At 36.6% G+C, this 72,089-nt stretch overlaps 1 pseudogene; it reads right to left on the reverse strand.

Moving 5' to 3' along the window:
- Positions 1-32,600: 32,600 nt before the first annotated feature.
- Positions 32,601-33,401, reverse strand: LOC115843963 (adaptin ear-binding coat-associated protein 1 pseudogene; annotated as a pseudogene).
- Between the last annotated feature and the right edge of the window lie 38,688 nt (positions 33,402-72,089).

Consider the following 72,089-nt stretch of genomic DNA (forward strand, 5'->3'; position numbering starts at 1 on the left):
ATCCTTATAGCCCACTTCACAGATGAGCAAACTGAGTCTCAAAAGCCTAAGTTACTTGACTAAAATCACAGCGATACTGGGAACCAAAGCTAGGATTCAAAATCAAGTCTCTCCTTAGAGAATGAACTTATGGTTACCAGGTGGGGAGGGGTAGGGGGAGGGATAGATTTGGAGTTTGACATGTACACACTGCTATATTTAAAATAGATAACCAACCAAAAAAATTAAAAAAAAAATAAAAATACACAATATATACTGGAATTAAGTTTGCTTCATATTTTATTTGCAACACACAAAAATAAATAAATAAATAAATATTCTACATGCATTAAATAATAACTCCCCATTCTCTGCCCTCCCCTCCAGTCCCTGGTCACCACCATTATACCTTCTGTCTCTATAAACTTGTCTCTGCTAGGTACCTTATGTAAGTGGAATCATTAAAAAAAAAAAATCAGGTCTGTCTACCTACTGTATAGCACAGAGAACTATACTCAATATCACGTAACTATACTCAATATCTTCTAATAACTTACAATGGAAAAGAATCTGAAAATGAATATATGTATATGTATAACAGAATCACTTTGCTGTACACCTGAAACTAACACAACATTAACTATTCCTCAATTTAAAAAAAATCAAGTCTGTCTATCTCTGAAACTCATGTTCATATATCACCATGAGACCTAATAGCAGAATTTGAGGCTAGGCAGCAAAATGGAAGGAAGGTATTTTAGTGATTGGGGCTGAGAGGGAGGTGGTAATTCCAGTAATTCTACCCTTTAAATCAGATCTTTAAAGAGGTGCCTCTTCTGCCTCCATCTAAAAGCACGTCTGAGGTTGAATTGGAATCCAAGCATTTAAAGAAAAAAACAATGTTTGCTACCTAATCACAAAATCACACAGTCTTAGGGTTGGAAGATATATTAGATATAATCTAACTTCTATGACAAATTTGCCATGACATATGTCCTCCAACATCTTCTTAACTACTTTCCATAATGAGACACTATTTTTCCTCACAGGGTAACCTATTACATCATTGGACAGATTTGATTACTTAAAAAAGTATTCCTTATGTTAGGCCTAGAATAGCATACAGTGAATACATCATTCAGTGGAGTGACATATATATACATACACACACACACACACACACACACATATAATGTATATAATAGACATAACTATATATACATTATACATATATAATGTATATAATAAGGTGAGAACAGTATATATAAATATATTCATATTCTTCTCGTCTCCTCTTTTCCAGATTAAAAATCACAAATATTTTCAACTGTTTCTTATATGAAGTGAATTTTAGATCAAATATGATATTTTGTGTGTCTGTAATTGTTTCTCAAGGTGTTCAATTGTTCTGAAAAAAAAAAAAGAAAGGCTATGTGGTCAAATATGTTGGATTAAATTTCTTTCCTGCATGGTTTTTAATACTTTGAAAAGTACACATGCATTATGTATCAGCAGTTATTGAGCTAGACTCCAATTCACCTGATTCTCAGTAGTCCAGACACTTCCTATGAGTCTACTAAATCCATGTTCTTCCCAAACTAAATGAAAGAGAGAGAAAGAGACACACAGAGAGAGATTGAATCAGAGCCGTTAGGTTGGAGACTCTCTGGGGTTGGTCCTGAGGAGGTAGTTTTTAGGTGAGGTGTGTGAGATTGACAAGTGTTTGAGGTGGTGGATTCGCAAGTGCTTCTGTGGGGATGTGTCCAAACAGAATAGATGTATTGAAACTTTTGAAGTCATTGACAATGGTATGGGCACCAATGTGGACATAAAAACTATCTTCTAGATCTCTTTCTGGCTCATCTCATCTCAAATCACATCCACTAACAACTTTGTGCAAAAAGTGATTGTTAGAATGTGAGATGTAATGGCCTCTGAACTCTACTTGAACCGAACATAGAGAAAAATTGACACCGCCATAAATTGTTTTAGAAATTTGTCCAAACATGATCTTTGGTGTATGGTTTGGGAATTTCAGAAACAAAAGTATGAGAATTCAACTAACAGCCTAGTGGTCTGGATGAATGAAGATGCTCAAATACTTGAAGCTACAGTTTCACCTCCACCAACTAGAAAGCAGGCTCTCATGTCATTTGAATCTTATGTTGTTGGAGCCCTGAAATTTGGACTTATGATTCCACAAGATTGGCTACCCACCAATCAAAATGAATTCCTGTCTCTCGTGTATAAAACAAACAAAGCCACCACTGTTAGATATTCCAAGTGGCAACAGATATCAGATTTCAAACATACTAACTAGTGGAACTACTCATGACTGGTGAAGGTGACTCAAAAAGTTCACCACCTGTGTTCTTTGAACAACTTGTTTTCACAACATAGGGTTGGTGTTATATGTATGAGCAGCTCAACTAACTGCTCATCTTCTGGCTTTTTGACTCTCCTTCCACCAGTAAAACCAACTTAGCTTCAGCCATTGCTTGTAAATCTATGTGTTATGGTTGTGTTAAATGGATAAATGAAAACTTTCCATTCAATGATGATGTTGATAAAAATTAATTTGGTGGGAGAAAAAAAATTCATGATAAAAATAACTGAAACTGCAAAAACAGTTCTAGGAAGAACTACTTGCCAAATTACAAAAGGAGGAGACAGTAGGGAAATAGCAGCTACTCTGGTAGTTGTTACAAGTAGCACTGACAGGGTGGCCTACAGTGGCAATCTGGTCAACTTTACTCATCAGCAAGCTTTAAGAGACACACTGGTTAAACTTAAGTTTGATGCTCACTTAACCTGGTAATTGTGTAGTCACTGGTGCTCCCGATACAGTAAGTCCCCTACATATGAACCTTCAAGTTGTGAACTTTCAAAAATGTGAACGTGTGTTCGCATGTGCAATCATGTAAGTTAGTTCATGTGTCTGGCGTACATTGTCACATGCATGCATCCTCTACAAGTGGTTGTGCTTTTGTGTACTGTACAGTACTGTATAGAGTACTGTAGTATGATATCTTTATTTCAAGCCCAAAATGATGTCTGGAAGCAAGCATAAAAGCAGCAGTGATATAGCTGGTACTGCTAAGAAATGCCAAGTGATAACGATGGAAAAAAAAGTGAAAATAATTGAGAGTGGAACGAGGTGAAAAGATGGAATTGGAGGCCCAAAGAAAGGATGAAGAGAGACAAGAGGAAGAAAGAGTAACTAAAGAACCAAAGAGATTCATGATGCAGGAAATGGAAAGGGGATTTTCTTTATTTGAGGAGACACTGTTAGTTTTTGAGGCACAGGACCTGAATGTAGAACTGTACACGAAGGTTGTAGCAGCTGTTCAGAATGCAATCCATTGCTACAGTATCATCTATGATGAGAAAAAAGGAGCTACTACCCAGACATCACTGGGTCGTTTTTTCAAGAGCGTAGATAGAATTGAATCCAGCAAGGAACCAGAACCTGTGCCATCAATGTCAGGTGTGAGTGAAATTGTAGCTTGCCCTCCTTCTCCTATTGCTGACGATCCTTCAGCTCTACCATCTCCCACCTCCTCTCCCTCCTCCAGTCAGTAACTTTTCTTGCCTGCTCACTCGATGCCAGCCCCGGTATGCCAGCTGATGTACTGTACTACTGTACTTTTCAAGGTACTGTACTGTAAGATTAAAAATGTTTTCTTTATTTTTTGTGTTTGTTTTTTATGTATTATTTGTGTGAAAAGTATTATAAACCTATTACAGTACAGTACTATAGAGCCGATTGTGTTAGTTGGGTACCTAGGCTAACTTTGTTGGAGTTACGAACAAATTGGACTTACAAACGCTCTCTTGGAATGGAACTCATTCATACGTAGGGGACTCATTGTATAGTAGCAGTCTTCAGAGAGGGCAAATGACTCTGTAACAATGGACAGAGCCCTGTCATCTATCATGTCATAGAGAAGTGTCATCCAAACTTCTATCTTGATGACATGGCTTTAAAAGTGGCCGAATCAGTGTTGGACAACACACTGATGAGATCAGACAACTTTCTCCCCTGTCTGGAAGATTTGCCTCCTCTCAAGGAACAAGTCCCAGAGTTACACTTTTCTGCTTCTCATGACTTGATGGACTTGACCTCAGGAGAATGACTAGAAGAATTCTGAGACTGGCAATAAGTAAAGAAAAGTAGAGGAGTTTCTTAATCTCCATCAGCAAGGTTTGTTTTCTTGGGAGGAAATTAAATATACTTTTGCTTCTGTTTCTTTGGTACAGGCTGCACTGAGTACTATTTGGAATCATTTTAAACAGTTTGAAGAAGATTCCAGCCAGTGGCTTACTGTGTGGAGTGATTTGCATTCTGATCTTGAGAATAAAGAGCATTTATCAATTTCTGATCTTCATCAAGAGCTAACTGAAGTGTATGGTGTAGCAAGAGTCTATTCTGAATAAAATCACTCAATAGTTGCACATCGTACTGATTCAGGTGAGTCTCATGTTGGTCAAACTGACCTAAATGGACTGGAGAGGATGCAAATCGTTGTGGGGTGAGTGCTGTTAGTATAGGTACTTGGTTAAAAAGAGAAAGGGAAAATAATGAGCATGACTTGCCTGCTATTTACAGGTAAAAGCCACATTATTCCAGAAAAATCCACATTTATCTTTGAAGACTGAAAAACCAGAAATTGGTCCTCTGCCTGTTGCTAAGCTAAAACCAGATCTTATCTCAAATATAACTCCTCCTGGACATGAGGATTTCAATCCCATAACTGTTGGCCTATGGCTTCAGATGCACCTAAAAGAACAAGGTTCCATAAGCAACAATGTAAGTGTGAGCAAGTTTGATGGTGGTAGAGGTGGTCTGCATCTTACTGTATAACCTATTATTTCCAGTAACTATCTCATTTTGAAGCTGCTGAACTTATTTAGGGTGAAATAATCGTTACCCATGTACAGAAATTGAGACACAGATGTAGAGAACAAACATATGGACACCAAGAGGGGAAAGCAGTGGGGGGCGGGGGTGGGGGTGTGATGAATTGGGCGATTGGGATTGACATGTATACACTGATGTGTATAAAATGGATGACTAATAAACTGCTGTATAAAAAATATATTTAATTTAAAAAAAAAGAAATAATAGTTGCCCATGTAATAAAATTTATGGAGTGTTGTGGAAGGCTTCCTATTCTCTCTTTCCATATTAACCAATCTGAAATCTCATGTTTGCAATTCATTCATTTAGAACTAAGTCACTGTTGTCTTAAAACCTTTGTGAAATGTGAATATTTCATCTGTTCATTTTAATGTATTAAAGCATCGGCATTTTAGCATGGCTTGATTCATCATTCATTTTTGTTAACAGGTAGTTGCCATGCATGTATTATAGGGCAGGAAGTATGCCAGGTGCTGTAGAATACAGATAGGTGAAGAAGACATAGACTCTACTTCTAAAGAGAAGAAACAGTGGAAATAAGACATGTACACAGATATCTATCTATATCTATTGTGAAAAGTTGAGATCAATAAATACAACGAGAGAGAATTATAAGCTTGATACTAAAACTTCAGTGGGAATTTCAGTTAGTAGGATGATTCAATCTTTTTTTAGTCATTTTTTTAAACAAACATTTATAGAGCATTTGCTATGTTCCAGGTATCATGCTGGATTCAGAGGTGATACAAATGAAAGGGATAGTCCTTACCTTTAAGGGGCCTAGTTTAGAGGGGATAGGTAAACAAATATACAAATACAAAGAATAAAATAAATAAATAACAAATGTAAGAACAAAGCTGCCCAGGAGAAGCTTTGGGAATACAAAGGAATTTTATCTCAGCTAGTCCAAGATTAGACAAAGGTTGACCTTATGATGGAGAGAAGCTTTATGGAGGAAGGAAATATAGGACTGAGGGGGAAATAAAGGTCACTGCAGGAAGAGATGACAGCTGTTTCAAAGGGACAGAGACATGAGAGAGCATGGAGAATCCAGAAACTGAAAGAGTTCTGCATGCCCATAGTCAAAATACAAGTGGAGTTAATACAGAACATGAGGCAATAGAAGTGATCAGGCTGAAGAGCATGAAAGGTCTTGGACTTTTTCCTGAAAGTAAAAGGAAGTTAAAAAGGAGTTTTATGACAAGAGAGAAATCCAGTCCTGAAAACATGAGCATAGTTGCGGATTGGGAAGAGAGAGGTAGAAAAAGAGAGAGGGAAAGAAGGAGATAAGGAAAGAGTGAGAGAAAGCAAGAGATTGAGAAAAAGGAAAGTCTGAAAACTTGAGCCATTAGGATAACAAGTCTTGGTGGCATACTGTAGTGGGAGGCCCCATACTAGCAAGGGGTAGAGAGCAAAGAGAACCTGAAATTTAATTCATTCATTCATTCAATAAAAGAACATTTTATTGTTATTAGAAAATGCTAAACACTGTTCTAAGTATTGGGAATATACTCTTTGCTTTCCTGGAACCTGGTAAGGGTGGCAGATATTAACCAAATAATCAACTAGAATGTATACTTACAAAATAAAATAAGTGTTATTAAGGATAGGTCTATGTACCAAGAGACCACATAACAGAGATGTAGGATTACATTCTTCAGTTGCAAGCAAACAAAATTTATTTGGGTTAACATGAGCAAAATCAGAAGTATTGGTATATGTGGAACCTAAAATATGACACAAATGAACCTATCTACAAAACAGAAATAGACTCACAGACAGAGAGAACAGACTTGTGGTTGCCAAGGGAGAAGGGGGTGGGGGAGGGAGGCATGGGGAGTTTGTGGTTAGCAAGTGACAACTATTACATATAGAATGGATAAACAGCAAGGTCCTACTGTATAGCACAGGGAAATATATTCAATATTCTGAGATAAACAACAATAGAAAAGAATATAAAAAAGAATGTATATACATGTATAACTGAATCACTTTGTTGTGCAGGAGAAATTAACACAACATTGTAAATCAACTATACCTCAATAAAATTAATTTCCAAAAATAAAAAATCAGAAGTTTTGGAAGGATATGAGGCAACTCAGTGTCAAGAAAGAATGGCTGATAAACCAGAAGTCTGCAAATCAAGAAGCAGAGCCGCTTCAGGGATCCAGGTAGCAGGGATTAGTGGACAGGGTCTTTAGATGAATCAGCTCAATTTTCCATCTCTACAATGCTGCTCAATGTACACATTCCTGTGAGGGAGAGTCTGAGTGGCCTAGTGCTTGTCGCAGTCCCATTACTTGGTTAGGGAGAAGAAGATTACATACCTTGATGGATAATCCTATTAACACTGCGTGCATGGGGGAAAGGAAGTTCTCAAGAAAACCAAGCTGTATTTCCCAGAAGCAGAATGATTGTTGCTCTGGTAAAAACAACAGATTTCCACTAACAAGGAAAACTGGACTAAACCTCAGGGAAGGTTTCCTGGAGGAGAGTTATTATTTAACTGAGATATGAAGGATGAGGAGAAATTAACTAGGGAAAGACTGGGTGTGCACTGTCATCAGGCGGTGGCTTCCTAGGCATAGAGAAGGCACAGCGTGTTCGCAGATGAAAGGCTAATTAAATACAAAATTAACACCTTTAAAATTTTGCCTTGTTGGTGTCCATTCAATGTCATGTGTGGATTATTCATTAGCAAGCATCTCCATTATCAGCAGCATCATTGCTACCTCTAAGTATAGCAATAAAGTACACTGTCTATGAAAGTTAACAAAATTATCTACATGTTCTCCCCTTTCAGACACTTGTTTATGGCTTTTAAGAAAATGCCGTTCTGGAGACTAATTTCCCCATGGTTTAGTCTGTCACCCTTGTCATCTCTTAGTAGAGGGTTTCCTGAGAAAATGATTATTGTAAACTGTGGAACAGTAGGGAGTTTCTCCTCTTTACCTGTTACTATACTAAGGAAGTAGATTTTACTATGCACCTTAGCATGTTAGAAATATAGTTCTTTCTTTCTTCACTCTTTTGAGTTGTGTAGATAATTACCCCTTGCTAGGCAAAAGTTACATCATTCTGGAGACTGAAGCAGCTTCTCTCTACCACTCACTGTGCAACACTGAGCAAAGCAGTTTACTTGTCTCTGCTTGGGTTCCTTCGTTTATGCAAGTGGTGATGAAACAGACTCTGCAGAGACCTTGCCAAAATGAATCATCTCTCTTATTTTATGAACAGGGAAAAGAGGGCCCAGAGAAGTAGTGTGATCTGCCCAACATTCCACAGCTTCTTGGTGAGAGAGCTGGATTTAGAACCAGGTCTGTCTTCCATTTATCATGCTTTTTTCTTGGAGAACTTGGATGTGTAATGCAAAGAAAACATTGCATGTGAAATAGAAACCACAGTTTTGAATCCTAGATGTAACACTTACTAGCTATGTGACCTTGGGTATTCACTTAAGCTTTCTAAACCTTGCTTTCTCTCATTTGTTAGGTGAGGATAACAATGTCTGCCCAACCCCTTTCAGGGTCATTTTAAGGATCAAAAGAAGAGAACATACATAAGGCTACATTGCACACCATAATATGTAATGCAAATATTTGACGTTGCTGTTATAAATTACATTTTGAAAAATTAGAAAATTGAAACTCTGAGATGCTGAATAACTTACCCAAGATTCACTGGGTCATTTTCTGTCTAAGAAGATCTTTGAACTTCAAGCTCCTTTCCCTTTCCTCTACACTCTACACTCTCCCTTTGGTCTGGAAACACAAACTATCATATGCTAATTTTTTTAAATTTAATCTTTAATTAAGTACTGCCTAGAGTGTTACAATATGGTAATAAATGTGTATTTCTTTATAATTAACTCTATTCCCAAATTCCTACCTTGTTAAAACTGAGCCAGAAAAAAAGAAAACAGTTGTAACATGTAAACTAGTATATTGGAAAAAATAATTAAGAACATTTTAATATTTGAATTTTGACCTTCAGTTGAAAAGGGGGGAAAACATTTCCCAAAGTCATTGTGCACCTTTGAAGCATAAGAATTTCCTCTTCCTATGGTGTCTAATACTGATAATATCTACCTTGGATATCTCTCCTAATGAAAATACTAAAACTGTCCCACAAGGAAATGAAACTCATATGAGAAGTCAATGAATCCTTTGTCTCAGGGCAGAGACCCCAGGAACTCAGGTAGAATGCTTTGACGTCATACTACCTTTTCACCATTACTTGTGCCTTACATCATGCCAACACCACCATCTTCACCATCAACCATCAGTGTCATCATCCTCATCCTCATCACTGATAAGATTTACTGATAATTTACTATGTTCCTGGTGTGATACACGATACATAGCTCATTACATGCACACTCTCATTCAAACTTTACAATAGCCTTAAGTGGTAACTATTACAATTATCTCAGATTTTTAAGGGCCAGCAATGTTCATCTCACACATCTTTGTATCCTCCAGAGTGCTTGTAAATACAAACCACTTCCATTTCCGCTTCTATAAAATAGAGATAAAAATAGGTCCCTCCAAGGACTAGGAACCAAGATGGTGGAGAAGAAGGACATGCTCTCACTCCCTCTTGCTAGAACACCAGAATCACAACTAGCTGCTGGACAATCATCAACAGGAAGACACTGGAACTCACCAAAAAAAAATATGCCACATCCAAAGACAAAGGAGAAGCCACAAAGAGACGGTAGGAGGGGTGCAATCACAGTAAAATAAAATCCCATAACTGCTGGGTGGGTGACTCACAAACTGGAGAACACTGATACCACAGATGCCCACCCACTGGAGTGAAGGTTCTGAAACCCACGTCAGGCTTCCAAACCTGAGGGTCTGGCAATGGGAGGAGGAATTCCTAGAGAATCAGACTTTGAAGACTAGTGGGATTTGATTGCAGGACTTCAACAGAACTGGGGGAAACAGAGACTCCACTCTTGGAGGGAACACACAAAGTAGTGTGCACATCAGGACCCAGGAGAAGGAGCAGTGACCCCAGGGGAGACTGAACCAGACCCACCTGTTAGTATTGGAGGGTCTCCTGCAGAGGTGGGGGCTGGCTGTGAATCACTGTGGGGACAAGGACACTGGCAGCAGAAGTTCCGGAAATACATCGTGGCGTGAGCCCTCACAGAGTCCATAATTAGCCCCATCAAAGAGCCCAGGTAGGCTACAGTGTTGGGTTCCCTCAGGTCAGACAACTAACAGGGAGGGAACCGAGCCCCACCAATCAGCAGTCAAGCAGATCAAAGTTTTACTGAGCTCTGCCCACCAGAGCAACAGCCAGCTCTACCCACCACCAGTCCCTCCCATCAGGAAACTTACACAAACTTCTTAGATAGCCTCATCCACCAGAGGGCAGACAGCAGAAGCAAGAACAACTACAATCCTGCAGCCTTTGGAACAAAAACCACATTCACAGAAAGATAGACAAGATGAAAAGGCACAGAGCTATGTACCAGATGAAGGAACAAGATAAAACCCCAGAAAAACAACTAAATGAAGTGGAGATAGGCAACCTTCCAGAAAAAGAATTCAGAATAATGATAGTGAACATGATCCAGGACCTCAGGAAAAGAATGGAGGCAAAGATCGAGAAGATGCAAGAAATGTTTAAAAAAGACTTAGAAGAATTAAAGAACAAACAAACACAGATGAACAATACAATAACTGAAATGAAAACTACACTAGAAGGAATCAATAGCAGAATAACTGGGGCAGAAGAACGGGTGACCTGGAAGACAGAATGGTGGAATTCACTGCTGTGGAACAGAACAAAGAAAAAACAATGAAAAGAAATGAAGACAGCCTAAGAGACCTCTGGGACAACATTAAATGCAACAATATACGCATTATAGGGGTCCCAGAAGGAGAAGAGAGAGAGAAAGGACCAGAGAAAATATTTGAACAGGTTATAGTTGAAAACTTCCTTAACATGGGAAAGGAAATAGCCACCCAAGTCCAGGAAACGCAGCGAGTCCCATACAGGATACACCCAAGGAGAAACACAGTGAGGCACATAGTAATCAAACAGGCAAAAATTAAAGACAAAGAAAAATTATTAAAAGCAGCAAGGGAAAAGTGACAAATAACATAGCAGGGAACTCCCATAAGGTTAAGAGCTGATTTCTCAGCAGAAACTCTACAAGGCAGAAGGGAGTGGCATGATGTACTTAAAATGATGAAAAGGAAGAACCTACAACAAAGATTACTCTACCACGGCAAGGATCAAATTCAGATTCGATGGAGAAATCAAAAGCTTTACAGACAAGCAAAACATAAGAGAATTCAGCACCACCAAACCAGCTCTACAACAAATGCTAAAGGAACTTCTCTAAGTGGGAAACACAAGAGAAGAAAAGGACCTACAAAAACAAACCCAAAACAATTAAGAAAATGGTCACAGGTCATTACATATTGAGAATTACCTTAAATGGGAATGGATTAAATGCTCCAACCAAAAGACACAGCCTTGTTGAATGGATACAAAATCAAGACCCATATATATGCTGTCTACAAGAGACCCACTTCAGACCTGGGACACATACAGACTGAAAGTGAGGGGATGGAAAAAGATATTCCATGCAAATGGAAATCAAAAAAAGCTGGAGTAGCAATACTCATATGAGATAAAATAGACTTTAAAATAAAGAATGTTACAGAGACAGGGAAGGACACTGCATAATAATCAAGGGATCAATCCAAGAAACAGATATAACAATTATAAATATATATGACCCCAACATAGGAGCACCTCAATGCATATGGCAACTGCTAACAGCTATAAAAGAGGAAGTAGACAGTAACACAATAATAGTGGGGGACTTTAACACCTCACTTACACCAATGGACAGATCATCCAAAATGAAAATAAATAAGGAAACAATCTTTCAATGATATAATAGACCAGATAGATTTAATTGATATTTATAGGACATTCCATCCAAAAACAGCAGACTACACTTTCTTCTCAAGTGTGCACGGAATGTTCTCCAGGATAGATAAGATCTTGAGTCACAAATCAAGCCTCAGTAAATTTAAGAAAATTGAAATCATATCAAGCATCTTTTCTGACCACAACACTATGAGATTAGAAATGAATTACACGGGAAAAAAATGTTAAAAAACACAGACACATGGAGGCTAAACAATACGTTAATAACTAACCAAGAGATCACTGAAGAAATCAAGGAGGAAATCAAAAAATACCTAGAGACAAATGACAATGAAAACACAACGATCCAAAACTTATGGGGTGCAGCAAAAGCAGTTCTAAGAGGGAAATTTATAGCCCTACAAGCTTACCTCAAGAAACAAGAAAAATCTCAAATAAACAATCCAACTGTACACCTAAAGGAACTAGAGAAAGAAGAACAAACAAAACCCAAAGTTAGCAAAAGGAAAGAAATCATAGAGATCAGAGCAGAAATAAATGAAATAGAAACAACAAAAACAATAGAAAAGATCAATAAAAGTAAAAGCTGCTTCTTTGAGATGATAAACAAAATTGATAAACCATTAGCCAGACTCATCAAGTAAAAGAGGGAGAGGCTGAAATCAATAAAATTAGAAATGAAAAAGGAGAAGTTAAAACAGACTCCGCAGAAATACAAAGCATCCTAAGAGACTACTACAAGCAACTCTATGCCAATAAAATGGACAACCTGGAAGGAATGGACAATTTCTTAGAAAGATATAACCTTCCAAGATTGAACCAGGAATAAATAGAAAATATGAATAGACAAATCACAAGTAATGAAATTGAAACTGTGATTAAAAAGTTTCCACCAAACAAAAGCCCAGGACCATATGGCTTCACAGGTGACTTTTATGAAACATTTAGAGAAGAGCTAACAGCCATCCTTCTCAAACTCTTCCAAAAAATTGCAGAGGATGGGACTTCCCTGTTGGCGCAGTGGTTGAGAGTCTGCCTGCTGATGCAGGGGACGTGGGTTCGTGCCCCTGTCTGGGAGGATCCCACATGCCGTGGAACGGCTGGACCCGTGAGCCATGGTTGCTGAGCCTACGCATCCGGAGCCTGTGCTCCACAATTGGAGAGGCCACAACAGTGAGAGGCCCATTTATCGAAAAAAAAAAAATTGCAGAGGATGGAACACTCCCAAACTCATTCAATGAGGCCACCATCACTCTGACACCAAAACTAGACAAAGATACTACAAAAAAAGAAAATTACAGACCAATATCACTGATGAATATAGATGCAAAAATCCTCAACAGAATACTAGCAAACAGAATCCAACAACACATTAAAAGGATCATACACCATGATCAAATGGGATTTATCCCAGGGATGCAAGGATTCTTGAATATACACAAATCGATCAATGTGATACACCATATTAACAAATTGAAGAATAAAAACCATATGATCATCTCCAATGGATGAAGAAAAAGCTTTTGACAAGATTCAACACCCATTTATGATAAAAACTTCCAGAAAGTGGGCATAGAGGGAAACTACCTCAACATAATAAAGGCCATATACAACAAACCCACAGCAAACATCATTCTCAATGGTGAAAAACTGAAACCATTTCCTCTAAGATCAGGAACAAGAGAAGGATGTCCACTCTCACCACTAATATTCAACATAGTTTTGGAAGTCCTAGTCACAGCAATCAGAGAAGAAAAAGAAATAAAAGGAATACAAATTGGAAAAGAAGAAGTAAAACTGTCACTGTTTGCAGATGACATGATAGTATACATAGAGAATCCTAAAGATGTCACAGAAAACTACTAGAGCTAATCAATGAATTTGGTAAAGTAGCAGGATACAAAATTAATGCACAGAAATCTCTTGCATTCCTATACACTAATGATGAAAAATCTGAAAGAGAAATTAAGGAAACACTGCCATTTACCATTGCAACAAAAACAATAAAATACCTAGGAATAAACCTCCCTCTGGAGAGAAAAGACCTGTATGCAGAAAACTATAAGACACTGATGAAAGAAATTAAAGATGGTACCAACAGATGGAGAGATATACCATCTTCTTAGATTGGAAAAATCAATATTGTGAAAATGGCTATGCTACCCAAAGCAATCTACAGGTTCAGTGCAGTCCCTGTCAAATACCAATGGCATTTTTCACAGAACTAGAACAAAAAATTTCACAATTTGTATGGAAACACAAAATACCCCAAATAGCCAAAGCAATCTTGAGAACGAAGAATGGAGCTGTAGGAATCAGGCTCCCTGACTTCAGACTATACTACAAAGCTACAATAATGAAGATAATACTGTACTGACACGAAAACAGCAACATAGATCAATGGAACAAGATAGAAAGCCCAGAGATAAACCCACGCATGTATGGTCAACTAATCTTTGACAAAGCGGGTGAGGATACACAATGGAGTAAAGACAATCTCTTCAATAAGTAGTGCTGGAAAAACTGGGCAGCTACATGGAAAAGAATGAAATTGGAACACTCCCTAACACCATACACAAAAATAAACTCAAAATGGATTCAAGACCTAAATGTAAGACTGGACACTATAAAACTCTTAGAGGAAAACATAGGAAGAACACTCTTTGACATAAATCACAGCCAGATCTTTTTTGATCCACCTCCTAGAGTAATGGAAATAAAAACAAAAATAAACAAATGGGACTTAATGAAACTTAAAAGCTTCTGCACAGCAAAGGAAATCATAAACAAGACGAAAAGACACCCCTCAGAATGGGAGAAAATATTTGCAAATGAATCAACGGACAAAGGATTACTCTCCAAAATATATAAACAGCTCATGCAGATCAATATTAAAGAAACACACTACCCAATCAAAAAATGGGCAGAAGACCTAAATAGACATTTCTCCAAAGAAGACATACAGATGGCCAAGAAGCACATGAAAAGATTCTCAACATCACTAATTATTAGCGGAATGCAAATCCATACTACAGTGAGGTATCACCTCACACCAGTTAGAATGAACATCATCAGAAAATCTACAAACAACATATGCTCGAGAGGATGTGCAGAAAAGGGAACCCTCTTGCACTGTTGATGGGAATGTAAATTGATACAACCACTATGGAGAACAGTATGGAGTTTCCTTAAAAAAACTAAAAATAGAACTACCATATGACCCAGCAATCCCATCCTGGACATATATCCAGAGAAAACCATAATTCAAAAAGACATATGCACCCCAATATTCATTGCAGCACTATATATAATAACCAGGTCATGGAAGCAACCTAAATGCCCATTGACAGACGAATGGATAAAGAAGATGTGGTACATATATACAATGGAATATTACTCAGACATAAAAAGGAACGAAATTGGGTCATTTGTTGAGACGTGGATGGATCTAGAGACTGTCATACAGAGTGAAGTAAGTCAGAAAGAGAAAAACAAATATCGTATATTAACACATGTGTGTGGAACCTAGAAAAATGGTACAGATGAACCAGTTTTCAGGGCAGAAGTTGAGACACAGATGTAGAGAACAAACATATGGACATCAATCAGGGAAAGCTGCAGGGGCTGGGGATGGTGGTGCGATGAATTGGGCGATTGGGATTGACATGTATACACTGATGTGTATAAAATTGAGAACCTGCTGTATATAAAAAAAAAAGTCCCTCCAAGTGTTACTAAAAGATTATATGAAACATCATAGAGCTCCTTGCAGCCTGTTTGCCCTGTAGTGTGCCCTCAATAATAAATAATATTTATTACTTAAATTTGAATAGGAACTCATGTTTATTTGGGAAGCTTATAATGGAGAGAAACCTCCAAAATCTAGGGGTAAGTAATTTTTAAAATTGCTTCACCAGTTTAATCTCCTAATGGTAAACTTGGGATATATCGGACTCTCAGAAAATGTGGCTTCATAAGGTTTCTATCCCTTTCCAGAGACTCTCTTTGAACTCAGGCTAAAATCTATACTCTTCATTCTCCATGGTGCTAATTAATGCCATTCTCTAAAAACAACTTTTATTATAGAAAGAGTTACATATTGTAAAACTCTATTAATAACATAAAAAGATTCTTAAGTGAAGTATTAATTTAAAATACTTTTAGTGTGTCCTTATATATATATATATATATATGCACATGTATATCCACACAGACATATACGTGTGTGTGTGTGTGTGTATGTGTACATAATTATAGACAAAAGACTGGTTAAAATATATAAAAATACTGAGAATGGATTATAGGTGACTTTTATTCTTTATCTCTTTAAGAAATTTCTGGAAATTTTACAACGCACCTGAATTATTTTCATTTTGAAAGAAAGGGAGAGGGAGACACATCAAGTGATAGGCAGCCTTGCAAGACCACTGCAGCAGACCCTAGATTTTTGAGGTTTGTACACTCACAGCCCCACCCTGCGTCTTCCAGAACCCGCAACTGAGACAAGGCCACAGCAGAGCTGGCTCCAGAGCTCCCTACCATTTTCTTATAAAGCCATGATTTTTTATAACTAGCTTCCAAACGGAGCAGGTGGGGAAGCCTGCTTATTCATATTCAAGTTTGAGAGTATAATCTTGATAATAATAGTAGCTTAACATTTATTGAATATTTACTGTGTGCCAGCCTCTTCGACTCTCCATGTATTCATTCACGTAATTCTCATAATATCCCCAGGAAGTGGGTTCTCTTCACTTAGTAAACATTAAGCTCCCAACCTGTAACAGGCACTGTTCAAAGCATTTGGGCAACAGTGAACAAAACAGAGATTCTTTGTGGAGCTTCCATTCTGGTGGTGGAAGACAAATAATGTCTCCAAGTTACAAACATAGAAACTGAGATACAGAATGGTTAGACAACTTTATCAAGGTCTGTGATTTGAACACAATGTCCCATCTCCAATATTCGTACTCTCAACTACTACACTTCAATTGGTGAAAAAAGAAGTCCCATTGGAAGGATGATGCAACAGAACCTGTAATGTGCACTTACTGAGATGTTTCCTGAGTATAAACTCAGTCTGACCTTGTATGTTATGCACAAAAGAATCATTTCAAATCCTTTCAGTTGAAAAATGTTGGCTTTGCAGTCAAATGCCATTTGGTTTGAGTGAGAAGAGACAGGGTAATCCCTAAATTCCAAGTATTCCTATGTGTATGTATATTAATTACATGCCAGAAATACTAGTGAAGGAATGTGATAGGTTGGCAGATGTACTCTGCCTGATTTCCTGTTCAAGTGGATTGGACAGCAGGTTCTCCTAAAACTAAGTCTGATCAAGGTTTTACAGAAGCAGGAGAAGAAAGACAAGGAAACGTATCTCCTCTCCTCCTAGCCTGGAACTGAACATGGATATTCCTCGCTACAGGTCAACTTTTCAACAAGAACGGTCTAGGCTGGGCTCCAGGCCAGACTCTGGAACCATACCTAAAGAAAGTTCCTCTAGTTCTGTGCATGCAAGAGAGATGAGGCTCAGTGTTTGAAAAGCTTTGACTGAGCCGCACTGTGCCAGAGCACATTTCTTTTACGCATCTGCTAATTAGTCTGTATGCTTATGTTTATGTTTAACTGAAAGGAAAAATATTCTGAAATAATGAATGAAAAATTAAGAGAACAAACCAAGACATTAAGCTGCTAGCTGGGGACTATTATTTGGATTTACTCTGAGCCTTTGAATGATATGAATGATTTAAACTTAAATTCTAAGCTAATTTCCTTCAAAAAGTGGTTAAGTCCACTGGTATCTCCGTATAAGTGGGCTTAGAACTAGAGTGGAAGAGGCTAAACATGATCCCAGGCCCATATTGAGGGATTTCAAATGAAAGCAATGGTACCAACCACATCCCCCCAAGATTTAAAACACTGAGTTTCTCCAAAGTGGAACCCTCCAACTTCTTCATGGTTACAGCCACTGTACATAGCATATAGTAGGCTCTTAATAAATGCCTGTTATATCAATGGCTCAGTACATAGTTTTGATTCCTTAAGCAGGAATGAAGAGGATTTTTTAGAGGTTCTCTATCTATAAGGAGCTTTTTATGCAATTTCCACAATATTCTTGAAAAAAGTCAGAGTATTTATTAACTCTGTCAGATCTATCAATAGATAAAGTAACTCTAGTGAGTTCAGGGTAGATGCAGAATAATACCAAAGCAAAGCCTCTGGAAGAAACATTACATGAGTTACAGGAAAGAGAAGTTCAGAGAAAACCACAATAATACATTTTATGTGCACCATGTTCCTTCAGTCATCTTGAAATACTTCCCTCCTGAGGTACAAGCAACTTCCATCCTCTTCTCTAGCCTGGGTTACAAAAGCTTTCAGAGATGTTTTGTGGGGAGCATGAAGCTGTGGGCGGCTGTTCTTTATTCCTCTTTGGCGCACACAGCACCCTGTCTTTCCGACCCTGAGCTCTCTTTTTGTACCTTGCTAAGCAGAACATACAACAGAATAATGGGTTCGTTTTTCGGGGGTCTCAATAGTGCCCTTTCTTCCTGTTTTCATTAAAATAATGAATGTCAGTCTTCGATCCAGTGTGACTGCAGGTTAATTGGCAAGCTTTTTGCTGGGAGGGGTTGTCAGTCTGGGAGTTGTCAGGCCCTGCTGTGTGCTGCTGATAGCCACAGCTGTGGAGTGGACCCAGCAGAAGCAGCCTGATTAGCCCTGCGATTATTTCATATACAATAGAATCAGGCTGAGATACTACAACAATGAGGTGTCTGTCTTCTTTCCAAACAAAGTACAGGAAGCAACAGCAGAAAAGGAGGGCTGGGGAGAGGGTGGAACACTTCACGTGCCATCAATCTCCAGTGATCCTAGAAGAGTCCGGTGGAATCTTGGTTCTACAGAGGTGGCCATGCTCATTTACTATTATTTTTTTTCCTTTGTAACCATTTTTTTATGCTAAAATACACGTAACATAAAATTAAGTGTACAATTCAGTGGCATTAAGTACATCCACAATTTTGTGCAACCATCACCACAATCTATTTCCAGAACTTTTTCATTACTCCAAATAGAAACTGTATACCCATTACCTGGGACTAGGGAAAGATTTCTAACTCTTACGCAAATCCAGATGCAATGAAATACTTTTGATTACTTAATGATAAAAAAAATGTGCATGATATAATCAAAAGACAAATAAATGAGTGTAAAATACTGGTAATAAAATTACAGATAAAGTGTGGAGTTTTTTGCTTTTGTTTTTCCCTGTGCTGATTTAAATCAGACACAGTAAGAAGCAAATTAAACAAAATCACCTTTTGGGGACTAAGCTAGGGTATAAACAGGCAAACAGACAGTCAGACAAAGGGTTTAGTGTGTTTTGTAAAACCAACCAACAAACAAACATTCCAACCGGATAAAAAGCCTGTCTTCTTTTATAAAAGCACAGTCTCACAGGTATCTGCCTCCTCTTCTTCTAAATGTGCCTCACAGACTGCACTATGAAAAATCAATCCTACCAGAGAGCCTTGTTTTGTAACTTTTCTCTGTGGGCAAGCTTTTTCCTAAGAGTATACAAAAGGTTCAGAGGTACACTAACTCTGTCATGGCCATTAGCATTTTATGTGATAAAGCATGGCTGTTGCTCACTAAATATACACTAGTGTGTCACTTAGGAAGTGGCTTAGTCCGTGGGGGTTAGCAACAGACTGGGTTGCTGAAAAACAACAGAAATTTACTCCTCACAGTTCTGGAGGCCAAGATCAAGGCGCCAACATGGTCACCTTCTGGGAAGGGTCCTCTTCCTGATTCATAGCTGGCACCTTCTCTCTGTGTCCTCACATAGTGGAAGGGGTGAGGGAGCTCTCTGGAGCCTCTTTTATAAGGGCTTAATCCCATTCATCTCACTAAGCCCCTTCCAAAGGCTCCACTTCCTAATACTATCAAGAGTTAGGATTTCAACATAGGAATTTTAGGGAGACACAAACATTCAGACTATAGCAGCAAATTAATGGTGCAACACAAAAATCAATATATCCTAATGGTTTCCAAAGGTCAGTTGGCTTCAGAAACTTCTTTGGTCCTATAAGGACTCCTTTGCCATCAGGAGAGGGGTGGCAGCTGCAGAGACAATAATAATTTTGCCAAAGTGACAGGAGGCCCTTTAGCCAATTGTCCCTCTTTGAATCCATTCACTTTTTATTATGGACCCCTGTGGCAGAATTTCAGTAAAGCAACAATAGCAACATGGCTTCAAAAACAAAGGACGAGACAAAAATTTGGAAATCTCAGAGGGTGGAACTGAATATTTGCCACATTCAGCAAGTATTTATGACTAGTCTTGATGCCATCAAATGTACTATGGATGTTATTTGCTATGAAACACAAATTCTATCTTGAAAATATGAGTTATATGTTTGTCTCTTAATCTCCTCTTCTATTTTAGAACATAAGAGATTTCTGTTGAATTTCATAATATAGCTTTCTAATAAACCCAAACAGAAATGGATAGGAATACCTGATTCCCTAACTGGCAATATTTGCTGCTGAGTATTTCTCTGGTTATCACCAACCAGAGTAATTGTTTGATCTTTAGAATTTTTCAAAATAAGGTATCAAATTCATTTTCTACTATTGGTCCAACTGCATTATGGAAATTTTAACACAAAGCGTAGAAATATCATATGCTAAATCAATCTTCTTGGATTATTCAATACTTATTCATGTTTTGGGTATATTTAGTATTGAGTCAGATTTTAATATAGTGCACATACTTTTTTCCTCAGCCTGAAGCAATGAATTTTAGGGCCACTCACTTCAAATGTCTCACACCCTCCTCCCCTCACACACACATACCCAATAATCATTGTAGATTGTATCCTGTCAAACTTCTAAGGTCAGATCCACAGATTTTATGGTATTGGGGACATCATTAGGTTTGGCCATTTAGGGATTAAAAAAATGAGAGAAAATATTGTGGTCGTGGGCTTCCCTGGTGGTGCAGTGGTTGAGAGTCCACCTGCTGATGCAGGGGACACGGGTTCGTGCCCCGGTCCAGGAAGATCCCACATTCTGCGGAGCGGCTAGGCCCATAAGCCATGGCCACTGAGCCTGTGCGTCCAGAGCCTGTGCTCTGCAACGGGAGAGGCCACAACAGTGAGAGGCCCATGTACCGCAAAAAAAAAAAAAAAAAAAAAAAAAAGGATTGTGGTTGCCCTTAGCAACTACTGCATCGCATGCTATTTGTGTTATCTGTGAGCTGCAGAGCATCACCTTCTTTTTAAGAAACACAAACATGCACATATAGTACACCCCACGATAGTTTTCAGCTAATCACAGATTCAACAATAATAATAACATAAGAAGTGGAGCACACATTCATTTGGTTTCACTCTCCTGTTTATCATGTGGATATTTTCAAGACGTAATACTTTATTTTGTCTTGTTTTTAAGAAACAACTTCACTGAATGATTTTTATGATGAAAATAAGAGGCAGTGGAGCATTAGATTTGATCACAGTAGCGGGCTGTTTAAAATAACAATAACTACTTAAGTCAATAATTTGAAAGACTCCCCAGTATAGAAATCTGGCTCTCAGATGATTTTCTCTCCAATTTCTTGATGTGTGTATATTAATTTTTGTCTTCTTTAAAGGTCACCGCACAGTGTTTGTTATAAAGGGACATTAAAACAGAAAGATCAATTTTTATCCTTGGTATTCTGAATGCAATCAAATAATGTTTGAAAATTTTTATAGGCCAAAAGGAAGTTGTTTCATGCCAATTTAGCTAATTAGACTTCTAATAGTCTCACCTCTGAAAATTAAGTATTTTCATTCTGTGGATTGGCTGACCTACCTGTCCTTTCAAAAAGGCAATTATAATAAGGAATTGATAAAAAAAAAGTTCAGGTATTCCTCAACATATTAGGCATTTCTCACTGTAAAAATAAATAATATTCTTTAAATTTCCCTGTAAAACAAAAGACTTCACCTGAGGTTCTTTTTCTTTTCTTTTCTTTTTTAAGGTGGGGAGACATTGATGGAGACTTATCACTTCAAGAATCTCTCTCCAGTAAGATATTGTGTAGTCACTAGGGTCATTCACAAATATTATGTTTCTCCTTCTGGTCCATGGCAGGGTTGAATTGTACATCCTTTGAGTTTAGCTGAGGTCATGTGGCTTATTTTGGCCAATAAAATATGAGCAGAAAGGACACAGGTTACTTGATGGATGAAGCCTTTAGAGCCAGTACTCAGTTGGCTACTTTCCCATTTCCTGCCTCTTCAGCAGTTGTGGAAACAGATGTGGAGATGGAGTTTCCATCAGCTCAGACTCCTGAGTTGCTACCCTGAGTAGGACCCCACCTGCAGCTAAGATTTTGAGGGTTTTCAGTTACTGCAACATTATCTTGCACAATTTGATAAATATAAAGATGAAAAGAAAACAAACCAAAACCCTAAATAAGACTACTGAATTTTAATCACTGCAGAGGAGGTTAGATTGTTTTTGTTTCACCTTTGGCTTACTAAATTGAGGATAGGGTTGCACTTTCTTTCCAGGAACCCTATGGTAGATTACAAAAATTGCCTCACCCCTTCTTTTATCCTTGTCCTTTGCCATATTTTTTTCAGAGTCCTCTATTTGACACTGGGTTTAGCCATATTACCTCCTTTGGGAAGTTAGCGAACATGAAAGAATAGTCTTGAAAATGATTGCACCATTGGGCATACCCTCTCTCTTTTTCCTCTTCCATTGCCATCAGAACATGTCTGGGATAACCTGCTGAATGGTAAGAGATGTGTGAACAGAACCAAGTTGCCCTCAGCAGCCCAGCCAAGTTCAGTTTAAGTGAGTGGGCAGCCAGCCAAATCCCAGACATGTGAGAACCCAATGAAGATCAGCAAAGCCCCTAGAAAGCCATCATAGGCACATGAGCAATAAACACTTAATGTTGTATGCCAACGAGGTTTGTGATTGTTTGTTGCAGGACATTATTGTGGAATTAGACAATTGATGCATCCTCCTAACCCTCCACTCCTCATCCCTACTCTACACAGGCCCCTCTGAAACATTATCCCCATGCAGCAACTCTATACTTGCTGTTTCTTCACAAGTTTTCCTCCCACTTCTCTCATGTTAATGAACAATTATTTCCTTAGGAGGTACATGATACAAGTTACCTTTTACACAACTGGTGGCATGTAGTCTTCATCTTTCTAGCTTTTATGTTCTACTGCTAGGCATATTGGCTTGTCTTACCTAGTTATCCTCTTTGCGTCAACATTGGATTAAAAACAGGCTTCTACCCAAATTGCGTGTGTGTGTGCCTGTGTATGTAAAAAAATCACATATGTTGGGAAATTTCTTATATGCAAAAATATTTCTAAATCTGTATAATTTTCATTAATCAAGTCTTCTTCTCTCTTCTAATCCAGACAACTGGCTCAATGGGAGAATTAATCCTGTGTATTTTATACTTCAGCTAACATTCAAGTGGCTCTTTTATGTTCTCTTGCCTTACAACTGAAGGTAGGCTAAGGAAGGCAAGACACTACCAGGGGATGAAAGGGATCTATCTGAAATTTTAGTAACCAATTTTCCAATTTCTTATAAGTTTCTCTTCTTAAAATTGTGTTAAGTGATATTTAGTTGGTTGAGTTCATCTTATAAGAAAGGAAAAATGTATTTTTGAGAATAATTATAAGCCAAAACGCAGAAAAATATTTATGGTATCCCAAAATATATTACTTTACAGATTTCTTAAGATTCCCTTAATCCACTATGGCACTTTTGCTTATAAAACATCTCAGCCTTGTCCAAAAGATGTTTACAGATGTTAAAAGGGGATGTTTTAGGCAAGTCAATATTATGTTGAATCAATATTACTTCTAACAGTCAGAGCACACCACCACATTATTTTAATACTTTCTGAAGGTTTTAATCACCAGGTTTGTAATGTCCTTTTAAGAACATGAAAATGCTTTTTCTCTGCTCATTCATTTTGTCTTTCCCCACTTGGAAAGTATTGATTCCCTCTATTTTTCTCTTAAGTGTATATTATAAGCTCCTGGCCAATGTGATTGCATTCCTATTTTTTGTTTTGTCAACATCAAAGATATATTAGTAGCTCTCTAGAAGTAATTTTAGCCATTTTGCGCCAACTTTTGGATACGATTATGGAAGTACAATCTTAAAAACCAAATCTAAACCTCTAATGAGACAAAGAGGAGTGACTAAAGTTTGGTTGTGTTTTTCTTTCTGTTATGCTATCAGAGAGCAAACAGAGCTCTTTTAAGTGGTCTCACTCTGCATGCATTTCTGCTTCCATATGCATTTAACAGGTATATGGATAGTTTTGACTAATTTATAAAGTGTAATAGTTTGCCTGACAATAAGTTGTCATTTACTCATTGTAAGTCCACAAAGTCTATCAAAGCAAATCACAATTTTGGAGTACTGCTAAACCCTCTGCATATTTTCATAGTAAATCAGTGCTTGTTTATTTAACACAGGTGTTTCTGTAATTGCACTGCTTTAGGAAAATTCAATGCTCAATGGCCCTCAAGTACTTCCACCTGTCGAGTGTATGGCCCATTATTAGTATACCAAACAAAATCATAAAATGTGTAAAATGTTAACTGATTAAAGACTTGGTTTTGATTATTTGGATTCTGGTTATGCTTTTCTTGTCACTTCATTCATGTTAAGCACATTTTCACCCCCCTCAAAAGAAGTTAGTTGCTAATGATATATTTAGCAAGAAAAACAGATGTTATATTCACATTAAGACCTTGAATTTAAGGAACAAATAGTTTTCTAGTTATAAATCAGATTTTGAAGATGAGGGAAGCAAAATAGAAAGCCAGTGAACTATTGCATCAATATAATTCCATGCTATACTGTTCTAAAACATACTGAGATGACAGTTCATTGCAAGGTTATAAATTATTTTATAAATCATTCAAAAAGCTTTTTTTGAACACAAATAGGCATGGAGCTGGGAGGGGGTGATGCTTTGCATTGTGCTACGAGAAAATGCAAGGTCTTTGCCCCCTCAAAAACCTTACCATCTAGTTTGGAATGCAAAATGAATATGGCAAACAATTAGCAAACAAGCAGAGGCTAAGGCTTCACAATGAGGTGAAATTGGAGGTGAACTTTTGAAAACTTGAATAGAAAAGAGATGATCTTCTCAAGGTGGGTGGGAAGCAATTAGCACTAGCAAAGGCATAAAGGCAGGAATAAACATGAAGAAGGCCTTGAAAAGTGTAGCTTGAAAAACTGGAAAAATGAGCTACCATCTTTGTTATATTCAGAAGTTTAGATTGTAGTAATTTTATCGTCATTTATTACTCAGCATTTTCAAATTTCCATTATAACTTCTTATTTGTTCTGACTGATTTAGAAATGCGCTTTTAATTTCTGAAAGTATCAGTGTCCTTTCCTTATTGATAATCCAATTCAATTGCATTATCATCAGAAATTATTCTGCATATCTATTCTCTGAAATTTTTGATAGCTTCTTTATGTTTAATGTGTATTCAGTTTTCATGAACGTGTTCCTACAAAGAAGAGGCACACCCTCTAACTGTTGAGTGCAGGATATAATATGTAATTAGGATTATATAATTATATGTTCTGTAATTAGAAATATATACATATATATATAATCCTGCACTTAACAGTATGTATCCTTTAAGTAAAATATATTAATTTTCTAATGCAAATATTCTAAAATTTTTATTAAACTCGGTCTGCTTAACATGTCAATTGAGAGAAGTCTGTTGAAATCTTACAACTATAATGATTGATTTGTATATTTATCCCTGAAGTTCTATCATTTTTTGCTCTATAAATCTTGAAGCTATGTTATTAGATGCACACACATAATCCCTTTATCATCATGTAGTGACCCTCTTTACCCCTAACAATATTTTATCTTATGGTATCTTTTGTCTGGTATTAACATAGCTGTGCCAACATTTTAAAATATCTGTTAGTATATAGTTAGTATCTGTCTGGTATATATTTTTCAATCCTTTTCCTTTTAAATTTTCCATGTTTTTAAGTATTAGACATATCTCTTTTCTTTTTTTTTTTTTTTTTTTTTGCCATATGAGGGCCTCTCACTGTTGTGGCCTCTCCCGTTGTGGAGCAACAGGCTCCGGACACACAGGCTCAGCGGCCATGGCTCACGGGCACAGCCGCTCCGCGGCATGTGGGATCTTCCCGGACCGGGGCACGAACCCGTGTTACTTGATGGATGAATCGGCAGGCATCCAACCTCGGCAGGCAGACTCTCAACCACTGCGCCACTAGGGAAGCCCGTGTGTGTGTGTTTTAAATCATGCTTGTTAACTGTTAAATCTTGTATCAGTGCACTTGTTTGTTTCTTTTTTAATCAGTTCTGGAATATTTTCATTTATTATCTCTTTAAATAAAGTTCTTCTCTATATTATATTCTCCTGCCATAGTTAATTATCTTAGACTTTCTCATTTTATCCTGTCTCTAAAATCTCCTTATCTCTCTAGGTAATATCATCTCAGTCACTATTTTTTCTTTTCAGTTCTTTATAATCTACTCTAAAACCTAAACAGTGAGTTTTAATTTAACTATTTTGTCATTTATTAATGTTGTATTTGACAATTTATCAAATGTTACTGGTCATTTTTGATAGTCTTTTATTGTTTGCTCATTTGATATGATCTTTCATGTCATTAAACATTTCATACATAGTTACTTACAACAACTGAAGTTCTTGAGAATATAAATCTGTTAACCCTGAAGGAAAGAGGAAGTCAGGGATTTAATTAAGTCCATCAAACTGCCCTTCAAATGTAGATTCTACAGGCAAAAGTATCAATTATGGAAGAGATGAAGAAATAATACATATAAACTTTTCTTTTGGAACTTACAAGATAACAACTTTGAGTCAACCAGGAGATGAGTGGAAAAACTACAACAAAGGACAGTCAGCGAACATTGAAAATCTTTAACAGTATACCTAAGACTAAAGCCATTGGATGGAATACAGAGAAAGAACACAAGAAAAATTATGTATGTCCTAATAATGGTAAAATAATTGAACTAAAAGAAATCAAAAGAATGGAGAAAGAAAGTAGAGGCAGGAGTCAGAACTGGTTCACTGATTGCCTTATCTGTAACAGCTGGGATTCAAAGCATATCATTTAAAAATTTCAAAGCAATAGAACACAGAGGTGAACCAAGGAGTAGGGTAGGGGGTGAATAGTAGGAGTGATCCATGTCCCTTCAGGAGGGAGTATTTTACATTGATATAGTTTTAAATTTCTGGTACATGGTAATAATAAAAAGCAGATGTATTCAGTTGTTTTTGTTATTGCTTTTAAATTACTTATAGACAGTGTACCTCCTTATTGCTATGCCCAGGTTGGTCCACTCCCACTGTTCCCCCTTGATATGCTACCAACAGGAGTATAAGCATATCAAACACTACTACCCAAAGTAATCTATAGATTCAATGCAATCCCTATCAAATTACCAAGGGCATTTCTCACATAATTAGAACAAAAAATTTTACATTTTGTATAAAAAGACCCCAAATAGCAAAATCAATCACCAGAAAGAAGAACAGAGCTGAAGGAAGCAGGCTCTCTGACTTCAGACTATGCTACAAAGCTACAGTAATCAAAACAATATGGTACTGGCACAAAAACAGAAATATAGATCAATGGAACAGGATAGAGAGTCCAGAGATAAACCCACGCACCTATGGCCACCTAACTTATGACAAAGGATGCCAGAATATACAGTGGAGAAAAGCCAGTCTCTTCAATAACTGGTACTGTGAAAACCAGACAGCTACATGTAAAACAATGAAATTAGAACACTCCCTAACACCAAACACAAACATAGACTCAAAACGGATTAAAGACCTAAGTGTAACGCCAGATACTATAAAACTCCTAGAGGAAAATATAGGCAGAACACTCTTTGACATAAATCACAGCAAGATCTTTTTTGATCTACCACCTAGAGTAATGAAAATAAAAACAAAAATAAACAAATGGGATCTAATAAGACTTAAAAGCTTTTGCCCAGTGAAGGAAACCATAAACAAAACAAAAAGACAACCCTCAGAATGGGAGAAAATATTAGCAAATGAAGCAACTGACAAGGAATTAATCTCCAAAATATGCAAACAGCTCATGCAGCTCAATATCAAAAAAACCAAAGAACCCAATCAAAAAATAGGCATAAGACCTAAACAGACATTTCTCTAAAGAAGACATACAGATAGCCAACAAACACATGAAAAGATGCTCAACATCACTAATAATTAGAGAAATGCAAATTAAAACTACAATGAGGTGTCACCTCACACCAGTCAGAATGGCCATCATTAAAAAGTCCAAAACAATAAATGCTGGATAGGGTGTGTAGAAAAGGAAACCCTCATACACTGTTGGTAGGAATGTAAATTGGTACAGCCACAATGGAGAAGAGTATGGAGGTTAGTTAAAAAACTAAAAATAGAGCTACCATATGACCCAGCCAACCCACTCCTAGACATATATCGGTAGAAAACCATAATTTGAAAAACTTCATGCACCCTGATGGTCATTGCAACACTATTTATAATAGCCAGGACATGGAAACAACATAAATGTCCATCAACAGAGGAATGGATAAAGAAGATGTGGTATATATATACATGGAATATTACTCATCCATAAAAAGGAACAAAATTGTGCCATTTATAGAGACATGGATGGACCTAGAGATTGTCACACAGAGTGAAGTAAATCAGAAAGAGAAAAACAAATATCATATAATATCGCTTATATGTGGAATCTAGAAAAATGGTACAGATGAACTTATTTGCAGAGCAAAAAATGGAGTCACAGATGTAGAGAACAAACTTATGGTTACCAAGGTGGGAACAGGAGGGTAGGATGAATTGGGAGATTGGGATTGACATATATACACTACTATGTATAAAATAGATAACTAATGAGAACCTACTGTATACCACAGGGAGCTCTACTCAATGCTCTGTGGTGCTCTAAGTGGGAAAGAAATCTAAAAAAGAGTGGATAGGGCTTCCCTGGTGGCACAGTGGTTGAGAGTCTGCCTGCCGATGCAGGGAACGCGGGTTCGTGCCCCGGGCCAGGAGGATCCCACATGCCACGGAGCAGCTGGGCCCATGAGCCATGGCCGCTGAGCCTGTGCATCCGGAGGCTGTGCTCTGCAATGGAAGAGGCCACAACAGTGAGAGGCCTGTGTACTGCAAAAAAAAAAAAAAAAGAGTGGCTATATGTATACATATAACTGATTTACTTTGCTGTATAGCAAAAATTAACACAATATTGTAATGTAACTATGATAAAAATTTTAAAAAGAAGAAAAGTAATATTACTGACTAAAATTGATTGGTGAGAGGATGAGGAGGAAATGATGAGGGGAGACGTGCTAATTTTATCATTGCTTCCAGTAGGAAACTAACAAATACAGTTTAAAGGAATATAGTACCAAGGTATTATGTACAGTCATTACAAATATAATTACTTCAACAAAAATACAAACTTTTCTAAGTGTCAAGGGATCTATTAAAAAGTAAAGCAAAGCAAGCAAACCACACTGTGGAAGATTTTATTTTAAAAAAACAAAAAATGATACAAAATGCTATGACATTCATAACATATCTGTTAAATCTCTAAATGTAAATTCGTTAAATTTACAAATTAAAAGAGTAATGATTTCTGATGTTATCTAAAAGATAAACTCAATTATATATAAGAAATAGATATCAAACAAAATGATTGAGACTGATTGAAAATAAAAGGATGGACAAACTTATCCTGAGAACAAGCAAACAAAAAGAAAGCATTGATCATGATCTTACTATTAGATAAGATGACATTCAATTTCAGCTGATTTAAGGATGAAATTCAAGATCATAGGGAGATTAGAAGGAAATTACTTGATAGATAAGGAATAAAGAAAAACTATTACCAAGTATTTGAGATATTTAGGCAAAAAGAGAATTTTAATATTATCTGGAAGTTATACCTGGGCCAAGTGGAAAGTAACTTTGATCAATCACAGGACCACTATAAAGTTCTCATTCCAGTCTTCCTGCTTTTTCCGAGAATTTATTGTTTACCAACTATGTGTCAGGCACCGTGTTAGCCACTTGGAAATCAGCAGTGAATTAAACACATAGAAATAATGGCTTCCACAAATCTGCATTCTAGTGAGGAGAGACTTCCAATAAAGATGTAACCAGTCAGAAAATATTCCAAGAATAAAGATAAGTGTCAAGGAGGAAAATATAACAGGAAATTGGGAAAAAAGGATGTAGAGGACATCATAATTTTAGATAGGGTAGCCAGACAAGGCCTTATCAAGACAGTAAGATTTGATCAAAAACCTAAAGAGGTAAAAAAAAAAAACATAAAATCAAATATGAAGGGAGAGTGTTGATGGCAGAGGGAACAGTAAATGCATAGTCTCTGAGATGGGTGTATGTATGCATGGCAAATGTAAGGAGATTTAAGAAGGTTAGTGTGGCTGAAATTGAGGGAATGAGGCCAGGTACAGAAGGAGATAAGATCAGAGAAATAATGAGGAATCGGTAGCATAGTCTTCAGTGCCTTGTAAACCATTATAACCATTATAAGGACATTGGCTTTTACTTTGAGTGAGATAGACAGCCATTAGAGGACTTTAATGGGAGGAGGGATATAATCTCCTGCTTACAGGCAGGAGGGAAAGGGAGAGAGAATGAATCAGATTGGTAAAGAGAGAGGGCATAATTAAGTTCCTATATTATGTTGCATTTAAAGCTGAAGATTTTATTTTTCTTTCCACCTCATTAATAAAGCTACTGTAGTGTCCTTAGAATACATAGAGTACAACATTTATAAAATGCTCATTCCATGATGAATTAAGTTTACAACTGCTGAAATTAAATATAACATTCTAGAACAATTATCAAACTTTAGGGTGCATCAGAATTACTTGGAAGGTGTGTTAAAATCACAGATTTCTGAGCCCAACACACAGTTTCTGACTCAGTACTGCTGAGGTGGGACCTGAGAATTTGCATTACTTTTTTTTTCCATATTTTTAATTACCTTTATTGCACCAATACAGCATACATATGCTCTATATACATATATCTGAAACTTCATTTTCAATTTTTCAGGAATTCAAATACATAATATATTATCATCTTGAGAATACAAAGAACACAACACAGAGGAAGATTGAGAAAATAGGTTCCCAGTAGTTAGTCACTAGTATTCTACAGCTTTCCTTTTAGTGTTTTCTATTGGAATTTTTAAATGTCCTGCCATGGCTCTGTAAGAATAGAGCTACTTGGAACGGAAAACAATGAAAAAAAAAAAAAAAGGACCCAAAGTGAAAAAGAGTCAAGAAGGAAATCCAAGAGAGAGAATCTATTTTGAAACTAAATATAAGGACTCCCTTCAGCCAGAGGGTACACATCCAAATAGGTGCTAAGGGAAGAAGTGAGATCCTCCCATTTCACTCTCAAAATTGCCCCTTAACTGACAAAATAGCTGGTGCCAGTTCACCTAAGAGCAGGACCCCTTCACAGCACTGTAAAAGGAATGGTGGGCAGAGGGAGGGAAAGTGGTGGGGGAGCAACTTGCTTCTGACATACCCCTGGTGATGGGTATCGCAGCCATCATTTGGGCAAAACCTACCACAGCTAAAACCATGGCTTGCCAGCTTGCTTCATAAATGATGGTGCATGTAATAGCAGCTTTCTGTTGAAAAACTGGATTGAAAAAGTAAATGTTTATGAAAAGGAGCCAGATACCCAGGTAGCAAGGTAATGTGGGTACTGAACAAGAGTTAAGTGCTTTCAACCTCTCTGCTCTACAAATTAGGTTAAAAACTCTAAACCCTTTAACTTTAGGACAAATAATGGGGCCATTACAAAGTAACGCTGTGCTTCAAATGCAGCAACTAGATGGAGCTGCAAGAAAGTAACTGCTTCTCTAGAATATAACTAGGAAAATATAGCCCCTTGAACCTCCTTCATCCAAGAGACACCCACTGATCAGAGATGCTGCACTATTCAACAGACAAAAGAAGAGTGGGGTGCCACCAACACAACGCTCTTGTCACAGGAAGAGACATGTAAACGCACTAGAAGAGGGCTGCACCCAGCACTGGATGTTCGCTGAATAAGACAAGCCAGAGGGAGGATATACAGCAGAGACCCAGGAAACAGGTCTTTCTTCACATCCACCCCTATCAAAATTCTGAATCTGTAAACACTGAGATCAGTCTGTCCATTTTTAGAGTCTTCAGTTAATGGAAAAAAGAAGTTCTGAGGTTTTTGTCTCCCCTGAAACTGCTAAACAGGGCTTCACAAAGAGGCACACAAGGGTCACGAGATGATTCTGAAATAAGTTAAAGAATTTAAAGATGGAGAACACTTTACAGATGTTAGAGGTTATTTCCCCACCAAAGAGACCCTGGCCTTTAGAGCCCTGCATAGTCAGTCACAAGTATCATAAGACCCACTATTCCCCTGCCCTGATAGTGAACAGGAGATAAGAAATACTTTCTTGGCTGTACAGCAAGGAACAACACCAGGGAGTGACACAACCAGCCTGAACTCAATGGAGAAGCTATGAAAACAACTGCTCAATAATTTTGGTTCTGGGGAGGGAAGGGGTTCCGAGCTACCCTCACAGATTGGTGCTGTCAAGGTCATTTTGATTCTTCAAGTCTGTCCTTAACGTCCTGCCAGTGCTCTTCAGAACTGGACCCAGTTGGATGGCTGTGGTGCCTGGTTTTGAACAGAGCTGGATGCAGTGATAAAGTCTCCCCACAAGTCATTGCTTGTAGAAACTGGAGCTGGTGCTGGTGTCGTTACAAGAGCAGGAGAATCCAAATATAAAAGGATATCTGCATCACTACCTCCATGATTGGATTTTGGTATGGGTGGTGGATTGACATGATTGCTGATGGCAACTGAGGAGGATGGTGAAGGAATTGTGACTCTGCCTCCAGATGGGGGTGGGAGTAAGCTTAGGCCCCCAGCTCCTGTAGTCTTGGACTTAGAAGCACCCTCAACTTGATGGTCTGCCCTTCCTTGAAGTCCAGATCCAACTTGGGACTATTATCCATTTCCTGAGATTCTTTGGAAATCTCAGATTCCTGCTTTACCCACTTGAAGTGATCTTGCAATGAGACATTAAAGTCGAAGGCATCACCCCGATCTGAGAAGCCAATGCCAATGAAAGCACTATGCCCAGTACCATTCTGGATCCGGATTACAAAGTAGCAGCTGGAATCTGTCACTGTCTCCACAGTAATACCAGGATATTTTTCTACTGGTGCCTGAGCAAAGAGCTCCCCTGAAACTTTATCCTCGAGTTTGATATAAGCAATCTTCCCTTTTGAAGTGATTCAGAGGCGACCAGTCCAATCAGATTGATCTAACTTCCAGTCAGATGCCCTGCAACTGTGGTTGGAGGCCCAGGGAAGAATCGGGTAGATGCTGACATTGGGTTTCACACACAGAACAGACTCGTACTCCAACTCGGCCGCCATCTTGGCTCTGAGAATTTGTATTTTTAAGTTTCCAAATGATGCCTGTGCTGCTGGTCCAGGGCCTAAGCTTTGAGATCCACTGGTCTAGAACATGTAATGCATACAACTAATGCAGAGATAATCTGAGAATCATTGGCATTTTTAGTAATCCTGCTGAGGAAATGACCTTGTGTTTTGGCCGCTGGTTTTTAGAACCTCTAAACTCTTACCCTCTCCTGACTGACATCTGAAAATAAAATTATTGGGTCCTTTCTGTTTATTCATCTACCACAGATTAATTTAAAAGTAAATATGAAAGAAAGGTATAAGCTTCCTTCTTACAAAAACCTGCTTAATTTTTTAAAAAAATTTCTGAAATTGATAATATTGAATTTTTTGAAGAGGTCAAATACTTTGCTGCTAATCCAAATGCATTTGTACTAGAAAGTGCTTAAACCAGCTAATTCCTATTATTATTAAACCTTAACTTTTCGTTGTTACTCGGACTCTTCAGAAGTTTATTAATAAGATTCCATTTTTATTGTAATTATACTGTCTCTATTCTGAAGAGGAGATATACATTAAGGGCTTATATGAAATGTCATTTGGACAGTGATGTTTTTTGTTTGTTTTTACTAGTTATCATCTTTTTTAGAATAAAAAGCGTAAGACACTAAATAAACTTTTCCAAGGGGTTTTTGTTGTGATTTTAGAAAGTGTGCCTGAGGACTTCCCTGGTGGTGCAGTGCTTAAGAATCCACCTGCCAATGCAGGGGACACTGGTTCAATCCCTGGTCCAGGAAACTCCCACATGCCACAGAGCAACTAAGCCCATGCACCACAACTACTGAGCCTGCACTCTAGAGCCCATGAGCCACAACTACTGAGCCCTTGTGCCACAACTACTGAAGTCCATGTGCCTAGAGCCCATGCTCTGCAACAAGAGAAGCCACTGCCATGAGAAACATGTGCACCACAAGGAAGAGTAGCCCCTGCTTGCCACAACAAGAGGAAGCCTGTGCACAGCAATGAAGACCCAACACAGCCAAAAATAAATAAATAAAAATAAATAATAAAAAAACTAAATAAAAAAGAAGAACTAACTTTTTTTTAAAAAAAAAGAAGGAAAGAAAGAAAATGTGCCTGGAAACAGTTGACTATTACTGGAATTCTATATGTATGGAATGGGATTAACGTGTTAAAGCTTTCCCAGTCTATGAAGTCTTTCTTAAATATTCTTTTCTATCAGCAAGGTGAATGGGAAAAGCATGTGGAATTGCTGAATTTTTAAGGATTTATTATTGTCAAGGGACATTTCTTCAGTTTTGTGGCTTTACAGATTTTCAGTTAACCAGTGAGGTTTCACATGTTATTTTGGTACTTAGAAAATCTGCAAGCAAGTGAGAAGCAGAAACAAAGCCAACAAAATAAATGTGGAAAAGAGGGGGAATAATTTTTTTAAAGGTAGCCTTAAAAGGTTTGTGAACTTATCAATTTCTTCCTGCAAGAAATGTTTGCAATTGACCCGTTATGCCCTGAAAATGAAAGGTAAGTGTATCTAGTTACATGTACATTTGTTTTCCAAATCCCAAAGAAAATATAAGTCTTTTAGACTCAGAACATGTGATCCATTAAATGTGTCAGTTTGATGAAAGGTGATTTCAGGATGCAGTTATCTTGTGACTCTGTGTTTGAAGTGAAAGAGGAGAGAGATCAATTGGGCTCATATTATTCCAAACTGCTTTATCTTAAAATTGTGATTTGGGGAAGTTTTTTAATATTTTGTTTAAGTCTGAGAAGCTTCACAAAGAACATACAGCTGGTGACATGCTTATAGTTTTATTCTTGGTCTCTTTATTTGAATATTTATCTTTGAACTTCTGAAAGTATATTGATTATTTTAAATATGTAGTTCCTCAGCATGAACAAAGACCATTTTAAACATAGGAGACAATTTTAAACTGTCCATATTTGCTCTATTCCACAGGTCAAATAATTGTAGCATATAAATATTTTAAGTGCTATTCATCACTGATGAGAAACTTTTTGTTTTGTTTTGTAGTTAGGTAATTTTAGTAATTATTTAAAAAGCCAGGTATATATGTTCACTGAGAAGATTTGTGATCTTAATGAATATGAGTCTTACTATTAAAGTCTGATATTCTTCTAAGTATCTGGGCAGAAGCTATTAAAGCTAAATACTACTTATCATTGTTTTATGTATTTTCCCTTTCTTACACTTAGCAAACATGAACCAATAAATGTTTGTTAATGAATGAATACAAGATATTTCAAGTAGTTAATGGAAAACACTAGACCTTAACGCAGTGGTGTTATTGCTTATTAAAATTGTTATTATTTATTACTTAATTTTTTACATGAGTGTGGTAGATCAAGAGATCATCATTCTACATCCTCACCAGTAATGTCCAAGGATTCCAGTTTCTTCACATCCTCATCAACATTTATTTTTCTTTTGCTCTCTCTCCTTTCTTTCTTTCTTTCTTTCTTTCTTTCTCTTTCTTTTCTTTTCTTTCTTTCTTTCTTTCTTTCTTTCTTTCTTTCTTTCTTTCTTTCTTTCTTTCTTTCTTTTTTTCTTTCTTTCTCTTTCTTTCTTTCTATTTTTCTCCTTTTCTTAATCTCTCCCTCTCTCCTCTTTCTTTCTTTCCTTCTTTCTTTCTTTCTTTCTTCCTTTCTTTTTCTTTTGCCATCCTAGTAAGTGTGAAGAAATGAAGTAGTATCTCACTGTGATTCAAATTTTTCTGATAGCTAAGGATGTTGAGCATCTTTGCATGTACTTATCAGCCATTTGTATATCTTCACTGGATAAATGCCTATTCAAGTTTTGTGCCTATTTTTCTAAACTGTATTGTCTTTCTGTTGTTGAGTTTTAACAGTTTTAAAATATTTTCTACATATTAAACCCTTATCAGTAATATGATTTGCAAATATTTTCTCTCATTCTATAGACTGTCTTTCTGCTTTCTTGATAATGTCTTTTGGTGTACAAAGTTTTTAATTCTGATAATGTAAAATTTATTTTTTTTTCTTTTGCTACTCATTCTTTCGTTGTCATAGCTAAGAATCCATTACCATGTTCAAGGTAATGAAGATTTAACTCTGTTTTCTTCTAAAATTGTTGTGGTTTCAGCTCCTATATTTAGGCGACTGATCCATTTGAGTTGACTTTTGTATATCATATGAGGTAAAAGTCCAACTTCATTCTCTTGCATGTGGAAATCTAGTTATCTCAGCACTATTTGTTGATGAGATTGTTCTTTTCTCATTAAATGGACTTGGAGCCCTAGTCAAAAATCAACTGACCATAGACTTATGGATTTATTTCTGTGTTCTCAATTCTATTCCATTGGTCTATATGTCAATCCTTATGCCAGTAGCACACTGTTTTGATTACTATTTAACTCTGTAGTAAGTTTGGGAATTAGGAGGTATGAATCTTCTGACTTTATTCTTCTTTATCATTATTATTTTGGCTATTTGAAGCTCCTTGTAACTCTATATAAATTTAAGTATTATCTTTTCCATTTCTCAGAAAGGCTGTTAGGATTTTGACAGGGATTGCATTGAATCTGTAGTTGATCACTTTAGGTATTGTTGACATTTTAACAATATTAAGCTTTCCTATCCTATCCATAAAAATGGGAGGTCTTTCCATTTGTTTATTTTTTTTAATTTCTTTCAGCAATGTTTTGTAGTTTTCATTGTATGTCTTTCACCTCCTTGGTTAAACTTACTAAGTATTTGATTACTTTAGATGCTGTTGTAAATGGAATTACTTTCTTAATTACCTTTTTCAATTGATCTTTGTATATATTTAGAAACAACTGGTTTTTGTGTGTTCATCTTGTATCCTGCAACTTTGTTGATTCATTACTAGTTCTAGTACCTTTCTGTGGATTCTTTGAGATTTTCTGTATATAGGATAATTTCACCTGCCAATTGAAATAGTTTTACTTCTTCCTTTGTAATTTAAATGCCTTTTATTTCTTTTTATTTTCTAATTACCCTGGATAGAACTTCTGGTACAATGTTAAATTGCAAAGGTGAAAGTGAGCATTCTTGTCTTGATCCAGCCTTATCAGGAAAGTTTTCAGTCTTTCACCATTGAAAATGATATTAGCTGTGGGGTTTTCAGAAATGCCCATTATCATTATCATGTTGAAAAGTCCACTTCTATCCCTAGCTTTTTCATGAAAAGGTGTTGGATATTGTCAAATGCCTTTTCTGCATCTATTGAGATGATCATGTTTTTTTTTTCCTTTATTCTATTAGTATAGTGTATTAGATTGATTTTCTTATGTTGAACCACCCTTGCATTCTTGGCATAAGTCCCATTGGTCATAGTGAATAATCTTTTTAATGTACTGTTGAATTCAGTTAGCTAGTATTTGAAAATTTTGCTTCAATATTTATAAGGGATACTGTTCCATAATTTTCTTCTGATGTAACAATTGACTTTTGGTTATGTGTACTCTGCTATTTATACTTTATATTCATTTTTTAAGATTTTTTATTTATTATAACTTTGTTTTGGCTGCATTGGGTCTTCGTTGCTGCACGCAGGCTTTCTCTAGTTGTGGTGAGTGAGGCCTACTCTTCGTTGCAGTGCACGGGCTTCTCACTGCAGTGGCTTCTCTTACTGCAGAGCACAGGGTCTAGGCACATGGGCTTCACTAGTTGTGGCACATTGGCTCAGTAGTTGTGACTCACGGGCTTAGTTGCTCCACAGCATGTGGGATCTTCCCAGAAAAGGGCTTGAACCTGTGTCTCCTGCAGTGGCAGGCAGATTCTTAATCACTGCACCACCAGGAAAGGCCCCATATTTTATATTCTTGCTCTCTATATGCATATATTACTCTAAGTTCCACTTTCTTTTTTAACTTGCATCAATGTGTAAAGTCCTTTACATATTTCTACTCAGTTCTTAAATGCATCATTTCTGACAGTAATCAGAAATGCACTACTCCATTAACACATAATAATCTGCTATTATATCTAGCACAGTGACCATCTAGACTATTTCTAGCCCTAGCTGAAATGTATAGCTAAGTCATAATGATTTATATGTCCATCTTTTATTTAAATTATTTCTCTGGAATAGAGTTTCAAAAGCAGTTTTACTGTGTTAAAAGTATGCTTATCTTGATTTCTATAAGTCATTGCCAAGTAACTCTTCAGAACGTTAATGTCACATTGAAGGACCATTCTAAATATTCACTCACAACACCTACACTGAATTTTTTTCTTCATTATTTTCTTTATGTTTTAATAAATATCAGCTGATATTTTACATTTTTTGTTAATAATCCATTTTCTATGTAATTTTTACACATAAAAGGAAAATGTTGTTGGTTGTAGAGACTTTATAAAATTTAGTAAATTATAAGGAAGAATCTAGGAATAATCCATTTTGAAATAATTCTTGTGGTTTTATAATACATTTTAATATCAAGTGGATTAGACAGGTCTCAGTAGAAAACAGATGGCACCCTTAAATTAATATAATTCTAAGGAAGTTTAATAAAGGGACTATTTTATCAGGTGTGGCCAAAATGTAAGAAAACCATAATAATTCTCACAGAAACCCAGGGCTAGTAATAGTGGACTCCATTAGCACCCTAGGCCTGAATATGCAAGTTATAGGAATTCCAAGACAGGGGACTGTGGAAAGGGCTGTCTGACAGGAACTGTAACCTGTTATAAATTAACACAGCCACAGCCCAGTGGCTCTGGAGAGAGGGAGTAAGGGAAATTAACACCCTAAACTACCTCATTCTCCTTTCTCCCTCTGATCTCTTTCTGGGGTCCTCCATTAGCCAAATTCTATTGGACACCAGAGGGAACAGAAAGAAGTCTATTGATGTCTGTTTAGGTCAGCCTCCAGTCTCCTAGGGTACAGAGCAGAGTGAAGAGTGAAGAGTGAATCTGAAAGGATAGACAGAAAATATTCAATATGTCAAATGTGACAAGACACGCTCAATTCTCTCTCCTTATTTCTTTCAATATTCCTTCAGTAAAGTTTGTAACTTTGCACAAGCCTACATGTATTGAGTGCTTACTATGTACCAGGCATTTTTGAGGTGCTTTATGTATAGTCTTCACAATAACCCTATGAGTTAGGCACTATGATTATCCTTATCTTATACTGATAGATGAGGAAAAGGGAGTTCTAGACTTAATTAATATGGCCATGTCACAGCCCTACTAAGTATCAGTGCCACAATTTGAACGCAGGGAGTCTACAGACTCTCTGCAGGAGTTCTACAAAATTTTTGCAGTGATATTCTTTGGTTTCTTATGATATTTTGTTGCAATCCTAAGTGGATTCTTTTCTCCCTTTCATTTCTTCTAATGAGTTATTGCTTCCATAAACAAAAGACACTGACTTTTTTATATTTATTATCTATTCTGCTCTTCCTAAACTTCCAATTCTGAGAATTTAATGGTTGAACCTCTTAGATTTTCTAGGTCTATATCATATGTAAATATATTAGTGTTTTTTGTCTCTTCCTTTCTTTTCAGAAGTTATACCACTTTTTTCTATTCTATGTTTAATATGTTGGTTTGAAAGAAAAGTTTTAAAAAGTAATAGTGATACTAGGATATATTCTCTTGGTCTTTATATTATCTCACCATTATTTACCATTTTGGTGGTCTTTTTAAAGTTTATAATCTTAATGGAAAGATATGACTTGTTCTTAGATAGTAAGATTGAGAAAATGTCAGTTTTATGAAAATTACTCTGTAAATCCAACAGAATCCCAGTGAAAACACCACTAACTTTAAAAAATGTTTTTTTAAATTTTTACAAAATGATATTGTCCATTTGTAATAATAAATATGTGAAAATACCAAGGAGAATTACAAATACATTGTAGACTGGCACTATTTTATAAAGCTGAAGAAATTGAAAGTTTGATAGTGGCAAAAGAATAGCTATGTAATAGAAAAGAAGAGAGAGTCCAGAAGTTAATACAAACATATATGGGAATTTAGTACATGATAAAAGTAGCAATTTCAAATCAGGACCATGAAAAGAGCTCAATAGTTAAATGCTACTGGGAAAATTAGTCATCTGGGAAAAAATATCTAACATCATATTTTACATAAAGTATAATTCTAGATAGATAAAATACTTACATTAGAAATACTAGATTAAAAGGTGAGTCAATATGTCTATAGTCTTGAAGTGAAAAAAACATTTTTAAGCATAACACACTCCAGAAACCATAAAGAAAAATATTTATAAGTTTGACTAAATAAAAAGGAAAATGTGTGGCAAAATATCAATTAAAGTGAAAAAAAAATGACAAATTTTGGGGAGGAAGAAACCAAAAGTTTTATGTCTTTAGTACACAAAAAGCTATTACAAATTAATAAGAAAAATGCAGTTATTTTAATGTGCATGGGCATGCAGTTCACAAGAAAAGAAAGTCAAAATGGTAATATAAATACACAAAGATAATTAATCACACTGGCAAAAGAGAATATCAAATAAAAATTAGAGGCAATTGTTTCCTTAGTTTGACAAAATATATGAAACATATTTATTATATCTAGTGTTGCCAGATATATGAAGAAATTGATAGTTTAATTTGTTGTTTAATAGCTAGTAAACTGATAGAAGAGCTTGGAAGGAAACTTAATAGTTTCTCCTATGGTCATTTGTTCATTCAGGTCTTTCTATTTTATTAATTAATTTTGAAAATTATCTACTACTCTGAGGTTTAAAATTATTAAATTGTACATAGCCTTATCTTATTATTACTAATTAAATAATCTACATCTCTTATTATGTTTTCTTTACTACTTATAATTTTCTTTAATTTGCTTTCATAATTTTTCAAATTACACATTTCAGATTAAGCAGAATTATTTTTTCTTTTTGTCCCCAAGAACTAGTTCTTGGATTAAATTAAAATTTCAATTCTATGGATTTTACTTTGTCTGAGAAATTTATTTCTGCCTTTAGCTTTACTATATCATTCCCCTTGATTTTCTTTGGAATATTTCATTGTTCTCTTTTGTATTTTCTTGGTTAGATGATAATTCATGTTTTGTTTTGTTTTTTAATTTTTATTGGAGTATAGCTGACTTACAGTGTTGTGTAGTTTCAGGTGTAGAGCAAAGTGAATCCATCATACACATATATATATGTCCATTTTTTCTCAAATCCTTTTCCCACATAGGTTGTTACAGAATATTGAATAGAGTTCCCTGTGCTATATAGTAGGTCCTTATTAGTTACCTATTACTAAGTGAAGTAAGTCAGACAGAGAAACACAAATAACAGATTATATCACTTATATGTGGAATCCAACAAAAATGATACAAATGAACCTATTTACAAAACAGAAACAGATTCACAGATCTCAAAATAAAACTTATGGTTGCCAAAGGGGAAACATGGGGGGAAATGATAAATTAGGAGATTGGGATTAATGTATACACACTACTATATATAGAAAACAGTCTCTTTAGTATATAAAAATAACTAGAAATAGAAAAAGTTAAAAGAATTGTGATAGAGCATGGAGCAGGAAAGAAGGATGAGTCTTTTCATTTAGTGTCATGTTGCATTTTAAAAATTTTTCTATGTTTGTATATCTCTTTTACCACAAAGAAGTAATAATAAAAGTAGAGCCAGTACAGGTCATTACCAAATGGACACTAAATTAAGGGTATTGGTCACAGAGGTGATCAAACACTTACCCTCATGGGCAATAGCTCCCTGTGAAATCCTAGTTACACAGCTATGAGAGATGGGAGAAGTTGAAATTACTGAATTTCTTACTGTTAAACTGAAATTAAATTAAGCCACTTGAAATAACTAAAATGTCTGTAACTTAATGCATTGTGTCCACCAGAAAAAAAATGTATATGTTGAGGTCCTAACTACCAATTTGAATGTGTTTGGAGATAAGGCATTTAAGGAGGTAATTAATGTTAAATTTGGTGGAGGTGGTGGTTAATCTAATATGTCTGGTGTTCTTATAAGTGGTGATGTGTCTGCACAGAGAAAGGTCAGGTGAAGACACAGCTAAGGGGTAGCGACCTTTAAGCCAAGGAGAGCGACTTCAGGAGAAAAAGAACCAGTAAACTCAAACTTAGGTTGATTACTTCATAAATTTCTAGAAATATACTTTTAAATATTAGATCTTACTAGTTTATTCCATTGTTTTTACTTTTCTTTACCAGGGACTTCAATTATATGAAGAGCATACTTTGCTGAACTTCCATTTCTACACCTCTTTTTTCACCTTTTCTTATTTATTTTTATTTTTTTGCATCTTTATTGGAGTATAATGGCTTTACAATGTTGTGTTAGTTTCTGCTGTATAACAAAGTGAATCAGTTATACATATACATATGTACCCATATCTCTTCCCTCTTGTGTCTCCCTCCCTCCCACCCTCCCTATCCCACCCCTTTAGGTGGTCACAAAGCACCGAGCTGATCTCCCTGTGCAATGCAGCTGCTTCCCACTAGCTATCTATTTTATATTTGGTAGTCTATATATGTCAATACTATTCTCTCCCTTCGTCCGAGCTTACCCTCCCCACCCCCGTGTCCTCAAGTTCATTCTCTTTGTCTCTGTTTTTACTCCTGTCCTGCCCCTAGGTTCATCAGAACCATCTTTTTTTAGATTCCATATATATGTGTTAGCATACGGTATTCATTTTTCCCTTTCTGACCCACTTCACTCTATATGACAGACTCTAGGTCCATCCACCTCACTACAAATAAGTCAGTTTTGTTTCTTTTTATGGCTGAGTAATATTCCATTGCAAATATTTGCCACGTCTTCTTTATCCATTCATCTGTCAATGGACACTTAGGTTGCTTCCATGTCCTGGCTATTGTAAATAGAGCTGCAATGAACATTGTGGTACATGTCACTTTTTGAATTATGATTTTCTCAGGGTATATGCCCAGTAGTGGGATTGCTGGGTCATTTGGTAGTTCTACTTTTAGTTTTTAAAGGAACCTCCATACTGTTCTCCTTAGTGGCTATATCAATTTATATTCCCACCAACAGTGCAAGAGGGTTCCCTTTTCTCCACACCCTCTCCAGCATTTACTATTTGCAGATTTTTTGATGATGGCCATTCAGACTGATGTGAGGTGATACTTCTTTGTGGTTTTGATTTGCATTTCTTTAATGATTGGTGATGTTGAGCATCCTTTCATGTGTTTGTCGGCAATCTGTATATCTTATTTGGAGAAATGTCTATTTACGTCTTCTGTCCATTTTGGATTGGGTTGTTTGCTTTTTTGATATTGAGTTGCATGTGCTGCTTGTATATTTTGGAGATTAATCCTTTGTCAGCTGCTTCGTTTGTAAATACTTTCTCCCATTCTGAGGGTTGTCTTTTGGTCTTGTTTATGGTTTCGTTTGCTGTGCAAAAGCTTTTAAGTTTCATTAGGTCCCACTTGCCTATTTTTGTTTTTATTTCCATTTCTCTAGGAGGTGGGTCAAAATGGATCTTGCTGTGATTTATGTCATAAAGTGTTCTGCCCATATTTTCCTCTAAGAGTTTTATAGTGCCTGGCCTTACCTTTAGATCTTTAATACATTTTGAGTTTAGTTTTGTGTATGGTGTTAAGTGTTCTAATTTCATTCTTTTACATGTTGCTGTCCAGTTTTCCCAGCACCACTTATTGAAGAGGCTGTCTTTTCTCCATTGTATATTCTTGCCTCCTTTATCAAAGATAAGGTGACCATATGTGTGTAGATTTATCTCTGGGCTTTCTATACTGTTCCATTGATCTGTATTTCTGTTTTTGTGCCAGTATCATACTGTTGTGATTACTATAGCTTTGTAATATAATCTGAAGTCATGGAGCCTGATTCCTCCAGCTCTGTTTTTCTTTCTCAAATCGCTTTGGCTATTTGGGGTCTTTTGTGTTTCCATACAAATTGTGAAATTTTTTGTTCTAGTTCTGTGAAAAATGCCATTGGTAGTTTGACAAGCATTGCATTGAATCTGTAGATTGCTTTGGGTAGTAGAATCATTTTCACATTGCACAATGTTGATTCTTCCAATTCAAGAACATGGTATATCTCTCCATCTCTTTGTACCATCTTTAATTACTTTCATCAGTGTCATAGTTTTCTGCATACAGGTCTTTTGTCTCTTTAGGTAGCTTTATTCCTAGGTACTTTATTCTTTTTGTTGCAGTCCTAAACGGAAGTGTTTCCTTAATTTCCCTTTCAGATTTTTCATCATTAATGTATAGGAATGCAAGAGATTTCTGTGCATTAATTTTTTATCCTGCAACTTTAGCAAATTCATTGATTAGCTCTAGTAGTTTTCTGGTAGAGTCTTTAGGATTCTCTGTGTATAATAGCATGTCATTCAGTGGCTGCCGTCTGTGGGCAAACGGAGCAGGAATCCCCTCTCCTCGCTCACATCGAAACAATGGTGTCTTCCCTCTCTGGAAGGTCCAGACATTTTCCTGGACTCCCTCCTGGCTAGCAGTGGCACACTAGCCCCTTTCAGGCTGTCTTCACGCAGCCAACCCCAGTCCTCTCCCTGGGGTCTGACCTCCGAAACTGGAGACTCAGCTCCCAGCCCCCACCCACCCCAGCAGCTGAGCAGACAACATCTCAGGCTGGTGAGTGCTGGTTGGCACCCATTCTCTGTGTGGGAATCTCTCTGCTTTGCCCTCTGCACCCCTGTTGCTGTGCTCTCCTCTGTGGCTCCAAAGCTTCCGTCCCCATCCCCTCCAGTGAGGGGGCTTCCTAGTGTGTGCAAACTTTTCCTCCTTCACAGCTCCCTCCCAGAAGTGCAGGTCCCTTCCCTATTCTTTTGTCTCTGTTTTTTCTTTTTTCTTTTGCCCTACCCAGGTATGGGGGGATTTTCTTGCCTTATGGGAAGTCTGAGTTCTTCTGCCAGCATTCATTAGGTGTTCTTTAGGAGTTGTTCCACATGTAGATATATTTTTGATGTATTTCTGTGGAGGAAGGTAATCTCCACGTCTTATCCTCTGCCATCTTGAAGATCTCTCCTTAATTCATGTTGTTTTTATCCATTAACTTTTATTTAATTATGAAAGTTTTTAAGACTGTGAGTTTTTTTTAAATGAAGTTTGGGCAATATTACCTACATTTTAATAGGTTTAATTCTCATTTCTTGTTAATTTTTTTAACATCTTTATTGGAGTACAATTGCTTTACAATTCTGCTTTATAACATAGTGAATCAGTTATACATACACATATGTTCCAATATCTCTTCCTTCTTGTGTCTCACTCCCTCACACCCTCCCTATCCCACCCTTCTGGGTGGTCACAGACTACTGAGCTGATCTCCCTGTGCTATGCGGCTGCTTCCCAGTAGCTATCTATTTTACGTTTGGAAGTGTATATATGCCCATGTCACTCTCTCACTTTGTCACAGCTTACCCTTCCCTATCCCCATATCCTCAAGTCCATGTTCTAGTAGGTCTGTGTCTTTATTCCTGTCTTACCTCTGGGTTCTTCATGACCTTTCTTTTTTTTTTTTTCTTAGTTTCCATATATATGTATTAGCATACGGTATTTGTTTTTCTCTTTCTGGCTTACTTCACTCTGTATGACAGACTCTAGGTCCATCCACCTCACTACAAATATCTCAATTTCGTTTCCTTTTATGGCTGAGTAATATTCCATTGTATATATATGCAACCTCTTCTTTATCCATTCATCTGATGATGGACACTTAGGTTGCTTCCATGTCCTGGCTATTGTAAATACAGCTGCAATGAACATTTTGGTACATGACTCTTTTTGAATTATGGTTTTCTCTGGGTATATGCCTAGTAGTGGGATTGCTGGGTCATATGGTAGTTCTATTTTTAGTTTTCTAAGGAACCTCCATACTGTTCTCCATAGTGGCTGGATCAATTTACATTCCTGCAAACAGTGCAAGAGTGTTCCTTTTTCTCCACACTCTCTCCAGCATTTATTGTTTCTAGATTTATTTTTTTTAACATCTTTATTGGAGTATAATTGCTTTACAATGGTGTGTTAGCTTCTGCTTTACAACAAAATGAATCAGTTATATATATACATATGTTCTCATATCTCTTCCCTCTTGTGTCTCCCTCCCTCCCCCCCCCCATCGCACCCCTGCAGGCAGTCACAAAGCACCGAGCTGATCTCCGTGTGCTATGCGGCTGCTTCCCACTAGCTATCTACCTTAAGTTTGGTAGTGTATATATGTCCATGCCTCTCTCTCGCTTTGTCACAGCTTACCCTACCCCTCCCCATATCCTCAAGTCCATTCTCTAGTAGGTCTGTGTCTTTATTCTTGTTTTACCCCTAGGTTCTTCATGACATTTTTTTCCTTAAATTCCATATATATGTGTTAGCATACAGTATTTGTCTCTCTCTTTCTGACTTACTTCACTCTGTATGACAGACTCTAGGTCTATCCACCTCATTACAAATAGCTCAATTTTGTTTCGTTTTATGGCTGAGTAATATTCCATTGTATATATGTGCCACATCTTCTTTATCCATTCATCCAATGATGGACACTTAGGTTGTTTCCACCTCCTGGCTATTGTAAATAGAGCTGCAGTGAACATTTTGGTACATGACTCTTTTTGAATTATGGTTTTCTCAGGGTATATGCCCAGTAGTGGGGTTGCTGGGTCATATGGTAGTTCTATTTGTAGTTTTTTTTAAGGAACCTCCATACTGTTCTCCACAGTGGCTGTATCAATTTACATTCCCACCAACAGTGCAAGAGGGTTCCCTTTTCTCCGCACCCTCTCCAGCATTTATTGTTTCTAGATTTTTTGATGATGGCCATTTTGACTGGTATGAGATGATATCGCATTGTAGTTTTGTTTTGCATTTCTCTGATGATTAGTGATGTTGAGCATTCTTTCATGTGTTTGTTGGCAGTCTGTATATCTTCTTTGGAGAAATGTCTATTTAGGTCTTCTGCTCATTTTTGGATTGGGTTGTTTGCTTTTTTGTTATTGAGATGCATGAGCTGCTTGTAAATCTTGGAGATTAATCCTTTGTCAGTTGCTTCATTTGCAAATATTTTCTCCAACTCTGTGGGTTGTCTTTTGGTCTTGTTTATGGTTTCCTTTGCTGTGCAAAAGCTTTTAAGTTTCATTAGGTCCCATATGTTTATTTTTGTTTTCATCTCCATTTCTCTAGGAGGTGGGTCAAAAAGGATCTTGCTGTGATTTATGTCAAAGAATGTTCTGCCTATGTTTTCCCTTAAGAGTTTTATAGTGTCTGGCCTTACATTTAGGTTTTTAATCCATTTTGAGTTTATTTTTGTGTATGGTGTTAGGGAGTGTTCTAGTTTCATACTTTTACATGTACCTGTCCAGTTTTCCCAGCACCACTTATTGAAGAGGCTGTCTTTCTCCACTGTATATTCTTGCCTCCTTTATCAGAGATAAGGTGACCATATGTGTGTGGGTTTATCTCTGGGCTTTCTATCCTGTACCATTGATCTATATTTCTGTTTTTGTGCCAGTACCATACTGTCTTGATTACTGTAGTTTTTTTTTTTTTTCTTTTTTTTGCGGTACACGGGCCTCTCACTACTGTGGCCTCTCCCATTGCTGAGCACAGACTCCGGACGTGCAGGCTCAGCGGCCATGGCTAATGGGCCCAGCTGCACCGTGGCATGTGGGATCTTCCAGGACCGGGGTACGAACCCGTGTCCCCTGCATTGGCAGGCGGTCTCTCAACCACTGCGCCACCAGGGAAGCCCGATTACTGTAGTTTTGTAGTATAGTCTGAAGTCAGGGAGCTTGATTCCTCCAGCTCCATTTTTCGTTCTCAAGATTGCTTTAGCTATTCATGTTCTTTTGTGTTTCCATACGAATTGTGAAATTTTTTGTTCTAGTTCTGTGAAAAATGTCAGTGGTAGTTTGATAGGGGTTGCATGGAATCTGTAGATTGCTTTGGGTAGTAGAGTCATTTTCACAATATTGATTCTTCCAAATCAAGAACATAGTATATCTCTCCATCTGTTTGTATCATCTTTAATTTCTTTCATCAGCATCTTATAATTTTCTGCATACAGGTCTTTTGTCTCTTTAGGTAGCTTTATTCCTAGGTACTTTATTCTTTTTGTTGTAATCGTAAATGGAATTGTTTCCTTAATTTCTCTTTCAGATATTTCATCATTAATGTATAGGAATGCCAGAGATTTCTGTGCATTAATTTTGTATCCTGCAACTTTACCAAATTCATTGATTAACTCTAGTAGTTTTCTGGTAGAGTCTTTAGGATTCTCTGTGTATAATATCATGTCATTTATTGGCTGTCGTCTGTGGGCAAACGGAGCAGGAAACCCCTCTCCTCGCTCACATCGAAACAATGGTGTCTTCCCTCTCTGGAAGGTCCAGACATTTTCCTGGACTCCCTCCTGGCTAGCAGTGGCACACTAGCCCCTTTCAGGCTGTCTTCACGCAGCCAACCCCAGTCCTCTCCCTGGGGTCTGACCTCCGAAACTGGAGACTCAGCTCCCAGCCCCCACCCACCCCAGCAGCTGAGCAGACAACATCTCAGGCTGGTGAGTGCTGGTTGGCACCCATTCTCTGTGTGGGAATCTCTCTGCTTTGCCCTCTGCACCCCTGTTGCTGTGCTCTCCTCTGTGGCTCCAAAGCTTCCGTCCCCATCCCCTCCAGTGAGGGGGCTTCCTAGTGTGTGCAAACTTTTCCTCCTTCACAGCTCCCTCCCAGAAGTGCAGGTCCCTTCCCTATTCTTTTGTCTCTGTTTTTTCTTTTTTCTTTTGCCCTACCCAGGTATGGGGGGATTTTCTTGCCTTATGGGAAGTCTGAGTTCTTCTGCCAGCATTCATTAGGTGTTCTTTAGGAGTTGTTCCACATGTAGATATATTTTTGATGTATTTCTGTGGAGGAAGGTGATCTCCATGTCTTATCCTCCACCATCTTGAAGGTCTCCCTAATTCATTTTTTTTAATCCATTAACTTTTATTTAATTATGAAAGTTTTTAAGACTGTGAGTTTTTTTTAAAAGAAGTTTGGGCAATATTACCTACATTTTAATAGGTTTAACTTTCATTGGTTGTTATTTTATAAGTGCTGTGTTCATTATGCTTTGATATTCTCTTTTACTCAATCCTTATTTTTAATAGTTGTGTGATGATTTGTTCTAAATAGTTATATATTTTATTGTTTAAATTATTATTAATATCTACTTTTATTGTATCACCTGAGACAGTAAATTATATAAGTTTAATTTGATTTGGGGGAATTTATTAAGGCTTTATTTTTTAAAGGTTTTTTTTTTTATATGGACCATTTTTAAAGTCTTTATTGAATTTGTTACAATATTGCTTCTGTTTTATGTTTTTGGTTTTTCGGTCATGAGGCTTGTGGGATCTTAGCTCCCCTACTAAAATTCAAACCCAGACCCCCTGCATTCTAAGATGACATCTTAACCACTGGACCACCAGGGAAGTCCCTATTAAGGCTTATTTTGATTGTTTTTTTATTTGCTTTTCTATACCCTAGAAGGAAATTTACATGCTATATTTTTCAGAGACATTTAATACATTCCTACATTTTGATTTGAATTAAATTATCAAAATATATTCTGAATGTTTTGGTACTATAATTTTCAAATTACATACAAAATACATGTTTATACATGTTCTCATTGAGTTTTTAAAAATCAAATGTTATGAAGATAAATATATACAATAAATATAGATAATAAAATGTCAAATTTTTGTAAATTTTCATGTGTGCTTAAAAAGAGGATGAAATTATTACCTGTTACATTTTTGTGAGTTTGTCTGCTATGTATTTGCCCTCCCTTTACATCCAATACAATATATATAATGTATGTGTACAGTTAAAAAATAATAAATGAAAACCCATTTATACACTACTCAGTTTAAGGGTTAAATACTTCCAGTGCCTTTAAAGCTACCAGTATGCCCTCCACATCACAACATCCATCTTTCCCCTAGAAGAGCCATTACCCTAAATTTTGTGCTTAGTATTCCCCCTGCTTTTGTCTATAATTTAAAACCATAAATGGGAACTATAGGCGATATTGCTTTCTTTTGGAAAGTTATTATTTATTAAACTGGAAAATTCCTTTACCTGTGGACTCAGTAAACTCCTAACTAGGGCAATTCCTCAAAATGTTTAATATGCATCTAAAGTGGGCAATCCTAGATGTGTCCATTTTAAAGGTACATTTTCACCTTTGTAAATTAATAGTTAATCTTCAGAGTTATACTTTGAAACTCTGTATATGTCTTATTTCCCAGTAACCTTACATTCATTGGTGATCCCCACCTGAATCAATTATTATATTTGTAGATATAAAGTGGTGACTTTCTAATTCCTTCTATACTTAGTAGCAGTCATTAATCTGTAAATAAAAGCTTTCCTTCACTCCCTCTTTTTGAATATTATTATGGACTCACAGATTCTCTTTTATTTAACATGTTACAATATCTTATCTTGCTCAAATTTCTCCAGATGCAGTTCCAGATGTGGCCAATGCCAGCCCCTTTTTGACATGCCCCCATCATTCCTTGAATGCTTCCTTGCTTTATAACACAACAATGTGTTCTTATATAGGTTTATCTTTTGCTTTGCCTATTCCAGGGCTGGGATTGGTTATTTTTCAAAGGAGCTTCATTTCCTTTTATGAAGAATGGTATTTAGAAACCCAGATCTGGGTGCTAGGGATGCTTCTAGGATCTTCTAAAATACACTACAAAGAAATAGGTTTTTAAGAAACCATAAGTTCATACTGATATTCTAATTCAAGGAAGAATTCTTCCTCATTTTCTCCCATTTCATATTTTTATCTCTCTAAAGGACAATATATGATTGATTTTGTCACTAAAAGTGACTGGAGGACTTTGAATGAGAAATGTCTTGGTATTTTCCAAATTTTTATTCATAATAAAGAAATAACTTTCTCCCTTTGAATAAATGTTAATGAAGCAGTGGGATTATATTGTTTCTTATTACACCCAACAAGGCATGCTTGTTTAATATACTAGTTACACATTTATTATACGTGTAGTCACTAGTTTTATATTATTTTCTATACATATGACTGGAAACTTTTATTAACGTATTTTTGTTACCTTTTAAAAAGTGGGAAAATAAAAATGTAGTTGAGGCTCATGTGTAATCACAACTCTTTTGTTTGCAAACTCCAGGATGCAACCTTCTTGGAATTTGAGTAAAATGGGGCAATCAACTTATGTTTATTTTTTTCTTGATGTAGTCTTATTTTTCTTGATGTATAATTTTTTTTGGTGGGGGACAGTCTAATAAGATATTCTGACAGATTTTCTATTGGATTTTAAAAGAAAATTCTTTCAAGTTTTAGAATAGAACCCAAAGATTTATAATGATTATGAGAAAATTCAAGTAGCTGAAGAGTGTTTAGGTGTTTCATCCTACAGTACAAAAGAAAGACAACAGGAGTTACACAACAAAATGGGAGGTGATATTTGATCAGCAAATACAAAAGGGCTCAGCAGGAGATTCAGCTACCAGGCATGAAAGAGGTAGCAGTTATATGAAGCATATTTGCACAAAATTAAAAATATTGGAAACCACCATCTTAAATATATTATCATATTAGTTAAATGGAAGCACATATTGTGGGGGTTTTTTTCTTTTTTTTTTTTGGCACTTGCATAGCAAGTGATAGTAGAGTTTGTTTACAGTAGAAATGTGCTCTCACGAAACATTACTGACAACCTTTTTATTACTTGATTATACATAACTACTTGTTTGATTATGTTATAGGGCAATCAGGAAAAAGAAATTGAGTATAGTCCAGTTTTTTTCAATCAGCTTAAGGACTAAATTGAATTATTACACTGATCATTCAATGGTAAACAACTCTGTAAATTGTCAGTTTGTGGTCACAGATAGGTGAAAAATGTAAAGTCATGCAATTATCACCTTATGGTCAAAATCTAGTAAAACATTCTGCTGAGGAATTCTTCAAGTGATAACTACTTCACTCTTAACTTTATCTATGAATCTCTTCATGTGTTAAGTTTTCCAAATATCAATTCAAGGTGAGAGGGACTTCCCTGGTGGTGCAGTGGTTAAGAATCCACCTGCCAATGCAGGGAACACGGGTTCAATCCCTGGTCTGGGAAAATTCCCACATGCCGTGGAGCAACTAAGCCCGTGCACCACAACTACTGAGCCCACATGTCACAACTACTGAAGCCTGTGTGCCTAGAGCCCATGCTCCACAACAAGAGAAGCAACCACAATAAGCCCCACTCACCTCAACTAGAGAAAGCCCATGCACAACAACGAAGATCCAACACAACCAATAAATTAATTAATTAATTTTAAAAAGAAAGACTTATTGTCCATTTAAAAAAAATTCAACGTGAGGAGAAGTAGAATACATAAGAGAAAAAAAAGAGAAAAAAAAACTGGGTAGAATGATTTGTAGGCTGTAGAAGTTAGAAAAATAAATCCTAATAGCCATAAGTATATTTATATCATATTTGTATAGTCAATCTTAGATACCTCTACCTCAACTGATTCTTGCATTTTTCAATATTAATCTGTTCCTCTTTCTTCCTTTAACCTAAATCGTGTATGAAGTAACAAGCAAAATATCTTAGGAGGTACATTAACATTTTGCTAATAGATATATTCAGGGAAAATATTTCTTTTTAACAGCTTAATTACATCTACAAAGAAAAATATACATATAGGTAAATTTATATGAGCCTTCCTTTAGACTATCAACTTATAAACACATACAAATCCCTTTGCTCATTGAAATGAGAATCTACCCTTTTTTGAAGTTAACACACAACAATTTCAGTAGGAATGATAGGCATGATGCTATGAATTGATGTCCATTAGGATAGAAGATTGGCTACAGTTTTTACTGGAGTAATCGTGAATAAGGTCTGAAGCCTATCCTATAAATAGAAAAAATCACAAACACAAGCACACATCCTTTTAAATACTCAAAATTTCTGCATCTGATTTGAGGGCGCTTTTTTATCCAGCAGGAAAAAGATAATGAATGACAAATAACGCTGGAATATTTTACCACTTGCACAAGACTGGATGATGCTTATAGGATCCTGGTTCATGATGGTAGTACACTTGTCTTTCATTTCCCTTAATTGCCTCTTGATTCTTTTTTTTTTTTTTTTTTTTTGGTACGCAGACCTCTCACTGCTGTGGCCTCTCCCGTTGCGGAGCACAGGCTCCAGACGCGCAGGCTCAGCGGCCATGGCTCACGGACCCAGCCGCTCCGCGGCACGTGGGATCCTCCCGAACCGGGGCACGAACCCGTGTCCCGTGCATCGGCAGGCGGACTCTCAACCACTGCGCCACCAGGGAAGCCCTGCCTCTTGATTCTTAAGGTTTATTAATAGCTTGGAGCCAGAGCTAAAACTTGAGTAAGCTAGCCTGTGTCAGTAAGCAACATTGAATTAAATTGTCTCTTTGCTCTGGGCAGACAAAGCCTTCTTGTCATGGAATGTTCTGGGACACTTAAACAGACATCCAAACATGGTCCCTAATATGAATTTTTCAAGACTCTCATAGAAAAAAAAAAACATCCTGTATACAATTGGGGTTCAGATTTGACTGACAGAATGAAGGGTGATATTATGGAAGGCAGATATCAAAGGGGAACAACAAGAACTTAATAAGCAATTCATCATAACTGAGGAAGATGTCTCGCAGAGTGGGCCAGATTCAAAATATAATCTCATTGCTCTTCTATTTTAGAATTGTCTTTGGTGTTGTTACTTGTATTATTTTCCATATGAATTTTAGAATCAGCTTTTCTAGTTCCAACTGAGAATAATAACCCATTAATATTTTTATTGAGACCACATTATATATTTATAGCTTTTCTTGTGGAGAATTTACATATATGTAACATTGAATCTTCTTTCCACATAGGAACATGGTGGGTTTATCCATGTGTTCTTGTATTCTTTTTAGTGTTTAAAAGTTTTCTCTAGCACTACTGAACAGTATACTTTAAAATGGTTAAGAAAGTGAAATAAGTCATACAGAGAATGACAAATACTATATGATCCTACCTATGTGTGGAATCTTAAAAAAATCAAACAAAACTGAACTCTTAGATACAGAGAACAGAATGGTAGTTGCCAGAGGTGGGGGTCAGGGAGTGAAATTGATGAAGTTGGTCAAAAGGTATAAACTCCCAATTATAAGGTAAATAACTAAATAAGTCATGAAGATATAGTGTAAAAATTTAATGGTAAATTTTATGTGTATTTTACCACACTTAAAAGTTTAAAAAAATGAAGAAAGGTTATTGATAATAAAATATAATTAAGAAAGTAAACAATTCTGCTTTGTCTGGGAAATAAACTACATTATCTATTAAAAAAAAGTTTTCTTTATGTAGGTATTATATATTTATAAGTTTATTCTTGGTTATTTTATAATATTGCTGCTATTGTTAATGGGTTTTTAATATAACTTTTAACTAGTTAATTTTATGCATATATGTGTATATATATATGATACCCATACATTAATATTTACTCCACTATCTTACTAAACTCTTATTTGTCTGCAGTACTTTTCTCAGTTGATTCTCTTGTATTTGCCAGTTACTCAATTATGCAATTTGCAAAGAATGATAGTACTCTTTTTCTTCTTTCCAATTTTTATACTTGAGTGTCCCTTATCTTATCTAATGGCTTCAGCTATTATATGTAGTAAAGTGTTAAATAATAATGGAGATAGTAGACATTCCAGACTTCTTGCTGATTTTAGTGGTTACAATGGCTGTGTTTCCCCATGATATTGAATTTTGGGCTGAGATAAGTACAGTTAATCATGTTAAAGAAGTATTGATTTATTCTTATTGAGTTTTTAAAATTGAGACTTGTCATTGAATTTTGTCAAATGCCTTTTCAGCATCTATGGAGATGAGCATATAATTTTCTACATGAATCAATTAATAGGATCAATTATTTTAGTAGATTTCCAAATAGTGAACCATTCTTGATTCCTACAATAAGTCTTATTGGTCTGGATGCATGTTTCTTAAAAGGTACTGCTGGATTCTGGCTTACTAATATTTTGTTTTGGATTTTTCTCACTATGTTTTTATTATGATATAACTCATATACCATGATATTCACCCTTTTAAAGTGTACAATTCAGTGACTTCGTTAAAATCACAAGGTTGTGCAACCTTGGCCACTAATTACAGGATATTTTCATCTCATCAAAAAGAAACTCCTTAAAAAGAAAAAAATAAAGAAACTCCTTACTTATTAGTAATCACTCATGAATTCCCAACCCTAGCTCTGGAAACTGCTAGTCTACTTTCTATATGCATGCATGTCTATTCTGGGTATTTCATATAAATGGAATCATACAATATATGGTCTTTGTGCACAGCTTCTTTCACTTAGCATAACGTTTTCAATGTTCATCCATGTTGTAGTAGGTATTTCATTCCTTTTATTACCGAGTAATATTCTATTGTACAGATATATCACTTTTGTTTGTGTCTTCATCCATTGATGGACTTTTCCAATTTGGGGCTCATAAATAATGCTGCTATGACTATCAGGTATATGTTTTTGTGTGGACATAATATTTCTATTCTCTTGAGTATATACCTAGGGATGGAATTGATGAATTGTATGATAGCATTTTTAACATTTTGAAGCACTTCCAAACACTTTCCAAAACGGTTGCACCATTTTACAGTTCCATCAACAATGCATGGTTCCAACTTCTCCATATCCTTGACAACACTTGTAATTGTCTGTCTTTTTTATTATAGCCATCTAAGTGGGTGTGAAGTGGTACCTAATTGTAGTTTTGATTTCTGTTTCTCTAGTAACTGTTGGGGCTCAGCATCTTTTCATGTGTTTATTGGTTATTTCTGCTTTTTTGAGAAATGTCTATTCAAATATTTTTAATAGAGTTATTTGTGCGTTTATAGTTTTGTTGAGTTCTTTATGCATTCCAGATACTAGACCTTATCAGATAAAGAATTTGCAAATATTTTCTCTCATTCTATGGGTTGTCCTTTCACTTTCATGATAGTATCTTTTAAGCACAAATATTTCTAACTTGACATAGTTCAATTTATCAAATTTTTTCCTTTGGTTTCTTGTGCTATAGATGTCATATCTGAGTATCCATTGCCTAATCCAAGGTCACAAAAATTTACTGCTCTGTTCTCTTCTAAGAGTTTTATAGTTTTACCTCTTACATTTAGATCTTTGATCCGCTTTGAGTAAAGTTTTGCGTATGACATGAGGTAGGGATCCAATTTCATTCTTTTGAATGTAGATATCCATTTGTCCCAGTACCTATTGTTGAAAAGACTATTCTTTCCACCATTTAATTGTTTTGACAACCTTGTTAATAATAGATTGACTATAAATGTACAGGTTTATTTCTGCACTTTCTATTTTGTTCTATTGATCTTTGTGTTTATCTTTATGCCAAAACACGGTCTTGACTGCTGTAGCACTATAATAACTTTTAAAATTGGAAAGTGTGAGTCTCCAACTTATCTTCTTTGTGCTATTATTGTCATAAACATTATAGCTTTATAGATTGCATATCCATCAACTTAGTTCATTTGTATTTTAATAATATAGAAGAAAAAAAGAGTTACATACAAAAATATATTTATACAGTTATATTTATACCTGTGTGTTGCCTTAATGGTTGTCTTCATTTCTTAATGAGGATTGGAGATATTGTCTAGTGTCTTGTCCTGTCATTATTCAGACACTCCTTTTAGTATTCCTTATAGGTCAGGTCTGCTAGCCATAAATTCTCTCATTGTTTTTGGTTATCTAAAAATGTCTTAATTTTTACATAACTTTTGAAGGATAATTTTGTCAGATACAGAAATCTTTGTTGCCAGAATGTTCTTTCAGCCTTTAGTGTAATCTTTCTACCCTCTAGTCTCATGCTTTCTGATGAAAAATAAGGTTAATCTTACAGGACTCTTTACACATGATGAGTCACTCCTTTCTTGCTGCTTTCAATTTTCTCTTTTCTTTGGTTTTCAACAGTTGAATTATGATGTATCTAGGTATTGATCTCTTTTATTTTGTCTTACTTGGAGTTTATTGAGTTTATTGAATGTATGTATTAATGTCTTTCCTCATATTTGGGAAGTGTTCAGTAATTATTTCTTCAATATTTTTTCTATCACTTTGCCTCTGTCCTCTCCTTCTGGGACTCCACTTTTCAAATGTAGATATTGTTGATGGTGTCCCATGGGTATTTAAGTCTCTGTTCACCTTTCTTCATTTTTTTTTTCATTCTGTTCCTCAGACTAAATATTTTCAAATGACCTATTTTCACATTACTAATTTTTTTCTGCCTGCTCAAATTTACTGTTGAGTTCTTTTAGTGAATTATTCAACTTAGCTATTGTACTTTTCAACTACAGAATTTTTATTTGTTTTTCTTTATAATTTCTATCTATCTCTTTACTGATATTTTCCTTTTGGTGAAATGCCATTCTCATACTTTCTTTAGTTCTTTAGACATGGTTTCCTTTAGCATTTTGAACATATTTTAAATGGCTGATTTAAATTCTTTGCCTAATAAATCTTACATCTGACCTTCTTCAAGAATAGCTGTTATTGATTCTTTGTCCCTGTTTCTTTATATGGCTTATATAATTTTTTGTTGAAACATTTTATATAATATAGTGTTAAGTTACACTTACATTATTATATAATATAAAACATCATTTTATATAACTATGTTGTTATTGCTGCTTTTTGTAGTTGTTTGTTTTTTAGTGACCTTTCTGAACTAATTCTGTAAAGGCTACATTCTTTGTCATATGTGAGTACTGAAGTCTCTGTTTAGTGAGCTTAAAGGTCAGGTGACAATTGAACAGAGATTTCCTTAAACACTTGAATCCAATACATTTTCCAGTCTTCGCTGGGAGGCTTTGTGTTCATGTCGGTGCATACCTTGAACACTGAGCGAGGCAGTTGACAACTCTGCCTTAGCCTTCACTTCCTACTTAAGGAGACTCTAGGTCAACCAGACATGAGAGTTTAAGGCCTTCTCAAGTCTTTTCTGAGCAGATGCAAGGGTCTGGGTATGTGCACAGCCGTTGGTATGTGCACAATCTGACACATGTGCATGACCTTCAAAATTCGCAGGAATATGTCAGAGCTTTATAAAGGCCTTATGAAACTCTCTCTCCCCAGCTTTTCCTTTCAGATTGTTTTTTAATAGTCTGCTGTTTGCCCCAACTGTTATCTACCTCTTCAGGCAGCCACAAAATTAAACACACCAGTACTTTTTGGACAAATGCCCACAGAGAAAGGCTTTTTGCACTGACTGAACATTGAGACAGGTCAAATAAAGATAGCCTTGCAAGTAGGGTATTCCAGGGAATCCCCAAACAGGTGGAATAATAAAAATTACCTGAAAATGGGGAGATTGAAAGAGATCCAACCTCATTCTGCTCCCTCTGGTTGCTGCCATGCTGCTGGTTTTCACCAAGATTTCAGGCTCTTGGTTTTCAAGGCTACACTGATGCTGGAGAGAATCAGATCAGAACAGGGCAAGTTATATTGCCACAGATTTTGCTGGTATTGCTAAGATTCAAAGGTTTTACTTGAATAAATATTACCCAGATTGTTGAAAGCATTCAGTTAATTTCCAGAACTCTGAAATTTTTCTAGTGGACAATTTTTGCCAATATTCTAGATTTTCTGAGGCCCTATTTGGCTTTTTCTGTGGCTGTCCATCTTGCTTAAGAGTTTTGCATCAATACATAAAAATTATATTTGTAGCCTTTTTTTTCTGTTCAATTTTTTTCAAGTTTTGATGTTAGTACTGAACTCACTTCATAAATGGAATTTGGAAGTTTTCCCTTTTGGAGCAGTTTTACCAACTTTGGAATTATCTGTCTTTTAAAAGTTTTGGAAAATCTTCTATGAAACCATGTAAATCTATTGCTGCTTTAAAGGTAACACTTTGATCATCTTCTTCATTTATTCCGTATAAATGCATATGTTTAGATTTTCTATATTTTCTGTGATAAATTTGGTAAACTATATTTTTCTAGAATATTATATACTTCATTCATACTTTTGATTTAAATTGTATAGGTTTGAGGAGTGTAGTCTCTCATCCTTTTAATTAATTCTGTAGAAATGTCTTCCTTATCATTTTTTACCTTTTATTAGTGATTTTTCCTTTGCTATTCTTAATTAGATTAGCTGGCAGTATATTTTTAATTTATTTATTAGCTCTAACATGTTTTCTTTATTTAACTCAATTTCTCTTTCTATCTTTATTAAATCATTACTTTAAACTTGCTTTAATTTTTTTTTTGGGGGGGTACACAGACCTCTCACTGTTGTGGCCTCTCCCATTGCAGAGCACAGGCTCCAGATGCGCAGGCTCAGCGGCCATGGCTCACAGGCCCAGCTATTCTGTGGCATGCAGGATCTTCCCAGACTGGGGCACTAACCCATGTCCCCTGCATCGGCAGGCGGACTCTCAACCACTGCACCACCAGGGAATCCCTGCTTTAATTTTTTGTTGCTACATTTCTAATTTTAAGCCAGATTATTAATTCATTTATTTTCATTTTGCTTTATTATTGATATACATATTTAAGGCCATGAATTTCCCCATGAACACTGCTTTAGCTGTATTTCATATGTCCTACAATATAATACTTTAGTTATATTTGTTTTAAAGATATTCTTCAATTTTTAATTCCCTCTATAACCCTCAAAAATTATGAGGATTTGCTTTTTTTAATAAATTTATTTATTTTATTTTATTTTTGGCTGCATTGGGTCTTCATGGCAGTGTACGGGCTTTCTTTAGTTACGGCGAGAGGGGTCTACTCCTCACTGTGGTGCTCAGGCTTCTCACTGCAGTGGCTTCTCTTGTTGTGGAGCATGGTCTCTAGGTGCATGGACTTCAGTAGTTGTGGCACATGGGCTCAGTAGTTGTCACTCACAGGGTTAGTTGCTTCGCGGCACGTGGGATCTTCCGAGACCAGGGCTCGAATTCATGTCCCCTGCATTGGCAGGCAGATTCTTAAAAACTGCACCACGCGGGAAGCCCTTATTTTTTATTTATAGGCAGAAAATACTCTTTTCATGATATTAAAAAAAAAAGATTTATAAAGTTCTAGACTTATAATCAAAGAGTTTTGTGCTTTTTTTTTGTATTACATCAATATTAGTGAATGCTGTAGAATCTATTGGAAAAGTTTCTTCTCTATTTTTTAGAATACAGCATTAAATATATACAAAAAGTTACCTATCAATGATATTATCCAATTATTTTATATTCTTATTTTTGCCCATTTGATTTGATATAGACTGAAAGAGAATTATCATTCTACTAGTACATTTTTATCTAATTTTCCTTTCATTTCCTATGATCTCTGCTCTGTAAATGCTATTACTATGTTACTTGGTGCTAGATATACAGCTCTATTTTACCTTAAATGTGAATTGTATCCTTTATCATGGTCTTTTGAAAACTGTGTTTTGAAGATCATGTATGTGTTAGAATTTCCTCCTTTTCCTTTACTGTAACAGGAGAAAAGAAGCAAAGATAGAAACAGACATTACTAAGTTTTTCTTCTGGTTTGATGATGATGTGACAGCTTCCCTATAAGAGGTTCAGCTTTCTCTATGAAGTATGAGACATAGGGCAATGATGGATAGCTTGAATATTCAGGAAGAATAAACAAGATATGAAAAAGTGATTACAGAGAGAAAGCAAGGTTAAAGAGACATTAGTTAAAAATTTCTGGAATTTGTTGAGTGTTCTTTTAATTTGCACAACACACATATAGGGTAAAAGATACAAATGCACATGGTTATTTGGTGCTTATCTGCTTGGCAAGAAATTGATCATGTAGATTCAAATTTTTCTAGGTTAATACTATTGAAAAAACGGTGAAGTGTAGATTGGTTCAAGATGGTGGAGTAGAAGGACATGGTCTCATTCCCTCTTAAAAGAACCCAGAATCACAACTAACTGCTGAACAATCATCGAGAGGAAGACACTGGAACTCACCAAAAAGGATACCCCACATCCAAAGACAAAGGAGAAGCCAAAATGAGATGGTAGGAGGGTCACAGTCACAATAAAATCAAACCCCATAACTGCTGGGTGGGTGACTAACAAACTGGAGAACATTTATACCACAGATGCCCACCCACTGGAGTGAAAGTTCTGAGCCCCACATCAGGCTTCCTAATCTGGGGGTCTGGCAACGGGAAGAGGAATTACAAGAGAATAAGTCATTGAAGGGTAGTGTGATTTGATTGCAGGACTTTGACAGGACTGGAGGAAACAGAGACTCCACTCATGCAGGGCACGCACAAAGTAGTGTGTCATTGGGACCCAGGGGAAGGAGCAGTGACCCCATAGGAGACTGAAACAGACCTACCTGCTAGTGTTGGAGGGTCTCCTGCAGAGGTGGGGGGGGTGGCTGTGTGTCACTGTGAGGACAAGGACACTGGCAGCAGAAGTTCTGGGAAGTACTCCTTGGCATGAGCCCTCCCAGAGCCTGCCATTAGCCCAAACAAAGAGCCCGGGTAGGCTCCAGTGTTGGGTTGCCTGAGGCCAATCAACCAACAGGGGTGGAACCCAGCCCCACCCATCAGCAGACAAGTGGATTAATATTTTACTGAGCCCTGCCCACCAAAGCAACAGCCAGCTCTACTGACCACCAGTCCCTCCCATCACGAAACTTGCATAGGCCACTTAGAGAACCTCATCAACCAGAGGGAAGAGAGCAGAAGCAAGAAGAACTACAGACCTAAATAGACATTTCTCCAAAGAAGATATACAGATTGCCAAAAAAAAAAAAATGAAAGAATGATCAAAATCATTAATCATTAGAGAAATGCAAATCAAAACTACAATGAGATATCACCTCACACAGGTCAGAATGGCCATCATCAAAAAAATCTACAAAAAATAAATGCTAGAGAGGGTGTGGAGAAAAAGGAACCCTCTTGCACTGTTGGTAGGAATGTAAATTAATACAGCCACTATGGAGAACAGTATGGAGGTTCCTTAAAAAAGTAAAAATAGAACTACCATATGACCCAGCAATCCCACTCCTGGGCATATACCCTGAGAAAACCATAATTCAAAAAGAGTCATGTACTAAAATGTTCATTTCAGCTCAATTTACAATAGCCAGGACATGGAAGCAACCTAAGTGTCCATCAACAGATGACTGGATAAAGAAGATGTGGCACATATATACAATGGAATATTACTCAGCCATAAAGAGAAATGAAACTGAGTTATTTATAGTCAGGTGGATAGACCCAGAGTCTGTCATACAGAGTGAAGTAAGTCTAAAAGAGAAAAACAAATACCGTATGCTAACACATATTTATGGAATTTAAGGAAAAACAAAAATGGTCATGAGGAATCTAGGGGCAAGATAGGAATAAAGGCACAGACCTACTAGAGAATGGGCTTGAGGATATGGGGAGGGGGAAGTGTAAGTTGTGACAAAATGAGAGTGGCATGGACTAATATATACTACCAAATGTAAAATAGATAGGTAGTGGGAAGCAGCCACATAGAACAGGGTGATCAGCTCAGTGGTTTGTGACCACCTAGAGGGGTGGGAAGGGAGGATGGGAGGGAGGGAGATGCAAGAGGGACAAGATATGGAAACATATGTATATGTAAAACTGATTCACTTTGTTATAAAGCAAAAACTAGCACACCATTGTAAAGCAATTATACTCCAAGATGTTAAAAAAAAAAAAATCTATAATGAGGTATCACCTCACAATGGTCAGAATGGCCATCGTCAAAAAATCTACAAACAATAAATGCTGGAGAGGGTGTGGAGAAAAGGGAACCCTTTTGCACTGTTGGTGGGAATGTAAATTTATGCAGCCACTATGGAGAACAGTATGGACATTCCTTAAAACACTAAAAATAGAACTACCATACAACCCAGAAACCCCACTACTGGGCATATACCCTGAGAAAACCATAATTCAAAAAGAGTCATGTACCAAAATGTTCATTGCAGCTCTATTTACAATAGCCAGGTCATGGAAGCAACCTAAGTGCCCATCGACAGACGAATGGATAAAGAAGGTGTGGCACATATATACAATGGAGTATTACTCAGCCATAAAAAAAAAAGAAATTGAGTTATTTGTAGTGAGGTGGGTTGACCTAGAGAGTGTCACAGAGAGTGAAGTAAGTCAGAAAGAGAAAAACAAAAACTGTATGCTAATCCATACTGTTATATGGAATCTAAAAAAACAAAAATGGTTCTGAATAACCTAGGGGTAGGAGAGGAATAAAGATGCAGTTGTAAAGAATGGACTTGAGGACATGGGAATGGGGAAGGGTAAGCTGGGACGAAGTGAGAGAGTGGCATGAACATATATACACTACTAAATGTAAAATAGATAGCTAGTGGGAAGCAGCCGAATAACACAGGGAGATCAGCTGGGTGCTTTGTGACAACTTAGAGGTGTGGGATAGGGAGGGTGGGAAGGAGACACAACAGGGAGGAGATATGGGGATGTATGTGTATGTATAGCTGCTTCACTTTGTTATACAGCAGAAACTAAAACACCATTGTAAAGCAATTATGCTCCAATAAAGATGTTTAAAAAAAGAAAAAGAAAAAGAACTACAATCTAGCCGCCTGTGGAACAAAACCCACATTCACAGAAAAATAGACAAGATGAAAAGGCAGAGGGCTATGTAACAGATGAAGGAACACAATAAAACCCCAGAAAAACAAGTAAATGAAGTAGAGATAGGCAACTTTCCAGAAAAAGAATTAGAAATAATGATAGTGAAGATGATCCGTGACCTCGGAAAAAGAATGGAGACAAAGATTGAGAAGATGCAAGAAATGTTTTACAAAGATATGGAAGAATTAAAGAACAAACAAATAGAGATGAACAACACAATAATTGAAATTAAAAATACACTAGAAGGAATCAATAGCAGAATAACTGAGGCAGAAGAATGGATAAGTGACCTGGAAGACAGAATGGTGGAATTCACTGCTGTGAAACAGAATAAAGAAAAAAGAATGAAAAGAAATGAAGATAGCCTAAGAGACCTCTGAGACAATATTAAACACCACAACATTTGCATTATTAGGGGTGTCAGAAGAAGTGAGAGAGAAAGGACCAGAGAAAATATTTGAAGAGATAATAGTTGAAAACTTCCCCAACATGGGAAAGTAAATACCCACCCAAGTACAGGAAATGCAGATAGTCCCATACAAGATAAACCCAAGGAGAAACACGCCGAGACACATAGAAATCAATTTGGCAAAAATTAAATTAAAAACAAAGAAAAATTATTGAAAGCAGTGAGGGAATAATGACAAATAACATACCAGGGAACTCCCATAAGGTTAACAGCTGATTTCTCAGCAGAAACTCTACAAGCCAGAAGGGAGTGGCATGGTGTACTTAAAGTGATGAAAGGGAAAAACCTATCCAACATTACTCTACCTGGAAGGATCTCATTCAGATTTGATGGAGAAATCAAAAGCTTCACAGACAAGCAAAAGCTAAGAGAATTCAGCATCACCAAACCAGCTCTACAAAAATGCTATAGGAATTTCTATAAGTGGGAAACACAAGAGAAAAATGGACCTTCAAAAACAAAACTGAGGGCTTCCTTGGTGGTGCAGTTGTTGAGAGTCTGCCTGCCGATACAGGGGACAAGAGTTCATGCCCTGGTCCGGGAAGACCCCACATGCCGTGGAGTGAGTAGACCCATGAGCCATGGCCACTGAACCTGCATGTCTGGAGCCTGTGCTCCACAACGGGAGAGGCCACAACAGTGATAGCACTGCATACTGCAAAAAAAAAAAAAAAAAAAAAGAAAGAAAAGAAGAAAACCCAAAACAATTAAGAAAATGGTCATAGGAACATACATATTGATAATTACCTTAAACATGAATCGATTAAATGCTCCAACCAAAAGACACAGCCTTGCTGAATGGATACAAAAACAAGACCTATATATTTGCTGTCTAAAAGAGACCCACTTCAGACCTAGGGACACATTCAGACTGAAAGTGAGGGGTTTGAGAAAGATATTCCTTGCAAATGGAAATCAAAAGAAAGCTGGAGTAGCAATACTCATATCAGATAAAATAGACTTTAAAATAATGTTACAATAGACAAGGAAGGACACTACATAATGATCAAGGGATCATTCAAGAAGATATAACAATTCTAAATATATATGCACCCAAAATAGGAACACCTCAAAACATAAAACAACAACTATAAAAGAGGAAATCGACAGTGACACAATAATAGTGGGGGACTTTAACACCTCAATTACACCAATGGACAGATCATCCAAACAGAAAACTAATAATGAAACACAAGCTTAAAATGACACAGTAGGGCTTCCCTGGTGGCACAGTGGTTGAGAGTCCACCTGCCGATGCAGGGGACACAGGTTCATGCCGCAGTCCAGGAGGATCCCACCTGCTGCGGATCGGCTGGGGCCAGGAGCCATGGCCACTGAGCCTGCGCGTCTGGAGCCTGTGCTCTGCAGTGGGAGAGGCCATAACAGTGAGAGGCCCACGTACTGCAAAAAAAAAAAAAAAAAAGACACAATAGACCAGATAGATTTAATTGATATTTATAGGGCATTCCATCCAAAACCAGCAGATTACAGTTTTTTCTCAAGTGCGTATGGAACATTCTCTGGGATAGATCACATCCTGGGTCACAAATCAAGCCTCAGTAAATTTAAGAAAATTGAAATCATATCAAGCACCTTTTCTGAACACAATGCAATGAGATTAGAAATTAATTACAGGGGAAAAAAAAAACGTTAAAAACACAAACACATGGAGGCTAAACAATACGTTACAAAATTACCAAGCAATCACTGAAGAAATCAAAGAGGAAATCAAAAAATACCTAGAGACAAATGACAATGAAATCACGATGATCCAAAACCTATGAGATGCAGCAAAAGCAGTTCTAGGAGGGAGGTTTATAGCTATACAAACCTACCTCAAGAAACAAGAAAAATCTCACATAAAAAATCTAACCTTACACCTAAAGGAACTAGAGAAAGAAGAACAAACAAAACCCAAAATTAGCAGAAGGAAAGAAATCTTAAAGATCAGAGCACTGGCTTCCCTGGTGGTGCAGTGGTTGAGAGTCTGCCTGCCAATGCAGCGCACACGGGTTCGTGCCCTGGTCCAGGAAGATCCCACATGCCACGGAGCGGCTAGGCCTGTAAGCCATGGCCACTTAGCCTGTGCATCTGGAGCCTGTGCTCCACAATGGGAGAGGCCAAAACAGTGAGAGGCGCACGTACAGCCCCCCCCCAAAAAAAATAAGAGCAGATATAAATGAAATAGAAACAAAGTAAGCTATAGCAAAGATCAATAAAACTAAAAGCTGGTTCTTTGAGAAGATAAACAAAATTGATAAACCATTAGCCAGATTCATCAAGACAAAGAGGGAGAGAACTCAAATCAATAAAAATATAAATGAAAAAGGAGAAGTTAAAACAGATATTACAGAAATACAAAGCATCATAAGACTACAACAAGTAAATCTATGCCAATAAAATGGACAACCTGGAAAAAATGGACAAACTCTTAGAAAGGTATAACCTCCCAAGACGGAACCAGGTAGAAGTAGAAAATATGAACAGACCAATCACAAGTAATGAAATTGAAACTGTGATTGAATATCTTCCAACAAACAAAAGTCCAAGACCAGCTGGGTTCACAGGTGAATTCTATGAAACTTTTAGAGAAGAGCTAACACCCATCCTTCTCAAACCCTTCCAAAAAATTGCAGAGGAAGGAACACTCCCAAACTCATTCTATGAAGTCACCATCACCCTGATACCAAAGCCAGACAAAGACACTACAAAAAAAGAAAATTACAGACCAATATCACTGAGGAATATAGATGCAAAAATCCTCAACAAAATACTAGCAAACAGAATCCAACAACACATTAAAAGAATCATACACCATGATCGAGTGGGATTTATCACAGGGATGCAAGGATTCTTGAATATATGCAAATCAATCAATATGATACACCATATTAACAATTTGAAGAATAAAAACTGTATGATCATCTCAATAGATGCAGAAAAATATTTTGACAAGATTCAACACCAATTTATGGTAAAAATTCTCCAGAAGGTTGGCATAGAGGGAACCTACCTCAACATAGTAAAGGCCATATATGACAAACCCACAGCAAACATCATTCTCAATGGTGAAAAATTGAAAGCATTTCCTCTAAGATCAGGAACAAGACAAGGATGTCCACTCTCACCACTATTATTCAACAAAGTTTTGCATGTCCTAGCCACAGCACTTAGAGAAGAAAAAGAAATAAAAGGAATACAATTTGGAAAAGAAGAAGTAAAATTTTCACTGTTTGCTGATGACATGATACTATACATAGAGAATCCTAAAAATGCCACGAGAAAACTACTAGAGCTAATCAATGAATTTAGTAAAGTTGCAGTCTAAAAAATTAATGCACAGAAATCTCTTGCATTCCTATACACTAATGATGAAATATTTGCAAGAGAAATTAAGGAAACACTCCCATTTACCATTGCAACAAAAAGAATAAAATACCTAGGAATAAACCTACCTAGGGAGACAAAAGATCTGTATGCAGAAAACTATAAGACACTGTTGAAAGAAATTAAACATGATACCAACAGATGGAGAGATATTCCATGTTCTTGGATTGGAAGAATCAATATTGTGAAAATGACTATACGACCCAAAGCAATGTACAGTTTCAATGCAATCCCTATCTAATTACCAATGGCGTTTTTTACAGAACTAGAACAAAAAATCTTAAAATTTGTATCGAGTCACAAAAGACTCCGAATAGCCAAAGCAGGCTTGAGGGAAAAAAACGGAGCTGGAGGAATCAGACTCCCTGATTTCAGGCTATACTACAAAGCTACAGTAATCAAGACCATATGGTACTGGCACCAAAACAAAAATATAGATCAATGGAACAGTATAGCGAGCCCAGAGATAAACCCACGCACCTATGGTCAACTAATCTATGACAATGGAGGCAAGAATATACAATGGAAAAAAGGCAGTCTCTTCAATAAATTGTGCTGGGAAAACTGGACAGCTATATGTATAAGAATGAAATTAGAACACTCCCTAACACCATACACAAAAATAAACTCAAAATGGGTTAGAGACCAAAATGTAAGACCAGACACATCTTCTAAGAGGAAAACATAGGAAGGACACTTTTTTTATAAATCACAGCAAGATGTTTTCTGATCCACCTCCTATAGTAATGGAAATAAAAAGAAAAATAAACAAATGGGACCTAATTAAATTTAAAAGCTTTTGCAAAGCAAAGGAAAGCACAAACAAGATGAAAAGACAACCCTCAGAATGGCAATAAATATTTGCAAACAAATCAACAAACTAAGGATTAATCTCCAAAATATATAAAGAGCTCATGCAGCTCAATATTGAAAACACAAACAACCCAATCAGTAAATGGGCAGAAGACCTAAATAGACATTTCTCCAAAGAGGACATACAGATGGCCGAGAAGCACATGAAAAGCTGCTCAACGTCACTAATTATTAGAGAAATGCAAATCAAAACTACAATGAGGTATCACCTCACACCAGTTAGAATGGGCTTCATCAGAAAATCTACAAACAACAAATGCTCGAGAGGGTGAGGAGAAAAGGGAACACTCTTGCACTGTTGGTGGGAATGTAAATTGATACAGCCACTATGGAGAACAGTATGGAGGTTCCTTAATAAACTAAAAATTGAATACCGTATGACCCAGCAATCCCACTACTGGGCATATACCCAGATAAAACCATAATTCAAAAAGACACATGCACCCTAATGTTCATTGCTGCACTATTTACAATAGCCCAGTAATGGATCAACCTAAATGCCCATTGACAGACGAATGGCTAAAGAAGATGTGATATATATATATATATATATATATACAGTGGAATATTACTCAGCCATAAAAAGGAACGAAATTGGGTCATCTGTAGAGATGTGGATGCATCTAGAGACTGTCATACAGGGTGAAGTAAGTCAGAAAGTGGAAAACAAATATCGTATATTAACGCATATATGTGGAACCTAGAAAAATGGTACAAATGAACTGGTTTGCAGGGCCGAAATAGAGACACAGATGTAGAGAACAAACATATGGACACGAAGGTCAGAAAGCAGTGGGGACTGGGGGTTGTGGTGTGATGAATTGGGAGATTGGGATTGATATGTATACACTGATGTGTATAAAATGGATGAGCAATAAGAACCTGCTGTATAAATAAATAAATTTTAAAAAAAAAGTGAACTCTAATGACTGTGTGATCTAATAGGAACAGGTTTTTTCACAAGGTTGAGGAGAGTAAAAGTCCACAAGTAACATTGGGAAGCAAGGAGGATACCAATCTCAACATCCGAGTTTTATGGATTATGAAAGGAAAACCAAACAGTGCCCATGTGAGGCAATGGCAAAAAAAGGAAAATGTTTTCAGGGAACTGCCAAGTTACAGAGTGGATAAACAAAGGAAGGAAACATTCAAAGAAGCTGTGAGTATAGAATAATTTTCCCGTACTGGACGAGGATTTTCCAAAATCAGAGTGGCAAGATTGTGAAGAACCACTTTCAGTGACTATGGAGGGCCCTGTAGCCATCCTCAACTTTCAGTGTTCAGTAATTTTTCTAATTGTGGCTAAGGAAGTGTGCCTGAGTTGATACAGATGGTGCCAGAAATTTAATCATACAGAAGTAATGTGACAGAATTGGGCAAGACAGAATTGGGCCAGACTCTTTGAACCTTTATTTCCACATCTCTCTGAAGATGAAGGTAGATCAGACATATATAAAGCGCCAAGCATGGAGCCTGGTATAAAGTAGGCACACAGAATTGTGATACCTCCTTTTTCCTTATTTCAGATGGTGCTTCATTAGGACACACACAGGTATCCTCTGAAATCTTCATTGACACGCAGTCAAGATTTATTTGATATATTGCAGTGAGGTTCTGTCTTTAGTTCTTCCTCATCATGTGCTGCTATTTAGACCACCTCCTCCCTCATTCCCTTTCATTGATGTAGTCCCTCTTACCTTCACTTCTATTTGCATCAGAAGTTATCAGAAGTCTTAGGCCTGGGTATGAACAATATCTTTTCCATTGTTATGACCTTATTGCTGAGTTGGCTATGATAATCCTCTTTTTCCAAAATTGGGAATGAGAACACCTCAGTCTCTTTCTCCAATATCCTCTGCCAGAGAAAATGTAGGACTGCATGAACTTGTCATTGAATGGAAGTTGCCAGAGGCCATGGTCTAGATACACGTCTACATTCCTTTTCCTTCAAAATCTATATTCTTCAAAGTTTTACAGTATTATGGAAGGCTTAATATTTAGAATTAAGTTGGGTGGCAGTTTTAAAGATTGTTGAGTATTGAACAAAAAGCTCTCTATTTGACAACTTACTTACGAGACACTTCAATATTTTTTATGTTTCTCCTACATTTACTTTTCTTTTGATTATTATCATAGTAAGGGTGTGGATGACCAAAGCCACACCATATTGAATTGACAAGTTATAGTCAATTAGACATTGTTGCCTTGCTGATACATCCACTGTCAGACTATGACAACAGCTGGCAGGGATAAAAGATACCTTGGAAATATTTCTAGGAGCTCAAATGAGAAGTCTTTCCCTGAATGTGATAGATGCTGTTTATAGATCCCTTGAGGACAAAGTGTCTCTCTCTATATGATTTAAATGCTTAATCTCTGTACTATGCTGAGAACACTGCCCAGGCTAAACAAATCATGTCCTTTTGTTCCATTTATATGCAACTGAAAAAAGAATTTTCACTTTGATACCATTTAAACATTTAAATCTGACATAGCTCCATGCAGCAATGTCTCTATCTACTAGCTGTAGATAATATAGTACAAAATTATATAATACAATCATGTACAGTATTTGTAGTCTCCCAAGATGGAAAGATGTTGAGTTATGCCAAAAGAATCATGTAAAACACGTACAGATTCTTTGCTAATTGGCCAATTGTCAGGTACTAAATTTCAGAGGAATGAGAGGGCATAACAGTTTGATATTTGCAAAATCCCTGTTTTCCACTGACTCACAACCTTCTAAAGTAAATATATCCACTGACCAGATTTAGAGCACAGCAGTGCCAGCTGTGAGACTGAATGCATTCTGAATTCCCATTTCCTCTCTATTTTCATAGATTTCTGAGGAGTTGTGGGGAGTGGCTCAATTGGTTTCAGAGTAGAATGACAGTTTATTATCAGTGAGTGGCTAAGTGCATATGGGGTAGTGGCAGGAGTTATGGAGGAAGGAGGGAGGAAAGCCAGAGCAAGCCACACAATAATGACATGTTGGTTGGTAGTGACTGCTGGATTACAGTAACCTAGCCTCTATATTTAAAAAGGTAAAAGGGGGACATAGACAAAAGAGTGATGAAAAATGCATTACATGATTTCTAAGGAACATAGGCTTTTAATTTTTTCCTTTAAAAAAAACGCATCCAAATCCAATAAGCTAACCTCTGAATGGATTTTCCTTCACAGTTCTCCTGAATTATGAATTCTAATGGAATACCAGATGCTAAGT

This window comes from Globicephala melas, chromosome X (assembly GCF_963455315.2).
Source record: "Globicephala melas chromosome X, mGloMel1.2, whole genome shotgun sequence".
NCBI lineage: Eukaryota > Metazoa > Chordata > Mammalia > Artiodactyla > Delphinidae > Globicephala > Globicephala melas.